Source organism: Aplidium turbinatum, chromosome 4, assembly GCF_918807975.1.
Source record: "Aplidium turbinatum chromosome 4, kaAplTurb1.1, whole genome shotgun sequence".
NCBI classification, from domain to species: Eukaryota; Metazoa; Chordata; class Ascidiacea; order Aplousobranchia; family Polyclinidae; genus Aplidium; species Aplidium turbinatum.
In genome coordinates, this window is record NC_137475.1 from 30,878,844 (window position 1) to 30,950,932 (window position 72,089).

The window sequence follows — 72,089 nt, forward strand, 5'->3', positions numbered from 1 at the left end:
ACAGGCCTTTTGCGTGACTGTGCATCCGAGAGGATGGTGTCGAGCATGAACACATGCTCATAAACGCCTTCTGTGGGCATGAATCCCTTTTGCTCTCGGCTGATAACATTCCCCTCCACCGCCCATCGCTGCAGGCGCCGGGCCAATACGGCGGCGTAAATCTTGTATATGTTTCGGCAGATGGAGATGGGCCGCCAGTTGCTGACGTCGTGCAGGTCACCCTCAGGGTCTTTACATATGAGTGTGATCCTGCTGGCTCTCCACTGGTCCGGTACACGACGGTTGATCCGGCAGGTCTCGAAAAGGCTGGCCAAGAGTCCCCCTCTTGGGTCCAGGATCTTCCAGAAACCGTAGGACAATCCGTCAGAACCAGGGGCGGGACCGGCATCTAGCGACTGGAGGACCGCCTACTCGCTAGTACAGCGAGCAGCTGCGATTCGCTAACCATAACGGTGTAGCTTCCACGCAAGCCATTCAGACTTTCCAATCAACGATATGTTTCTCGGCAGCCGATTTGTAGCAAGAATTGACAGCGATAGACACCGTGTTTCTACTTTCATTTTACGGGTAGGGGTAACTAGGGATGCGAAACTTCATCCGCTTTTGGCTTATCCTCATGGGCATCATGGGTAGGGCTACCATATGTCCTCTTTTAGGAGGATTTGTCCTCTTTTTTCAGAAAAAATGAATTGTCCTCCGAGGACACTTGAAAATGCTCAAATGTCCTTTTTTTTGCATTGCTTTCATTTTCAACAAGGTTTTATTTTTATGTGACCTTGGCGAAAGCTAAATAAGGCTAAGCAAAGATACCAAAAAGGAAAAGTATGTTTTCTGTGAGCTGTGGCAGAAGTAAGCTATCCTTGTTTAAGAAAAGTGTTTATTGACTTTGAAGTTGACAATATATTGCTTGCTGTGGATATGGTGGATACATTTATTTCTGTGGCAAACGAAGGCAGTGTTACTCGATGGCCATGTCAGATGTATTTTTATTGTTCGACTCTTGTGTTGCCTATTTGGATGAATAGACCACTAATTTCATTTTTCGAGTTCACATCCTTTGATTGGATGCTTAGCCTATTGCTTATGCAGTCTTACACCAAAAAATAGGATAACGCTTTTCAGCGGTGTGTGGAAGTATCTGTCAGAGAAAAATATTGGCATTGATGATGTTAAACTGTTTGATCTATACCAAAGCTAGTGCAAAGGCGTCTTAAACCTGATAGCTAGCTTGCATTAGCTTTGTTTAAATGATGGCACATTAGAAAATGGACAGAATAGTTCAAATATTGCAGAACTATAGATTTTTTTAATGAATTGAAATCGAACAATTTTTCATCTGCAATAAGCTATGGCTCAAAATGCAAATGTAAAACGCATGTTTTCTGTTGAGAAAATCAAATGAACAGCAAAATGTTCATTCACTGAATCTGACAAATAAATATGTTAGCCTATGTGTTTATTTGTCACTTTTTGCTACATAGCCCTATAATCATCTAAGACAGTGGTTTTTAACCTTTTTGGTTTGGCGGACCCCTTTTGGTGCCTTCGAAGCGGTCGCGGACCCTTAAAAAATTTATGGCATATCTCGTCTCCTTTTTCATAAGTTTTAAAACGACACACTTAGAAGAATCTGCTGAACTCGCGACGCACTTATGACGATTGATGACATTGACGAAGTTATATTATGAGCTATATCTTGGCACACAGGGTCAAAAATCTGTATTCTATATGCTGATTTAATGCTTTTCTGCAAATTTTATCGCAAATGCATAGAGTTTTTGCGACTTTTACAAAGAATTTCTCTCTTTTTTCATTTGTAACTAACATTTCGTTGTAATCACAGCCATGGAAAAACCGTGAGTGCTCATAAGCTACAGACTAACGTTTCCATTTCCAAATTAACCCTACCTGTAGCCACACGGGGCTTTATGAAGACGCCCCACTCTAGTATTGAAATATTTCACAGAAGGAATATTTCACAGAAGAATATTTCACAAATATTTCACAGAAGAAATATTTCACAAGCACTCTTGATAACGCACCATGGCCGATCTTCATAGCAACTGTCCATACAAATCTTAAAATATATCAGCTAAAGCTATGTGGGCTAATAAAGCTATAGCCTAAATTTTAATTGTTTTTGTTTTGTAACATTTTCTTTTTTTATTTTCCCTTTATATCTTAAATTTTTCTGAAGGTGTTGCGACCGTGCCAAATTTTTTTTCAACTCAATAACTTACTTCGGTGACAAGCACGTTTTAACGTTCACGTTTTGTCGCTTCTACCCTTTTCTCGACCTTTGCTATGTTGACGTGTATTGTTTTGATATGATGGTCAGAAATAAAAACAACTGAACTGAACTGATGCTAGAAATGTGCAATTTCTTGACTTTTAGTTTTTATTCGTTGCGAATTTTCTAAACCTAAACTGGTCATGTTTCTACCTTCCTGCCATTTACAAAAAATATTTCTCAGGTGGCTAGACATTTTTGTGCAATGCTAGGCCTATAGCTATTATATATGCTAATGTCAGTGACGATCGGTGAGGGAAAGCAAGGAAAGCAGTGCTTACCTGAGCAAAAACTATGCAAAATATAATGACTGAATTCTAGGTTTAACTTCTTATTATTTTTATCACGTCTATTTTAACTTGAAAATTACTGTGTTTGTGACTAGAATTACTCGTAACGCTTGTGAGTAGTCTAAGTCCTCACCAAACCGCATGTCTTGCCTATAAATGCCAATTAACGCAAACGCTCCTGTCAGAAACAACCACTGAGGCTTCAGGAAAATCAACTTGCAAAGTTGCTTTCTCTACGTCCAAAAACGTCATAAAACGCTTTCGTTTTATCCAATCTTCACTCGTTTTGCAAAACGTCACCAGCTGCTTAGCCAATCAGATGTGTTATGGTTAGAGTTGCTTTCCCAGTGACGTCAATGCGGCTAGACTAACTGGTCATACGCACAGAATGGTCTCTCGTCACGGTACACAGCACAGCATCATAATGGCGAAAAGATTGTTGATATTTTTTTATGTCTCCTCGCCATGTACTTTAGCCTACTAGCTTTCATAGTCATGCCTTTGCCCTTTTTACAGCGTTCATATAACGTTACTTCGCCAATAAACGTTCAGGTGCGGATGCAATATTTAGTTCGTTAAGCTTCTATACGCAGAAGGCAAACTTATCCAGCTTTTTGTACAAATTGCTTGCGGTTGCAATGTTTAGGCCTAAGTGTTAGTTTTTGTAGTGTAGGCTTAACTGAATATCTGAGAATGAACATTCATGACGAATTAAACATTTAGACAACTATTATTCCATGTCTAACACAGGATTTTGGTCCTGCAACGTTTAAATTAAGATTGTTCATGACTTCTAAACATTAAATGGATGTATGATCACGACATAGGCGAAGCACAATTTGACAGATTTTTATTTTTGATTTGGAAATGCTCTCAGGGCGCACCAAATTGGAAGTGTTTTTCAAAACTTTCTGGAGGAGGCCCCCCAGACCCCCCGCTGGAAGTGTTGCCTTCGGCAATACGCCTTCCGGCTTCGCCTGACGGTTACGCCCTTCATGCCTACTACCTTGCTGCAACATATTTCCAAGTTGCTTTCCCAACGGTTTAGCCACCGAACGTCACTGTCTAATGTTAGTGCAATATACAGGGTGGTCCACAAAAATGTGACACATTTCGTTTGTTCATAATTTCTACAAATCTGAAGATTTTTCAAAATCCTTTCAGCCGGAGATGGGTCATAGCTATAAGTTTTTGCCCTCAAAAGCATTTTTGAAAAAACAAACCGGTTTCTGAGTTATTTCAATATTTGATAATATGTTCGATCCATGCTCCTCGCTGCTGAATCATCGCTGCCACTCTCACATTGAACTTGTCCATTACTCTCCCTAACATGTTCCTTAGAATTCTTCTAATTTCTCTTCTAATGTTTTCCTTCAGTCTGTCAATGGTATCAGGATTGTCCTGGTAGACTCTATGCATCAGATATCTCCAGAGGAAGTAGTCAGGAGAGTTAAGATCAGGTGAATATGGCGGCCAGGGGTTGTTGGTCCTCCTTGAAATCAATCGATCCCCAGGAAAGTAGCTACTGTTGCAGATACTCAAGGGTACGATTGGAGCAATGCGGTGGCCGCAGTGTTGTAGGCTACGTTGACGCCGTCAATTTGACGGCGTCATTTGACGGCGTCAACTTTTTGTTGACGCTGAGGCTAGCGCCGTCAATTTATTTTTCAGTTGACGGAAGTGATAGCGCCGTCAACTATTTTGCCGATTTTAAGCGTCAAGCGCTAAGCGTCATTTTTTGTTTTTATGGAAAATCTCGTTTCACAATAAGAGTTTCACAATGTATTCTGGCCAGCGGGACTCATCCGAATTACCGGCTTTTGCGTTGGTTGGAATGGCTCCCTGGAATACATGCGGAAGAAGTTCGCCAAATGGTGATCACTCATGTATTGAGAACGAGGGATCAGAGACAGAAAGCGAAAAATCCATGAATGGCATCGCAGACGTTGAATATACGGTACTTTATTTCAAGAGCTCAATGACCCTGAAAAGAGCGATGTTGGTAGCCTACAGTGGACCTCGTTGAAAGATTTATACATGCTAAACTATCACAGCACGCTTGGAACAGAACCGACTAAACGTTTTCAACTTGTTTTTGAAATACAACACACCAATACCAACCAGCGCTGCTGTGGAACGCATGTTTTCACTTGGAAAGGACAATATGCGCAGGGGCGCCGGAAACGGAGGGGAGCAGGGGGAGCGGATGCCCTCCTGCCCTCAAATTTCTGTGGATGGGGAGGGAAGAGGGGACAATGGTGCCCTTTTAAGGTCATGTAAGCTACTGCACAATTTGCAATATAACAATTTATGCTATTCGCTTTTAGCCTAATTATAATGTTCTAACTTAATTTTGGCTTAAAATAATATTCACGACACAAAATTCTCCATCACAGTAAGTTATATTACATCATTATAAAATAGCATGATGCCCTTCCGTGCCATTGTTCTTTGTATAGCGGACACTTGTATCATTACTCGATAATGAGCTGATAGATGAGCATTATCGCTATATCTTATCTTAAACGGCCCGTTTGGTTTGCTCGACGGACTTGTTGTTCCACAATGAAACTAACAAGTTGAAAAATATGCTACATTTAAATGGATACCCGTCATACTTTTTTGATAAAATATTAAAAGCTTTTTTGGACACGAAACCAAAGGATAAACCCGAAGAAGACGATTTTAGCAACTTTTTTGATGTACCATTCTTGGGAAAAGATTCGGTAAGATTTTCAAAAAATCTAGCTAAAATTGTCAAAAAGAAATTTGATTGTGACATTTACCCTGTATATAGAACGTTCAAAGTAGGCAGATATTTCCAGCTGAAGTCGCCTACGCCCTTTGCTCTATGTTCGAATGTCGTTTATAAATTCAGTTGTTTGCGTGATGCAAGCCTGACATACATCGGTATGTCAACAAGACATTTATCGACTAGAGCTGGGGAACACCTCAATTTGAATTCTGTACAGAAAAGCGCCATTAAAGATCACATTTTCTCATGCACAGAATGTCAAAACAACGTTTCTATCAAGCAATTTGAGATCATGTCCAGAGGCAGGTCTGAGTATCAAACTAAGATCTTGGAAGCCTTGTACATAAAACGTCACAATCCACTTTTGAACAGACAATTGTATGCTTGCGGCTCATCTTTCTTGCTCTCTGTATTTTAAAATTAGTTTTTTCGCACCTTGCCTTTCTACCATATCATGTGATCTGTTTAACGCTTTTTGATGCAGTTACCTTTAATTCTTGTGGAGCCTATCTTTGAGTTTGAGCTAGTCAGAAGTACTGTGCAGTTTTGTCTTTTCCTGTTTATAGATTTAGTTAACCATTGTATTTTATTCAGATGTAGTTAAGTTATGTATATTATTCCTGAAGAGGACATCTTGTGATGTCGAAAACGTTCGATATTTAATTGTTGCGTAGTTTTGTGTTTTTTGTAAATAAATAATCTTCAATATGTTAAACTTGATAACGTTGCTCGGCTTCGTATGCCTATGGTTCTTATCTTAAAACTTACAAAAAAAATTGGCCTTTCAGCAAAAAAGTGCCCTTTTTTCATACTCCTGCCCATCCAGTCAAAAATCGCTCCGGCGCCCCTGAATATGCGTCCCAAACGCAGCAGATTGTAAGACAAATGTTTTGAAATGCTTGTTTTTCTGCAAGGAAATAACTACTAGGCTGAGCAGCTAATTACAATACAGTCTCAAAACATAATACCTGCTCTTTATTTATAGCTATTGTTAGCCTGAACTTGGTTGAAATATTTCCGTTTGATGAGACGCTGGCAAAAAATAGCGCTAGAAATTAGCGCTGACGCCGTCAATTTCTTTAAGAGCTTACGCAATCCTTTACACCGTAAAGTTTTTAGGCAATTCGCGCTGACGCTGACGCCGTCAAATTATTTCAATGACGCGTACAACACTGGCGGTGGGGTACCATCTTGCTGGAATACAGCTGTATTCAAGTCGGTCCCCCTTCTCCTCCTTACTGCTGGAATGAATTGTCGTCTGAGCAATTTGATGTAACGTTCAGTGTTAACAGTCACCTGGCATCCCTCGTCGTCCTCAAAAAAGTAGGGACCAAAAATGCCATTAAGTCCTATTGCACACCAAACTGTGACTTTTGTTACACTCAAGGGTGCTTGCACATGTGCATGAGGCTGTGCTTCTGCCCAAAATCTCATATTTTGTTTGTTCACATGGCCACTCAAATGGAAGTGAGCCTCGTCGCTAAAGAGAAGCACATCCAAGAGACCGGGATTGTTCTCAATCCGTTCACTGATTTGCTGACCAAATTCAAATCGTTCATCCTTGTTGGCTTGACTTTGAGTCTAAAGAAGCTGAATTTTGTATGGGAAAAGTTGCAAGTCAGCATGAATAATTCTATTGACAGAAGATCTTGAAATCCCCACTTCCTGAGAAAGTCTTCTGGTGGATTTCCGTGGAGACTTCTCCACACGAGTTCGAACATCGTGAACTTTTTCGGGGGTTCTTGCGGTGGAAGGTGGACCACTATGGTTCTTATTGTTGTTAGTCACACTGCCAGTGTCTCTGAACTTCTCCAACAAGCGTTTGATAGTATTCCGAGACGGTGTTTTCCTTCCAGGAAAGTCATGTCGAAAATGTCTCTGGGTCAAGATTACAGATTTTGTCGAAAAGTAATGTTCAATGATTTTTGTCCGCTCAGCCACTGAAAATTGATATCCCGGCTCCATACTCCTATAACTAACCTGAAAATCAAGAGGTAGAATTAATTTTTATGGAAATGACAGATAAACAAAATATGTCACATTTTTGTGGACCACGTAAATGTTAGTGCAATTACTTTGAAATGTAAAAACGCCTACAAATGGCTTATATTTATGAGAAAAAGTAATTTTTTGTTTAGTTTAGCATTATTTTATGTTATAATTCAAAAATTTCAATTTTGAAGCTATTTTCTGGATATTAGAATAAAAACCTATGTTTCTGACTTTTTTCATCTCAAACAATTTATTTCAATAAATTTGTTGGGTAAAAATTTAATTTCTATACGCGCAATACACAATATGGCTATTATCTTGTAAAATATTTAGGCTCCATGATTTTTATAGCTCCCGTTATTAGCGATTAATTAACACGGGGCTATGATAGCTCATGACGTGCTTTCCGCGTACGAAAACAGCTCGTATTAAGATAGGGTTAAGCATTGATCAACAACCTGCTGTCTCAAAAGAATTAAGTTGAACATACACAGGCTTATGAAAAGATTTTAGTCTTTTGTATGAAATTTTTTCAGTTAGGAAGCCGAACCTTTGAAATTTCAAACGACGCACCATAGCGTTGGTGGTACAGTTTGAAAATCATTGTAAATAGCCTACACAAATAGGCTAAAGCAGAACTAATTTTTCAATGTCGTAATTTATCCATCATGCTGCAAATTCGGAAACTTTCGCGGACCCCTTAGGGGTTCATGGACCCCAGGTTAAGAACCCCTTCTAAGAAGATGTAAAAATTGTTTAAACGTAAAAATCCACTGGCATTTTGCTTGCTTACTAAACATGTCCTCTTTTTGGGTGATGAAAATATGGTAGGTCTAATCATGGGCGAAACACGGTGTCTATCGCTGTCAATTCTTGCTACAAATCGGCTGCCGAGAAACATTCACTCTTCTTATATAACCCATAAAAGGTAAAATATTTTGTAAATTACAAAAAAATGTAACCCTTCTAGTGTTGCGGATAAGCCAAAAGCGGATGAAGTTTCGCATCCCTAGTTACCCCTACCCGTAAAATGAAAGTAGAAAGTTTTCTTGAAGTTTTGAGATGTAAGCCAATAAGAATTGATTAATTTATTGTTTTAGACTTCAGCGAAACGTAATTTTACCGCTAATTAGAAAGTGTGATTGTTTTGAGAAGAGTTGTGCTAAGCAATGAATGGAATTTGTTAAAAATAAATAAACTGAGAAAAAGACAGGAATTTGTCACTAAGCTGGGACATAACAATCATCTGAGGTGGATCCAAAATACAAGAAATTGGATACTAGCGGCACATATAAGTATAAAGATTCAAGAAAATGAAGGGGTGTACCAGCAAACATCTATGGGATTAGCCCATGATACAAGAGAAGGATCCACAGAGGATACAAATTGATATGCAATTATGCATAGGCTAGCCTAAATCAACAAATGACTAAAAAATAATAGTAACCTCTCAAGTACATGTAGCTCTACACAAGTCGGCAGCAGTGGCCGAGTGGTTAGCGCGTTGGGCTCGCAGTCGAGAGCCTGCATGTTCGACTTCAGCCACTCGCACTTTGCTGTTGTTTCTCTGGGCAAGAAACTTTACGATAATTGCCTCTAGGCAGTGATCGATTTCGAGTAATAGGTAGTACCAAATTTAAGTCATAAACAGAGTAGACCAGTGGTTCTTAACCGCCGGTCCGTGGACCGGTGCCGGTCTGTGTAATTTTTTTGCCGGTCTGCAGAAGATCTTACTTTCTGCAAAGCTTATTTTAATGTGGAGTCATTAGCATATCGTAAAATTGTGATCGCACTGTGAAACATGCACAGCTGTAAAACTGACATATCTCCACGCAAAATTGTTTGATAATAAAGGTGAACTTTTTGATGATCTAATTCTGTGCCGTTGATAATGTTTTTGTGACAAATTGCGTGTAGTTTTCAAAAAGTTTTGAAACACAGAAGTAGATAACCAAATGGGGAATTTTGTCCTTGATTTTGAAAAATTTCAAAGTCGTTGGAGACGAAAATTTGGATTAGATCAATTTGAAGTTCCGGGATAAAGTCACGCCTGCAATGGAAATTTGCCAGAACCGGAGTTTGAGAAAGCAAAGATCTTGTTTTTCAAAGACCATGCGGAAAATAGCGCTTCGGAATGGAATGAAGACAAGCCGATTTGCTTTGGAAAATGCTTGTGAAATGGAGTGGTGAAAAAAAGTAAGAGGTGCTGAGCATTGTGAGTCAACACTTGAACGAGTTGGCTGACAATTTGACGATCATTTTGCGTAACATGCAGATCCTCGACATGGAAACTTTTGGATAAACAATCCATGCATCGATGATGTCAACACATGCGACCCAGGGATATCTAGAGAAGGGGATATGAAGGCTCGCAGCGATTGCCTTATTCTCATGACACTACCAGGGCGGTAGTTTGTAGTGCTTTAAACATGTGGTTCTTTTTAAAATTGTAGAAAGTTTTGTAGTGCAGCTGGTACAATGAGCTACAGAAGACAGTTAGTAACTGTTATGTAGACCATATTTAAAGAATACTTGTTTACAAAAACAGTTGAAAAGTTACCAGTAAGCTGTTTTTTTTAACAAAGCCTTTGCAGTAGGCTAGATGTAAAGCAAGTATGTGGGTAGTTGAAATAACAAGCAACCATGAGCATGCTGTGAATATCCAGGTCTGATGCTAATAGCGCAATGCAAGTTATCATAACAAGATTTATTAAACTACTATCGGTGCCAATTGTCATTTTACGATAAACACAGATTATTTACGATAAACAAAAGCCCTTCTATTGTCAGACGTAATAAAAGCCTTCGTATCCCCTACTTTAGATATCCCTGATGCGACCTTAATCTATCTTCATGAAAAAGAAAGTCTGAATGAATTACAATATGTTGTGCTTCTACTTTGCAGTCCAGATTCGAAAAACATCATTGTCACACTTCTGGATATCTCTTGCAAACGAATTCGTGCCTAACTTTCAAAACAATTGATTTGATGGTAATTGTTTCAAATAGCTATTTAGAAACGACAATTCTTTTTCATCTCTAGCTTTGAAATAGCAAAGACACAAAGCAAAGAAATCGCCTGGATGCCGAAACAGAGCTATGTGTTTTTGAAACTTCTTTGATACCGGTATCTCGTTTTCCTCGCGTAGGCTACTGGCAGCGTAACAGTAGCAAATTTCCCACTGACATTGATTTTGTATGCAAATGGATTGACATTTTTCTGTTTGAGTTGATTGCCGTTTTATTCCAATTTTCTTCTTGAATACAAATCATATGCTAAAACCTTGCATTATGGTGCGCAACGACAACTTTGGTTAACAAAACGTTACAAATATTCATTCTATTCACTACGATCTTTGGTTGCCGGTCCGCCAACATTTTTTTTAAATTTTGCCGATCCCCGACTGTAAAAAGGTTGAGAACCACTGGAGTAGTCAACCGGAAACAGACATTGCCGTCGGCTGCAGCGTGGGTCAGGTGTATGTCGGAAGGCGTACACCGATGCATAGCGCTCAAGTCCGCTTTCCCGCAATGCAGGATAAAGATATAAAAAAACAAAAAAAATGAACTTTGCATGACTTTTGACATGTATATATCTATATGGGCATATCAATTTCACTTTATGTAAAGCTGCATGTAGGCTACTTGAGAGGTTACTGTTATTTTTCATTTACTTGTTGATTTATGCATATCAATTTGTATCCTCTGTGGATCCTTCTCTTGTATCATGAGTCAATCCTATAGATGTTTGCTGGTACACGTAGCCTACACCCCTTCATTTTCTTGAATCTTTAGTCAAGCAATGTTTGTGTTTTTTGCTGCTTCCAGCTGTCTTTTGTATCACAACTTCATTGTATTTTTTACTGTCACAATGAGCACCAACTAAAATCACTATTATTTCATTTTACATATAACTATCTACCAGTATAGCTTCTATCTAAAACTTAGGTTGAAGCTGTCTGTTGAACCCAAAAGTACCATGTTAAAGATGTATCTTCTACTTGCCTAGTTTAAGGTACGGTACCATAAGGTAGGCCTACTATTATAAGGATACCATGCTGTTTGTGACTGAATGATCAAGTTCAACTAGCTTGTCTTGTTCCTCTAAAATGAAAGTCTTTGGGAATCCTTGGGTATTTTTGGATCTTGAAATTGATGATACTCCAGGTAAATGCAGAAACATGTTTATAACTAGTTTTTATTTGCTTAGGTAGTGAAGTTTTTGATACGTAAATACAAATGTTGTGTTGCCTTAGTGTTGTAGTAGAATAGGCTAGTAGCTTCTGCAATCTGTATTATATGCATGAGTCTAAGTACGATATGTATTTCAATATATTTTTATTGTTTGTATGGACATTTAATAAGTACCGGTGTGCAATAGATTGAGTTTCGCTTTTAGCAACATGATCGTTGCTGACTTCACAATGTTGATACTAACGTCATAGCACATTACTAGGGAACTGTGTTATGAAAGCTAGTGCTAACTGCTACTGTATTGCCAGTGCAGCAAACTTGCAGCATCAGGCTAAAACAGGTTGTTAGTATCTACAATGTGAAATGTGAAGTAAATACTGGTATTCTTAATATTTCCACAGTTGGCAGGATCATCTTTGAACTTTTTTTTGATAAATGCCAGAAAACTTGTGAGAATTTTCGATGTCTTTGTACTGGTGAGTGATGGTATTATATGTATACCGGTATATATAATATATATTTAAAATTAACTAGCCGAAAAGTTTTGTTGTGAAAATCTTTATCCTCGTAGCTTCTTTGTTAGCTTAATTTTGCAATTTTTAATTTTTGTTGGGGCAGGCTTTAAACCCCTAGCACATTCCGAGTCACCAAGATTGTCAGAGAGTGAAATTTCCAATTTTAATAATCATAAATCAATCTATGATTAAAAAATATGGCTGGCACACTGTTTGTTGCATTGGGTAACAAGGCTGATATCATAATATGTTATCAAAACCTAGATTTAATTACTGCCATTACAAACAATCTCAAAACAGCAAATGTAAGAATAATTCCTATTAAAAACAGAATCACAAAATATCATAACTAATGATCCTAACTCCAGTCTAAATGGAAATGTACATTGTACAAGCAACAAAATTCTGTACTTTAGGTGAGAAAGGTAAAGGAAAGATCACAGGAAAGCCTTTACATTACAAAGGAGTTTATTTTCACAAAGTTATTCCCGGCTCTATTGTACAAAGTGGAGATTTTTCTCAAGGTGCCTTATAATTGGCTTTCTTCGTTTCTTCTCTAACTGTGGTTATGCAAGTTTTTATACCATTACTCAATACTCAAGTGTTTGATTTTACAATTCATAAATTGTTATACTGTACTTTAGTTTTGTCTAAATCTTCTTTTATGTTCATTGCCTGTACTTGGTATATTAACAGACGGGTCTGCTACTATTCGGTGAGTCCGATTCGGTGAGTCCGATTCGGTGAGAGCCTTTTTCGGTGAGAGCCCTATTCGGTGAGTTTTTTTTTTTAAATTATTGCGCGCCGTAGCCTAATTATCATTGCCGTTATAGGGTTAGGGGATAGAGGTTAGGGGTTGGGGGTTTTTGGGGTTGGGGATTTTTGTGTTTTTTTTTTGAATTTTTGTTTGAAAATTATCGGGTACCGTAGCCTAATTAAAACCCCTAACTCCAAACCCCCTAACCCAAAAACCCCTAACCCAAACCCCCAAAAATCCCCAAACCCCGCAAACCCCATCCCCCAAAAACCCCCAAACACCCCAAAAACCCCCAACCCCAAACACCCCAACCCCCAAAAAAACCCAAACCCCTAACCCCAAAAACCCCCAACCCCAAAAACCCCCAACTTAAAAACCCCCAAACCCCCCAAAAAATTAAAACTAATTAAAACCCCTAACTCCTAACCCAAAAACCCCTAACCCAAACCCCCAACCCCAAAAACCCCCTAACCCCAAACACCCCAACCCCAAAAACCCCCTAACCCCAAAAACCCCTAAAACCCCCAACCCCAAAAACCCCCTATCCCCTAACCCCAAAAATCCCCAACCCCCTAACCTCTATCCCCTAGCCCTATAACGGCAATGATAATTAGGCTACGGCGCGCAATAATTTAAAAAAAAACTCACCGAATAGGGCTCTCACCGAAAAAGGCTCTCACCGAAAAAGGCTCTCATCGAATCGGACTCACCGAATCGGACTCACCGAATCGGGCCATTCCGTTAACAGACACCTCAAACATCCGATCAAGGTAAACTAACTTCTCATTTTTCGTACTTTTATCCTATGTTTTACTTTTATATTCTTTATAATTGTATATCAGGTAATCAAGATCTATAAACGTATCTGTAAAAAAAGATGAAGTAATTATTCACAATTGTAGTATATGGTATACTACTGTAAAATGTAAATGCTTACAGTTTATATAAAGCAGGGATCTAACTCTTAGACTCAATTACTGGCCAATTTACTTAGTGCCCCAAATAATGTTTAAATCATGCATATGATATACAATATCTATAATTATATCATATATATATATTAGATTAATGATGCTATTGCTATATAAATGTTGCTTTAACTCCACTGCTTTTGGTGAAGTGCAGGTCGGGTGGCTTTAAATTAATTGAGTGTCAATTACCTACTTTACTCAATTATTTAGCATATATATGATTTTGGATTTGCATTAAACTCTAAAAACATGCCATGTCGTGTTTTTTTTTGTGGATATTGAACTAATTTTTTGATTAACCTAATCTATTTTTTCTACTTGGTAATATTTTATCACATTTGCGATATCATATCACAGCAGTTTATTTCCGAGATAATGTTGGCATATTATTATTGTTGTTTTTGTGACAGTCTTATGCATGTTATATGAAGTTAAAGAATTATCTATATGGGCATATTTTGTCAGTTGGAGAGCAAAAATGTTAGAGTTTAGTATTATGGCACTGGACAGTTTAGGAGTTTCTGTGTGGTAGTGAGTGAATGATAGTACGGTACTTTATGGTTGTATTAATATCTGCTCTCCATTACTTTTAGCTTATCTTACTGTGTCTTTCTGACTTTCAAAACTTGCCTGACTGTATTGAACAGTACCAGTTGTAGTTTCTAATCTGAAAAGTTTCCCGACCCTTGTTCAGGAGTAAACTGCTTGATTTCGGTTTACCAGGTCATCTAGCACAAAGTTTTTTTTATGTCATAGCCTACTTCGTGTTTTCTTATTAATTAAAATAGTAAAGCAATCTTTTTAGTTTAAATCGTTTTACTGATGGTTTTTGAGAATAGTTAACATACATTTGACTTTTTTCTAGACACTAGGATAGCTTTGTCAAAGTAAGTAGTCATGTCACTTTCTTTGTAAGTTTTCACTTTGTCATTCTTGCCACCACATACTTCAGCTTAAAACATGTATAGTCGATTAGTCGTTGCATACTGTTTTTTTACCTTGCTGTCCAAGTATGTTTTTCTGATAGAACGATTGAATGTTTTCATATATATACCGTACTTTTAAACTAATGCGATGGACATTTACTTGGTGCACACCTAAGTTAGTAGGTTGTAATACTTGCTAATTTTGCTTTTAGGAAATGGTCATGGTGGAGAAAGCATTTACGGGGACTATTTTGATGGTACGCGACTGTTTAATTAATATTTATATTATGTATAAAACTGTATAATTCATAGTGTTATTAATTACTTATTATAGTTATTATTATTATTGGAATTCATTGAATTAATAGATTAAACTGCAATATATTTTCAAATTTTCTCAAAAGTATTGTGAGACCAGAAACATTTTCATGACAATGTTGCGGGAGCTGATATAGTTTGTTTAAATGAAAACTGTTGGTAGATGAGATTGTCTGTTGTTGATGTAAAAGAATCGATCATTTTCAGTGATATGTAATCAAATAGTATATATATAAGTTTAAGTTTTTGCTTTTGTTGCTGATGTACTACTACAGTAAGTATATTTTGCAAACTCAAAGAACATATTATATATATACATACCGTACCTAATTACTATGGTGTTATGCTATTGCTGTAGCATTGTGGTGTAAAAGGTAGTCATACCAAGACTGGGCTATTAAAGTTATTATTGTATCGTGTCAGATGAATCATTTGACTTGAAGCATAACGAACCGTTTTTGTTGTCAATGGCAAGTAAAGGGAAGGACAAAAATGGTTCTCTATTCTCCATGTAAGTTGTGTGTTTCATGAATTTTTGACAATGAATTATAAACTTTTGAACTTAAAGAATTGATGTAATTATTACCAGGGCTGTGGAGTCGGGGGGGGGGGGAGATTTGTTGTGTCTGGAGTCGGCCAATTATAAACCGAGAAGTCGAAGTCTATATTTTTCGCCCGACTCCACAGTCCACAGCCATGATTATTACATCGGGTAACACACAATTTGTCTATTGGTTAAAATTCTGGCCACTTTTCAAACCTTTTTTCCACAACACTGTGAGAAACTGTGTGCTGTCAAGGGTATATTGTACTGTGGTAATGTTCAACATGACTCAAAGCGTAACTATAAATGATGTATTCTTTTGAATTGAACGTTTTATATTGGTAAATGTACCTTGAATTTGAAATGAATATAATGTAACATGTATGTACGTATATTTGCAGAACTACACAGCCAGCTCCGCATTTGGATGGGTAAGTATGCCAAGCGGCAGTTGCCGTCTTTGTTTTTCCTAGAGAGCAAATCGCTAGGTTATGCACTATGCAGTCAATAAGTAGTTCCCATATTTCTCTTTGAATTGAAGACCAGGTTTGTGCATGTCATGTGCAAATACTATTATAATTATTAATTAATAATAAAAAATAAACAATCTGTCGCCTTTACAAGTTTAGATGATTTTATTTATTGCCTCATTTGAAGTTTCATAGGTTTCTGGAGACAGCGCAATGAGCGCATGTCTCAGTTTCTAAATTTTTTGTGTCTTATCACGGAGTTTTCTTGATATAGTTTTCTCATTTTGATTATAATTAATGGTACTAGTAAATTATCATACTGTTGATGTCTTCCCTAGGTGCAGTGTTGTAACATAATATGTTTTGCCTCAAATTAAATTTGCTGACAGACTACCAGTTTAACTTGAAAATCTTCTGCAGCGTTCAAGTTGTATTCGGTCGTGTTGTGTCTGGATCTGCGGTAGTGAAGCAAATTGAATCGCAGAAGACCGATCTTAACAATAGGCCACTGAAGAAATGCAAAATAGTGAACTGCGGTGAACTACCACAGGTTAAAAAAGCCAAGAAAAGGCACAGTAAGTCATGATGACTACAACTAGGTGGCTAAAGCGTTATGGCTATTCAACTACTGGGCAGCACTTTTGTTTTTCTTTCGATTAATGCCAACGGTGTTAGATATGAAAAATTAATGAAGTTTTCATTGTGTTTTTTAACTGTTTTTCGACCGCACGTTGCAAAGTTACGGCGATCTCTTATGCAAGGAATTGCCAGATTCTACGTTGAAAAAATCTTTTTTTGATAGTGTGCTAACCCACCATTAATATGTATCGGAAAATATGATATACGGTACTGTTTTACATATAAGCGCCTTGATCATTTATTTGCCATTTAATTTTTCGAATATGTTTCTGGAGAATGTGCTTTTTGTATTCAGAAAAAAGGAGTGTCTCCGTCGATTCCTACGATCTCTCATCGGCTTCAGTTTCTGGCGATCATAAAAGCAAGAAGAAAAAGAAAAAACGAAAAAAAGAAAAAAGGAAAAAACAAAAGAAAAGGAAAAGATACAGTTTGTCTGAGTAAGCATAACACTTGTCGATTATAAAAATGCCCATCTCAACTTCTTCAGTATGCTCATATTAAACTTTGTTAAAAGAACTCATTCATTCAACTTCCCCTTTCATTTGAAATCTAGAAAAACTTGACTAGTCAAAGTGATTTATAAAGTAACCTACAAGTTCACAAAATGTTTTAAACAAATAAAAATAAACGTATACGTACTTACAACTTAACCGTGATTTTACCATCAATGCATTTAATCTTATAAAGTCACACTCTAATATTGCATTATTCATTGAAAAAGTAATTTTGTAATTTGTGATTGTTGTTGATTTTCGTTTGAATTTATTCGTGTTTTTCAAAGATCTCCATCTAAAGAAGAAGATTCTTCAAAAAGAGCTGTGGCGGTCGATGAAGTGCCCGATGTTCCATCGAACAAATTTCTCCACAGAACTGACTCAAAAGAGAAGTAACTTTTTCTATCTGATGCACTCTTGTGATTTAATGTTATTCTATATGTACCCATTTTGAATTGCTTTAATCCATCTCTAGTCTACACTTGATTAATGGCAATCTATGTTAATTGGTTTAGTCTGAGATCTGCCACTTTGTTCAATTCTTGAATGTATTATTTTGCTTTTGATCTTTTTTTTTCATGAAAGTTATGAAAAATCCAAAATATTTTGCTTTAGTGATGACATTGATGACACGACACCACCTTCTCAACGCAGCCAAAGCAAGCGGTGGAGATCCAAGTCTGGCAGAAAAATTAAGGGCCGTGGTTCTCTGGTAGGCTGGTCTAATAAATATCTGTAACAAGCTTACATATGCTTGTTAATTTTTTGCATTTACTTTCTGAAGATAGGTCTACTGAATCGCTTAACATTGTGCCCAGATTGCAATATTATACGCAATAGTTTCCAAAATAGATGATAATGCATTTAATGATGGAACAACCTCTGGGCCGGTGGTGTATGTGTGGCTGTGGTTAAGCTCATGACTTTGGATGAATCTAATGTGTACCGTATCAACAGTGATATGCAAGAGTACACAATTACTCATGTTGGCATTAACATTGATCTTAAACATAATATGTTTACAACTGCAGACAGTGCACACCGTTTCGACCTTCCGGAGTCCCGGTCTCATCAGTGCAGTTGGAATGGCCATGGAGATATATACCTCCATGTGACGTTTTCCCACTTGTGGTACCTAAACAGTAAGCTACACTAACAGTTACCTAAACCCACTAAACAGTACCTAAACCATATCTGGATACCTTCATCAATGGAAACTGAAGCTCAGCGAAAGTAAAACTGTGACGGCAGCCTTCCATCTCAACAACAGGGAGGCAAAACGTGATCTGAAAGTGACCGTTAACGGCAAAATTCTGCCGCCCTGCCCAGAACCAACATACCTTGGGGTTACACTTGACAGATCACTCACATACCGTCACCATTTACAGTCACTACGCAAAAAGCTGACATCTCGCGTCGCCCTGCTGAGACGTTTGGCAGGCACAACTTGGGGCGCAGGTGCTGACACCTTGCGCACTGCAACCCTGGCTTTGGTTCACTCCACTGCTGAATACTGCGCCCCTGCCTGGTGCCGCAGTGCCCACACCCGCCTCATTGACAGCCCAATCAACGACGCATTGCGAATTGTGACTGGATGCCTGCGCCCAACTCCAACAGAGTATTTACCAATCCTTGCAGGCATCCAACCTGCTGAGCTTCGCCGAAAGGGAGCCATTATACACCTGGCTCGCCGGGCGGGGGATCCTGACCACTTGCTCCATGCAAAACTCAACATCCCACCTCAGGAATCTCCCCGGCAACTAAAGTCAAGACACCCCTTTGTGCCAGCTGCTGTTGAATTACTACAACCATTCAGCGATCGTGCCATCAGCGCAGCACACTTCATGGAAGACACTTGGAATGCAGCATGGTGCGCCACCGACACCAAACTACATGGTTTTATGCCCCACCCGGTGGCGCGCCCCCCTGGTATGGACCTTCCTCGGCCGACTTGGGTCAAGCTCAACAGAATCCGAACCGGAGTCGGTCGCTTCCATTCCAACATGCACAAGTGGGGTCTGGCTCCCTCATCGGCCTGCGAATGCGGCGCGGAGGAACAAACTGCTGACCTTGTCGTTCTCGAATGTCCCATCTACAAGGCACCAAATGGAACGCATGGTATAGCAACGCTGGACGAAGCTACACTCACCTGGCTCTCCACCACCTGCCCTGAAATTTGATCTAGTCTCAAACGAAAGAGAGAGAGAGAGAGAGTAAGCAGTGAGCTTTGCGCAATGCATAGCAAGGTGCCTCCAGTAAAGTGCTCAATCGGCATAAGTCAAGAGCGTCCATAACTGCAGACAATGCACACCGTTTCGACCTTTCGGTCTCATCAGTATGGCCATGGAGATATATACCTCCATGTGACATTTTCCCATTTGTGGTACCTAAACAGTAACCAAAAATGGTACTACTGCCAACTTTGCCAAAGTGCTCAAACTGCAAGCAGTGAGCTTTGCGCAATGCATAGCAAGGTGCCTCCAGTAAAGTGCTCAATCGGCATAAGCCAAGAGCGTCCTACATAATATTATATGTAAGATTGAAAATGGGTTCAACAATGGTTATAGGCCTCTAAAATCATCCCGGGTGCAAAAGTACTCTCTGAACCTCCCTGTCAACTGGTCCATGTCTTAGGTGCAGACAGTTAGGCGCCAGTCAAATAGGCGCGCACACTGTGCCGTCAGGATATTTAGGTGCGGAGCACTGTGGCGCCCGGTCATTTAGGTAGTATTCTTAGTAAAGTTTGCAGATTATATCAGCTTGGCAGGTAGGGCAATGCTTTTCACACTTGCCACTTGCTAAGTGGGTTCTTTGCTGTACTTGTATAGTCAGGCACTGCACACTGACATTTTTACCATCCGCTTGAAAATAGGCTACGGTATGTTTTTTACTGATGTTTAATGTATAGTTATTGTTTGACTTAACTGAAAGTGAACTCAGTAATATTCGGAAACTTAAATAATTTATTGATAAAGCTTTCGCCGACGCAAACCTGGACTAACAATAAATAAATGCCGAACACGCGCAAAAAAACAACAATATATTTTTCTGTTCAATGTAACATTTTGTGTGAAAAGCATTGCCGGTTGAAGCAGCTTCACTCACTGAAGCCATGACTAACAAGTTCAAATAAATGCGCGCGCGTTAACAAAATAATATATTTTTCTGTTCAATATAACATTTTGGGTGAAAAGCATTGCAGATAAGGCAGCTTCACTCACTGAAGCCATGACTAACAAGTTCAAATAAATGCGCGCGCGTTAACAAAATAATATATTTTTCTGTTCAATATAACATTTTGTGTGAAAAGCATTGCCCTACCTGCCAAGCTGATATAATCTGCAGACTTTACTAGGAATAGCACCTAAATGACCGGGCGCCACAGTGCTCCGCAACTAAATATCCTGACGCCACAGTGTGTGCGCCTATTTGACCGGCGCTTAACTGTCTGCACCTAAAAGACGTGCTCCCCTGTCAACGCTACTGCCAACAGCTGCGTGGTTATAACATGGATTATATGAGGTGCATATTAACAAAGGCGGAAGCATTCTCTATCTGGAACATCATGCCTCCGGCCAAAATGTTGCCTCCGGTGCATCACTAAATGCATTTTACATTTATTGTATGGGGAAAATGTTACTGCGTCTCAAAAATCATAACAATTTGCAAAGTTTCTAAACTAGTAATATGTCGAAACATCATGCTAAGATTAATTTGCCCAAATAACTGTACATTTTTGCCCAAATTCACATTTTTTTGTAGTGGGGTAGCGCTCGCTGCCTTTGGACCGTCATGTCCTACGGCTATGCTCTTCATACCCTTTTCCTTAGCACTCAATCTCCATGCATCTTCATGTCATTTTGAAACAATTATTTGTGTGACAGCGCTACCGCACTCCTTCACGCTCCAGATCACGCAGTTCCCTTGAACGACCATACAGCGTCACGCCTGGTCGCACCGGGAGCGATACACCCCCACATTGGCGACAGGCGCAGAAGGGACAACGTTCTCTCAAAAACCTTAAAAAGTCTCCATTTCGTGAAGATAAATGGCGCAAAGATTCAAGTTCTCCATTTGATAAAACCAGGTCATTATAACGTAATAGTAATTAATACATGTAAAGATAGCTCTTGTTCTTTAAGTTGTTTGTCACCTTGTTCTGTTCCACTTGTATTGCTCCGAGTCTAGGTTTTTTTTATGAAGATTATTACTAAGATGAAAATCGAGCTGCACTGCTGAGAATAGACATGCAAAGTTTAAAAAGAAACTGATGTGTATGAATAACTTATATTGTTTTTCTGTTGTGGAAGCGCTAGGCAATGTATGATACAAATTTCTGTGAAGGTAATGTAGTGCTGCCACTAGGGGTGTTCAATTTCGATTATTTCAATATTCGAAATTCAATTTATTTTCGAATTTCGAATATCACAACTATTCACCAAACTGCAAAATGTGATTTTATTGAAAGAAACGACATAAAAATTCGCTAGAAAACGCTAAAAAAAGCCATGAAAATTTGCAAAAAAAGAACACAAAATAACGTCTACAGCTCCAGGCCCAAGTTGGTGTTTATGAACACAAGCTGATCGACATGATCACTCGTCAGTCGGGATCTCAGCTTCGTGACGGTCAGGCCAGCTTTTGAAAACGATCGCTCCGCTGGAGCCGAGGTCGCTGGGATCCCAAACACTTCAAGTTCATTTTCACAGCGAGCGATTCACTGCCGCGACATTTCACTGCAGAGTGCAGAGGTTTCGACTCGAAAGCGACATCGAGTATGTTTGCAAGCGCATAAAGCTAAACGCACGCTCCGTCTACGTAAGCAAATTATGTTGTTTTTGGGTGCATTCAACATCTGATGACGTTGAATCGACACAAAATGGTAGATTTTTGCTATGTCCCAGAAAGCAAAATCGGTCATTTTTACATTGATTCAACGTCTGCAGACATTAAATCAATGTAAAAATGACAGATTTTGTTGTCTGGTGTTGGATTGTAGCATCGCAACTCGTTCTAGTGATTATTTATCGCGAAGCTGTTGCGGTTTGCATTCAAAAAGTGTTTTCCTGCTGCCGATCGCTAGTTCATCTATTGTTTTATGTATCAATATCAATACAGCATAAAAATTTGCCCCCACACAGAAATATGCGCAGGCCCGTAGCCAGCCAGGGGTCAAGGGGGGCCTCCCCCCTGAAAAAAATTTCGCCCCCCCCCTCCCCCTGGCAAAATCTCAACATTCTCGGCCAACAGCTACAATGATAATGATTTTGCCCATTTAAATTTTTTCGCCCCCCCCCTCTTAAAAAAGTTGCCCCCCTTGCTCTGCGGTCTGGCTACGGCCCTGCCCCCCACGGCTTAGGCGCCTATGGATTCGGTAAAAATGGATAAAACTGCGACAAAGCTCAGTCTACACTTTCTGTTATTGCACAACCTAGCTATCTTCATTCTTAAGAGAAATTTGGCATTAAAAATGCCAACCTGGCATTCCTGGTGCAGGACTGGCCGTTGGACCCGCGAGAGCGTGTGATAGTCACGTGATCGACGATGCGCATGCGTCGAAGTATTTTTTCGCTTGCAAAATGCGACAAGACAGATTTCGCGCCACTCGCGTTACTTTCAACCGCGTTCAGCCGAAAGGGCGGCTACAATTTCGAATATGTCCGATACGAAAAACGAATTTCGAATATCACCTTAATCGAAATCGAATCGAAAATCGAAATTGAACACCCCTAGCTGCCACAGTGGAATGTTAACGACTAATATTACTAGAACTCATTGAATCATGTCAAACTGGAATGCTAAACACAAATTTCTGGTTATTAAACTTTTGATAATATATAGCTTTTTAGCATGTTGCTGTCTTTAGTTTGCTCTGATAACTATTGCAGCTCTATAGCTAACCTATAGGTTAACTTTCCCACAGTACATTCACACAGATACTGCATTATATAAGTTTTTCTTTAAATTTTTACCTTAAATCATTAATACGAGAACCGACTGATTTGTGATAATATGCTCGGTTTTTGATTCAACTACGTCTTCAAAAGCGTATTGTAATCAATTGTTTAAGTATTGCGTTTTACTGACGTAATGCAGTAACTGCACGATTACTTTGTATGATTTTGAAAACTTGTGCATCCATACATACCTAACTATTGTTTTTGTGTTTTTTTCCTTCAATTCGCTTTTCTCTGCTGGAACATCAACCGATTTGCAAGCAATTACTTTCTAACATTTTGGCTGTGGTGGTCGAAAGTGTCAAGTTTACTATAGGCATATGAAAGTTGCTTACAGTTAGGTATAATTTTTGTTCGTGAAGTATTTTCTAACTTAAAACATGCGCAATAGCGGTATATGCAAACAGAGTTTTTATTAAAGATAGCTAGCATTCATAAAGTGTTTATACTTCTGGTCACTAAATCGGTATCAACATCAGCTAATCAGATTCGTTCTGCTCTTATTTTTCCAAAGGGTACCACCGTACCAGTGTTGTCGCTTGGGCATCTCAATCATTTTCTAACCTTGCAGCCAAACGTAAATTGCCAACTTTGTGTTGCTTAAATTGCATCAACTAAACATTGGTAAAACGCTTTTTAATGTAAGTTTCTGGTGCTCTTAACGTAATCTAATAATTCAATTTGCAAACACAGGACAAACTTGGCTGTTTTTGGTAAGTGTATCTTAGAATAGCACTTATGAGTCGTCTATTCCCTTATGGCGATTGTCTACTTTTTCAAATGCACACACTTTAATGTGGAATCGCTAGTGCAACATGCTTCACAGCATGAAAAATAACACATATACGATCCAACTGAACACTAAAAATGCTAGAATACTCCACTAAAATTGTGAGTTGTACACAAAAGTAGGTGTTTTATGAGGTAAACCAATTCATCATGCATCTAATTAATGAAAACCTTGATACAGGACACAGGTGGTTTACTTGGTTTGTATGAAATACCATAGGGTTGAGCATTACAACAATATATTTTACATATTTACAAATAGTTTTGTAGGGTTTTTCTAGGGTTTTTCTTTAACAATCGAATGTTTTCGGCTTAATCTAACAATCGAGCGTTCTCGGCTTAACCTAAGCCCCCTATTGTTGAAATGCTCAACCCTGTGGTATTGTTGTGTCTTGCCTGTCTTTGGTACAAGAAAGCAAACTCTCTCCCGAAACTATATGGTATGAAATATTCGCCCTCGAAAATTTTGGGTATAATTATATGACCTATTTCGCTTGCATTACTTACCGTTATACTGTGTATTGGTGGTGTTGACTTCATAGTATTATATATATGAGATACACCAACGTATACAATACGTCCTGGTTACATCCGCAAACATTATAAAAATGTCAAAACGAGTTATTCCCTTAGCTGGAATTTCTCATGCTACAAGCCTACACATTTCAACCTATTTTGCTGCGTGAAAAAAAGTGTTAAGGAAGTGTGCGTATGTTTTAAAACTTTGCTAACAATTGTGATGACTTTTTCATTGTATAACGCACTGTCGCTAATGATATTTTGAAAGTAAACCTTGGTTATTTTTGCGTTGATTTAACATAACACTTCGAATTAAGTGTGATGCGTTTTTGCCACCACGTCAAAAATTAGCAAGTGTTTGTCTTATGTTTCCAGCAGAGAAAGTGTATTGACAAAAGGTATTGCTTCCGAGGTAAGGTATTGTGTGTGTTTTGCTAACTGATTTCAAAAACAAGTGTAGTATCCAAGTCATTTAAGTTGATTTGTAAAATTTGGCAACGCAAATTTATACTTTTTTTCTGTTTTGTAAAACGATAAGATCAATTTTCGTTGTTAGTCTGACTAGTTCAAATGATTACGTTTTAGATGATGATGATGTAATAGTGTTAAGTAGTAACTGTAAGTTTTTTGTTTAAGGTGTTATTTAATTATTGTGCATGCATTTAAGCTCTTCATTTTATGCAAATGGTTGTGTATAATTTTGATAAAAAAATTCTCTCTATGATCTCGCGCTTGGTGAAATTGTATGTTGCAGTTAACGTGTAAAAACATCACTATTTCCATCGTTGCTAGCTTGCATGTTTTAACGTTATTGGTTTTCTTCAAAAAATGAATCTAATTTGTCTCTTCTTCCTCACAGGAATGGTGGCTGGGACAGTGATGTTGATAACAAAAGGAAGAGCTCAACAGGACGTTGGTCGGGTGAAGAATCCGATGAAAGAGGAGAAGTGTGAGTGATTTTTCCAGTTTTATGTCCTATCCTCAAAGCCGGTCTGCTACTATTGGGAGAATCCAATTTGTAGAAAACCTTTTTCGGAGATTTCTAAAATCTCACAGCGGCATCTGTTTATTCAAAGAAATTAGCTTATAATAGAGGTTAAGCAAATGAAGTCTCAGCGAAAATGTTTCATCTAAAGTTACTAAATATGCTAGATATCGCTATTTAAGAAATTACCGAATCGGTTTTCTCCGAAAAAGGCTGTTTCCGAACTGGGATTTCTCCGAATCGGATTCTCCGAAACGGGCCATTCTGTCTTGAGGTTACGAAATACATGAACTGTTAGCCCGTAATTTCACACCCTTCCGTATAGATTGTTTTACTGAAAATTTGTTTTAAATGTTCACTAAAACTCTGCATTGGTGATTGTGTTCCAGCAACTCAGGTGGCAAATTCCGTTCTTTTTACATTAATTCAACGTGTATTATTGTAAAAATGATAGGGTTTGTTAACTTTATTTATCTTGATTTAGGGTTGCTGCAATGGTTAGGAGGCATTTGGAAAAGAAACTGTCGTAAGGGTTTTTATTATTATTATTTTATATGTTTTCTTAAATACTAAACCTGTACAAAGCTTACTCATAGCGTCAACTCTGCCGTGATTTGGCTGAACCAAATATCCGCCATTTTTAAGTTTTCTAGATAAACGACTTTTTGTGTTTATAGCTGTAAAATTACCAAGGTAAAACACTCGAAGTTGACTTTTGTAAGGCTGGAACGGACAACCAAACAAAATTTTTAAGAATGAAATTTGAGGCAGGTTTTTGTTTGTTTATTAAAACATGGCGTATATTTGGTTTTTCAAGATAACTAGTTATAAAAAATGTATGAGGTTTGCATTATAAAACCTAATATATACCCTCGATGTTGACTTTAACCGCCTTATTGGCTTTTTTAATGTTATGTTTTTGTATGATAAAGCCTAATATAAGCTAAATATTGGATTTGACCACACTATGTTGGCTTTGTAAGCCTAAATCAAACCTAAAGTACCAGTAAGCCTCTGTATTTCTCCCAGAACTGTGTATCATTTCGTCACTGTAATCTGTAGATAACTTTGCTGATATCACAGAAGCCCGCTAGGTTAAAGGCTATCGCCGATTTAGAATCAGTTGCTGGTAGCCTACTTAATAACCATGCCTTCATTTAAGGCTACCGTACTACATTGGCTACACAACATCTGGTACGGTTGATTGAAAATGACCAAAGACACTGAGTAGCGTACTCCTGGGCCTCTGCTTTAAAATCTTAATAATCGTATGCAAGCTAAGTTATTTAGCGTAACGTAAAGTCAACTAAGCCATCAGTACACCAGTAGGCTACGAAAAATCAAACTGATTGGCGAGACGTAAATTATGCGGCATTTAATGAAAAGAAAAGCTAGTGTGTTCGGACGGACATTTTTAGGCTAGCCTACATAATTAAGCTTGCTTAGGGCTTAGCAACATTTTAGCCCAATCTACTGTATCAAAGGCTTTTAAATCCGCTACATGCAACTCAAGAGATGTAAGATGTGATGAAGTAGCCTGCTGCAGTTGCTGCTGAAATTATGGCTGTCACAGTGTCACGTGACGATATCCTGTTATGTAATTGGAGTAGATGAATATGTCAGGTTTCAGAAAATTATTCTTGCACAAATTAGAATATAAACAGACATAACTCAGCAACAACACTACATTTAACATTATAAAAACAAAAAACAAAAAGCGAACGTTTTCGGCTAGTCATATAGCCCTTTTCAAGCCTATAAGAAAATACATTATTAAAAGAAATGTTAAAGAATCATATAGTATCACAGCAAAAATATGGTCAAAGCTAAACATTTGAGAAACTGCCTCGCTCACACAAAATGATAACTGAAAATTACACAGCACAACGGGTCAAGTATTTCAGAGGTAAAATTAATTGATTGTTCAGACAAGGACTCAGGCAGATTACGCAAGAAAGACAGAAGCACAAGAGATAGTGGCACAAAACAAAGTAAATGCGAGAAACACAAGACGTGATAATTCAATCAAAAAACTGCTAAAAGGTAAGAAGCTCCGCAAGCAAATAATTGCCTGTTGAGCCCTGGGTTTAAAGATTTGATGATCAATGCCTCGTGAATCTTGGTGTCGAATTCGGACAAACACTTACGAACAATTTTGAAAGACTGCAAAGACGGTTTATTGTTAGAGCACGATTGGCAGTTTCTAATATGGTCTTTAATTGCACTGTTTTTATTAAAATTAGCTAAATTCAAATGCTCTCCCACTCTCGTCACCAAATGTCGTGTGGTCATACCAACGTATGACGATCTCGCATCATGCGAGCAAGTGAACTTATACACGACGTTAGAACATAAGCGGAAAGGAGTTTTAGACTTCAACTGAAAATAATAACCAGCTTTAAATGTTTTATAAACGGGAAAAATCTTAACGTTAAACTTCAAGGCAATAAATCTGGACAAACTTGTGGCAAAACGTTTGGATTCCTTGCCAACAAACGGGATTGTTAGAAAGTTTTTGAAATCAGGTTCCTCAACTGGAGACGTAGTGGAAACCGAATTCAAAAATCCTCTAAGAACCTTGTTAAAAAACCATTTAGCCACAGAGGGCATGTTTCTATACAAAGATAAATTGTACAAGCAAATTGACGGAGTGGCTATGGGTTCGCCTCTGGGTCCCACTCTTGCCAATTTCTTTCTAGCCCACCTTGAAAATGAGATTTTTTCTGAAAATACTTCCCAATTCTTTCCCAAGCTTTACTTACGTTATATTGACGACATTTTTGCCATATTTGATAACGATAATTCTTGTTCACAGTTTCTTGAAGTACTCAATACGCAACATCAAAACATAAATTTTACTGTAGAAAAAGCAACGGAGACTATACCTTTTTTGGATGTAGAAATCAAGATAAATGGTAATGGATTTGATACTTGGGTCTGGCGTAAACCTACAAACACTAATCTTTTCCTTAATTTCAGCGCTGTTTGCCCGTCTAATTACAAATCTGCTTTGATCAAGTGCCTTATCTCGCGAGCTCGCGACATTTGCTCGAACAATGACTGTTTCAACAATGAAATTAATAAATTACGCTCATACTTTGGTGCTAATCATTATCCGACTTGGTTTTTTAACAAGGTTCTTAGAGGATTTTTGAATTCGGTTTCCACTACGTCTCCAGTTGAGGAACCTGATTTCAAAAACTTTCTAACAATCCCGTTTGTTGGCAAGGAATCCAAACGTTTTGCCACAAGTTTGTCCAGATTTATTGCCTTGAAGTTTAACGTTAAGATTTTTCCCGTTTATAAAACATTTAAAGCTGGTTATTATTTTCAGTTGAAGTCTAAAACTCCTTTCCGCTTATGTTCTAACGTCGTGTATAAGTTCACTTGCTCGCATGATGCGAGATCGTCATACGTTGGTATGACCACACGACATTTGGTGACGAGAGTGGGAGAGCATTTGAATTTAGCTAATTTTAATAAAAACAGTGCAATTAAAGACCATATTAGAAACTGCCAATCGTGCTCTAACAATAAACCGTCTTTGCAGTCTTTCAAAATTGTTCGTAAGTGTTTGTCCGAATTCGACACCAAGATTCACGAGGCATTGATCATCAAATCTTTAAACCCAGGGCTCAACAGGCAATTATTTGCTTGCGGAGCTTCTTACCTTTTAGCAGTTTTTTGATTGAATTATCACGTCTTGTGTTTCTCGCATTTACTTTGTTTTGTGCCACTATCTCTTGTGCTTCTGTCTTTCTTGCGTAATCTGCCTGAGTCCTTGTCTGAACAATCAATTAATTTTACCTCTGAAATACTTGACCCGTTGTGCTGTGTAATTTTCAGTTATCATTTTGTGTGAGCGAGGCAGTTTCTCAAATGTTTAGCTTTGACCATATTTTTGCTGTGATACTATATGATTCTTTAACATTTCTTTTAATAATGTATTTTCTTATAGGCTTGAAAAGGGCTATATGACTAGCCGAAAACGTTCGCTTTTTGTTTTTTGTTTTTATAATGTTAAATGTAGTGTTGTTGCTGAGTTATGTCTGTTTATGGTTTAAAAGAGTTACCTCTCTACCCAAATTGTATAAATTAGAATATGTTAGGTTTTAGACACCAATTATCTCGAAAACCATACTACATTCGGGCACAATTTTTTGTCAAGAGATGCATGAAGTCTTTAAACGTAGAAAAATGCAAAAAAGTCATATTTGGCAAAATGGCGGATATTAGGTTTACCAAAATCACAGCAGAACTGATATTTCCTTTTGTTTTGCACTGAATGCCTGATTCAGGTGATGGGCGTGTCCACGAATATGTTTGGTACTTCTTGAGAAGCTAACATACAATGAGCCACTAAAAGTATCAAACGTTTGTGAGACGATATAAATCTTATTTTAAATTTTTTTACCAACTAATGATTGTAAATCAGCTTTTCGTCAGCATTAAGTTCAGCAGGCCATAGCCTAAGACAGAGGTTCTCAACCTTTTGAGATTCAAGGACCACTTAAAAAAATTGTGTCTCAGTCACGGACCACTACTTCCCTTCCTCCTCCCCTTGTACCGAACAAATGTCACTTATTGCTTGATAAGTAATAAACAGTAGGCCTAGTTGGTTTTAGAAAGATTGCTACATTGAGTGCGAGCCTTGAGCTTGCACATTTGAGCATAGCATATCCAAACGAGGTGTAATACTTGAAAGACTCAATCGGAGTTCATCTTCGACTTCAAGACGAGAACAATAATTTGTTTTCATTGTAACCAGTGCAGAAAATCCACATTCACAAAGATACTGTAAGATGTCGCAAAAGGTAAAATTATTTTTAAAGCTTTCTAAGACAGTTGTGGATACTCATGTGAAGCTTGTATCCAAAATTTTATCAAGTTCACTCTCAGATGGATGCAACATATTATTCAAAGTAGTGTCACTGGTCAGTTCACGGACTGGAAACCCATGAAAAACTCTGAATGTTCAAATCACCAAAGTAGAAGTTGAATTGATCCTGCAGTGACTGAGTATGGTCAGAAATAAAATTCATCAACAGTTGTTTATTGATTTCAGCATTTTCTGGTTTCTTAGTGAATTCGTACAATTGATCAAACATGTCAAATTTACCTCTGCAATAATCTTGTCTCCCAAAGATAAGGTTTTTTCTTAAAGTCAGACACTTTATCACTGAGGGTAATTAACTTTGTCTGCTTTCTTTGCAGCGATGAATTAAGTTTATTCAGTTGTTCAAAAATGTCAGCCACATAAGCCAGAACAGCAACCAAAAGCTATCGTTGAAATAAGCAACAAGCTTGGATTTTTTGTCCAAGAAACTCTCTCACAGCATCACGTAACTCAAACAGTCTGTTAAACACTTTTCCCCTTGATAACCAGCGAACTTGAGTATGCATCAGTAGCTGTTCATGATCAAGATCCATACTCGAACATAATGAAGCAAAGAGACGACAATTTAGTGGATGAGCCTTGATAAAATTAACAACTTTTATGCAAAGGGTTAAAAAACAACGATTTCAGACTTTGCTCGCGGACCACCAGGCAAATGCCCGCGTACCACAGGTTGAGAACCGCTGGCCTAAGAAGGGTCGTAGACATTACATTTCAGATAAATCAATGCTATATTCGAAGGGGCGCCACTCCGCAATACTTCAGCATTGGCGTTGTCATAAATTCCGATCAAACTAATTTGCTGATTCTTAAAACTTTAATAGAAATAGAATGTTTAACCACTCAATAAGTCGATGTATTATCTGTTTTTCAACAGCATAGCATAGAATAAACATATTAATTATGAAAAAAAGAAGTTTATAATTAGTTTTATTATTTTTGCATAATGTGTTTACTGTTTATGCCCAGGGAAAAACAAACTGCATTGATTGATCTTGCGGTGGTACACGTGATGTTGTAGCTGCATGGACCCCCAGTCAGCAAATATGCCCTTTTTTACTAGATTCGACGTTTGACAACGTCGTGAGACGTTGCGTCAATGTAAAAAAAGAGCAAATTTGCTGACCAGTCCATCCCAGGCAAAAAAAATCAGTCCATTTTTACAATGTTAGAATGGTTTGTTGACTGGGATCGCGCCCCTTCGTTTGTACTTGCACAGGACACTGTTTGATGCTTCCAGACTCCAGAGTGAACCAACCGTTAATCACTCAGTGAACGCTGATCAATGAAGCCAATACGCGGCTAGAGCTTTTCACATGAATGGCAATTGATACCATTTTCTGACTTGTTTTTTGTCATAGCAATACATTTGATGATGGTTTATTTGGACCGGTGGCCAAGCCTAATGTGAAGAAAAATTCAAGAGCAACTTTACCAAAAAAATCCAGAATGGTATTTACATGTTTGTGTTAAATTTCTATAAATTTCATACTATATAGGAGGAGACAATGTGATGTACAGTGTATGTCCAAATGCTTTTCAAGTAGAAATTGTCGGCTGTCACTTACAGCGCTAACAGTTATCTTATATTTTTTGACACTAACAACGAGCTTTTAGTGCTATGTATGTCGGGGGATTTATTGTTATTGGCCTTTGTTATGTTTCCCTGTGGTGAGGTATCATTAACAAAATGAGTACACGGGTGCTGAGTCTGATATTGTGTTTACAATTTTTGTGTGTGGAAAAGCTTGGTTTTTAAGAAATTCTAAGTTTACTGGTGGTTTGTTTGACATTTTTAAAGGAAAATGAATTGTTATCAATAATATAACTGTGTTTGATAGTTTTTGTTTAATAACAGAAACAGGAATCCCTTGGCACAAAAGATGTTACAAGAAGTAAATGGGACACTCCAGAACGGCAATCGATGTCTCCATCCATTGACAATGGTACGTTGGCGATAGGATAGTCAACTGGATTGTTTGTCTCACTAAGTATAATCGCCCAAATAATTTGATTTTTGTCCTATCTATCCACTTAAGAAGTGTAATATTATTTTTCAATACTGAGCCAAGTCTGGTCAGATTTTGTTTGGATAGTTTTTAGATGCAACCTAATGATTCCAAGGGGTCCCAACTGAGAAGTTGTAGGAAAAGTTTTTTAAATAATCTCAATGAACCAAAACACTTTTAAATTAGCATTAATGATTTCAAAAGCTACCAGTTGATAGCACCTCGCATGTCTTGCTGTATATGGTTCCATAGCATATTTTTCCAATGAGGATCACTAAGCAACTACCGCCAGATTGTTTACAGAACATCTGTGTTGTCAGATGTCTCAGACATGGACGAGCGCTTGAAAGACAGTGGGGACGGTCGGATTGTTAGCGGTGTTGTGGGCTACGAAAAGCTACTTGAGCCGCAAAAAGTATGATAGGATAAAAGTTTTTGAAATTGCTTGTCATATCTATGCAGGAAGGATTATGGCGTAACGGAAATCAGCGCGTTGGTTCAACGCAGTTTGTCCTTTTCGTAAATAACTATACTGTTTACGACTTGTTATTTCGTTTGATATGAGATATGTATTGTTAATCCCATCGAGTTATGTGCATTGTTCAATAAAGAACAATGATTGCAGACAGAGCCTCTTTTTCACTCTTTTAGACTTCATCGGGAGAAGCAACGATTCTTGATTATTAAATGTGTTAGCTTTCTACTTTCTAGTTAACACAGCACTGTAGGAATTGTAACATAAAACGTGCATCAATCGTTTTATTTTATTAGATGTGAAACTTTCTGGAGTGGTTGCATACGCTTTGTCGATACTCCATTTTAGCTACCATACTTGCCCTTTCTTACATCGTTTCAAAGTCGCCAGCTTCATGGCTTTCCTTTGCCGCTACCACCAAGGTTGTCACACGCTTTGAAAAATTTCCAGCCCAATGCTAATGAAAAATAGCCTGATTGTCATAAGCGATGAAGCAAGCCCAAAAGTAGCCCAAAATATGACAAATTCGTGCAAAATATAGTTAATTTCGAAAAATGTCCGTCAAATGGAAAGAAATCAAACGAAAAACCGATATATATTTCACTTTGCACATAATTCCCATGTCTGGCGATGTTAAAGCGATAAAAACAAATTTTATAGGATGATTGCTGTTAGTAGAATTTTAACTATCTTTCTTTATTTTTTATTCTTTTTATCATTCAAAGTTGCGGCACAAACACAAAAAGAAAAAGAAGATCCAGGAAAATCACAGTAAGCGTTTAATCATAATTTTTATATCTTTCCTATTTAAAAGTGTTGTACATTATTGTTAGTACAATCGCAAACACAATGAAGTTTTATCGGTTTGCCATCTTAAATGGGATTAATGAATATTTATTTCGGAACAGTTTTCGTAAGCAGCATTTTCTCTTAAATTTATTGTAACTTTTGATGATCACTTTGCAGAGAAGGGATCAACCTCAGCGCCGAATCAACAAACGTAAGTTTTGTTTCTGTTGCTACCATAAGAAGCTCAGTGGGCACTTTTACCTCAATAGTTTAGTTAGACATTTTATTAAACTTGATGTTTAATAAAATGTCTAACTAAACTAACTAAGTGTGACATTTTTTTGCATTAGTTTTTTTTTGAGTTCATTTAAAGTTAAGATTTATCTGATACAAGATTTATTCTGATTACAATTTCGTATGCAACCGATTTTTGAGAATGCTGCAAATTTCCTTTTTTTCCATGTTATTAGTACATAAACAAGCTGTAATGTCATTTATGAACATAGTCAATGCCATAACATACCAACTGAACTTACACATTTTAACTGAACATCAGAGTTGGAAAACAATCAAAAAACGGCTCATCAGTTTCATCGAAGCACAGAAGCAGTACAAAAACAAAGCCTTTAACACCGACTAGCGGCAAAGTGATGCTGAGAGAAGGTTCTTCGGACTCGTCACGTGACAGAGAACGTCACCACTATCAGAGGTGTGTAAGCGATCGATGTGGTTCAGTTTTAAGAATTGTCAAAATTACTGCTTTGGAATTTCTTTCAGCTTCAAACGGTTTACCTCTATGTGTGGATCTAAAATGCAAATGACTTTCATTTAATGTTAAACAATATAAATGATTTAACTAACCGGTGGTAGTCAATGTTAAAGTTTACAGAGAAACTTTGCTACTGTTTCAACAGGCGGGTCTCTGCCACTTGGTGTGTGACGGGGCGGCTTGCTCAATTGATGTGACAAAAAATGGACTTGTTTCTCTGAAGTGTAGCCACCTCTGCTAGATTCTTCTTTGTGACGAGGCTTTTTCTTCATTCTTTGGGCCAAGGGTTTATCTGTACCACCCCAGAGATGCCTTGATGTGTCTCAGTTTGTTGTCATTGGCCTATTTCGGGAGCTCACGACAAGGAAGTTGACATCATGAGTCCAATCCGCAAGATGAAACTTTGTTCTGCTCACCACCGTGTTACACACTGCATGCTAATTCGTGCTCTTGGAAGAGCTGTACCTGACTTAATGTTTGCTGCAAGGTTTTTATACTTTATTATATGCTGCTGTAAACTTTTCTTTGCCAAGCTACATTTGCTAACAACAGGAATAGATCTCTCAAGAACCGCAAACGTTCCAAACAGAGAAGAAGTTCAACTTCCTCATACTCATCACGCACGTCATCAAACGAGTACCGACGCCGAAAACGTCAACGTCGGTAATTGCTTGTGAATCAGAGATTTTATAATAATACTATTGAAATAAGTGCCCTAACTAACTCCGATCACCATGTGGTTTACCCAACAGCCTCCAGAATTTCATGCATATGTGATACAGCAAAAGATACAATTGAGTATCATTTGACATGATCACTGAAACAACCATGTTAGATCGCTAACTGTGCAACATGTGAAGCAGTGTGTTTTTGAAAGAAAAATTCAGTGTCCAATAATTAAGAAAGCACTTTTTATTAGAGTTTCTAATCTACAAATCGTTGGAAATTAAGCTAGCTTTCACTTTCAGTTTCTTCTTCAATGCCTACCCTGCAAAAAAAGACATCTCTGAGCTCTAGCGTATAAGCTCATACTTACATAAGCGCATTGCACATTGTTTTTTTTGTTTTTGTTCAGTTACTCTGTTAGCGACAATTCGGTATCAGGTCACCGATCGTCGGCTTCATTTTCTGAAAGGTTTGTATTCGATCATTGATTTTTATACGCGAGGTTTCTTAATGTTATTTATTAGTAGAATTATTGTATATGCATTATGCATTGTATAATATACAAATTCGTATCATGTTGCCAAACAATTAAATTTTTTAACAAAAAAATTGTCTGATGAGGTACATTTAAGTCGAGCGAAATAGTGGATTTGATATAGGATGTCTCAATTGCACTGATGAAAACTCTTCTGTCGTCGACAGATACTCCTCAGGTAGCTTGAGGAGATTATCATCACGCTCTGACGACTCTCAAGGTCATCCATCGATGGTGTCTTCCAGATCTGCATCTTGTAAGTGACTGCCAACTGGACGCTGAATTTGTAATTTTTGAAGAGTATGCAAAGGATGTCATGCTAGTGTTTCTGATGAGGGATTACATCTTGGTGTTGTTTAAGGTTACTTTCTTTTTTGAAATGGTGTATGCAAACTATGCAGTATGCACTATGCATGCTTTCTCCACCAACCATCACGTTCCAGGTGATTTTCATTCAATTGTAACTTGTATTTGTTGATAGCGCCTGATTTTTCGGGTGAAAATTCTTTCGTTTCCACTCCCGTGCCTGGAAAGAACAAAGTAGGTGTCGCCGAGAGCCCAGCATCTCATGATAAACCATTGCTAGGTCGCACCAAGAAGAAACTTCACAAGAAGGGTGGTGAGTATTGTCTGTTTTCATTTTGTTTCATAGAAGTCTGATCTTCATTCCTAACATCAGGTTCGACCAGTTGTCTGCAGTGACTCCTCCATTTTTCTCTATTTCTGATATCTTCAAAATGAAATTGTGCTTTGTATGCATTCGACACAGTTGCTTTTGAAGTGTTATAAAACTCCGGCAATACGACCACCGTCTTTGGAGCAAAACGCATATTTACAGATGATCGTATTAAAGAAAATTAACCGTAAATGCAAATATTGAAAATAGCTTAATAAGCGAAGTAGTTATTGGCTCCGAGTTGTTTTTATGAGACGAACAAAGTTTGTTGCATTTTTTCTTACAACATTTCTTATAGCAGAACAATGTTCTATATTTGTAAAATTAGTAAATTACGTTTGTTTTTCAGCGAAAGCTTCCTCGAAGTCTTTGCAACCAGTTCCTGCGTCGAGGGAAAGAAAGAAAAAGCCACGCAAGGAACCCCAGCTGCCATGGCAACCGCCCTTAGAGTTTGGCGAGGAGATAGAAGAAGAGGTGCAGCAATTTTTGGGGAAAAAAATAAAATTTGATAGCATAACCTTTCGCATAAGATTCAAGTGAAAACGCTCATGCGACTTAAATGTTTTATGGTTTCATTTCTTAAAAATTTTGGTTGTGAAAACGCTTCTTCGTTTTGATCTCGTTGAATGCGACTCATACCTTTTGCGACCATTGCTTTGAATTTGATAAACCAATAAAAAATATATATATTTAAATTTTGCTTGCAATATTTTAGTTTTCTCCACTTAATGTATTTTTTTTCAGTAGTTTGTTCAGTGTGTTCTTTTATCACCTAATTTCTTAATTTCATTTTGGTAGCGCTCCCACAAGAATGTGAGAACTCCACATAAGAAATGACTATGCAAATAGTAAGAACGCCAAGACATATTCAACTCATCTATCATGTCGGTTGTTTGTTTCAGATTGTTGAAGTAAAAGTTGAGAGCAAAAACCAAAAGCAAGATGTTTCTCAGATCAAAGAAGAACAAGTGACTTTGAAGGATGAAGGTACTTGTCTGTATTCTTTTTTTTATGTGTAAATTGAAAATTAGTTATTTACGGACTTTATTGAATGTGTAAGGCATTTTTTCAAAAGTCTCGTCAGTAAAGTCTTGATTATTCTCTTTCCACATATATTTTTAGAAGGTTTAGTAGTTTACTCTGCAAAGCTTTTAATTTCTAAAGCTTTTGACGCACCGGCTACTTCTCGTTTGCATTGGAATTAGTTATTGTTGTGAAAACATTAAAACCATTGCAGTTCGAAGATATTTTTAATAACTTCAAATCTTTCTCGTACAAAATATTTCTCCGTTCCTTCATACTTTAATATCAACCTAACATTGTCCATAACCAATTAACTTCTAAACACAAGGTGCTAGAAAGGTATTTTTTTCACTCCCACTTTTTCTATGGCAGCAAGCGGATGGAGCTTTCCATTTTAAAAGCTTTTTCAGTTTTTAAGGCCACCTTTTTTGCAACTACAACGCAAGATTAAGTTACTGTATATCAAATCTGCACCATTGTCAAAGCAATTGTGCAAGAAAACTATTTTATTGTCACTTAAATAAGAGCTGTTTGCAGTGATTTACTTTCGATCCGATTCCACCTCTCGCGCGCTCTTTGTTGCGTTGAAATTTGATCAATTTTCAAATTACTTCTTGTTTTATTTCAGAACCGGTTGAAAAAACTGAAACTATGTTAAAGGTAAGGATTGTTACGTTTAGTTAATGTTGATGTGCTTCACAACGACTCCTTTGTGGCAATGTTACAAGGACTGTATTGTTTGACAGCATGAAATCTGATAAAAAAAAAAACAGAATTTCGCATCGATAAGAAGAGGGTCAGCAAAATCTGTCATATTTACATAGGCTATTTAAATCAAACATGCTGCAGCACATCAACAGGCACACAACTGTGTGTTGCCACATGCTGAATTCCATAATTGCAGTCTTAATGAAGGCCCATAATAATCATTACCCTGCAGATTCTGTAAACTTTAAAGTATTTTAAAGTTGATTTTATTTTGTATGTGAAGATATCCGTGTGTAGTTGTGGTGAGTAGATACATGAAAAGTTTTTCTTCTGTTTGTTCTAAGCGATTTAAAAGCTTTACTTTTACTCGGATGCAGTGACGTAGTTGTTTGTTGAGTCCTGATTGTGATGCATATGAAATAGAAACCAAGCACAAAAATATTTACCTGGCTTGTCACACGAGTAATGAGTATGGATATTACTCTTGTAAAAGCCATGGTGATCAGCATCGTGCTTAGCATTCGAACGAATTACGCATTATATGTTCATTGTTCATGACAGTCAGCAAAAATCCTGTGTGCGTTTCCGAACCATTCTTGGCAAACAATGACAATTATTTGATGTTGGCTTTGTTTATATCTTTTTTAACATTCAAAGGTGTTAGTGTAATGTAACATTATTCTCTTCGCAAAACAGAATGGCAAGACTGACATGGCAGATGACTTCGACGACATTGATGCTTTGTTGTCCTCTGCTTTGGATGTTCAGAAAAATCCAAATAAAAGAACCAAACAAAAAATCGATGTGAAGCAAAAGTTATTGCTGTTACAACAAGCCACTGCGAAAGGTAGGCCTAGTTAGTTGCTTTCAGTTGGTTGTCAATATTACAACAGTTTCCAGGAACTAGTTTTAACTTTACTGTTATTTCTTAGAAACCACGAAACCAGGAGAAACGTCCGATCACGTCACAGAACTTTGCCACGAAAATAAAGAGATACCTTCTTCTTCGAACTCCCAGCCTTTCAATGTTGCTACCTCATCTACGGACACAGTTCCCGGAGGGTTTGGGTTTATACCCAAATATGAACCACCTTTGCCCATAACTCCTCCAAAAGTGGTCATAAAAACAATAAAGTCTCCGTCACCAGAGCAACAAGTCCAAGATGTTGGGATTTGGTCTGATGAAGAATCGGACAAAAACAAAATTGAAACTTGCAAGTTATCTAAACCCAGTCCTTCAGCAGAAAATAAAGTGTTGCCATCGCCAAAGATAGAGAAAGCTATTTCTAAAAAAGTCGCCGTGGTAAAACAAGAAATTTTCCAGGTTTCAACTGCGTCTCCAGTTTTGCCTAGCACTTCTGTGCAGGAAAGCAAAGCATCCAAGGTTTCCGAAAAGGTTCAGAATAAATCTGTGGATGTCAAAGATGAGAATGAGGATGACGACGACGACACTGAGGAAAATGATCTTTTGGTTCACGAACCAGTTGCAACTTCGAAAAAGCCATTTGTGTTTAACATTAAACTTCCCAAGCCTGAATCTGAGCCCTCGAAGCCAAAAAAGAAGCGAAAGAAACAAAAGAAATTAAACAAAAAGCGCAAAGAAAAACAGAAAACACCTTCAACAATTTCCACTGCAATTGAGACCTCTGCAAATGCTACTGCAACTGTAACCACCGCCGCTATTTCTACCCCCTTAACAACCTCTCCTGCCACATCAGCTGCTATGACGCCAGTCACTTCTGACGTCATTACTAACACTGCTCAATCTCAATATCCTCCTCCAAATATGCTTTCGCACCCTTCTCGCGCAATGGGTCTATACAACCCTTACTATCCAACGCCCCATCCTTACATGGGTCCAAGAGGCATCGTACCACCAGGACATATGTACCCTCATCATTTTCACTCCCAGTTTATGGGATTTCATCAAGGACATCCGCCTCTGCCAGTGGAAATGAGTTTTCAGCCTGCACTCCCCGACGACAATGCCCCTCCTCCTCTGCCAAGTGAAAGTAGGTTATGATACTTTGGGGTTTATTGAACTTTGCTTTTTTACAAGTGTCACTCTCAGCGACTACAAGCTTTTGAGAAGTTAAAAAGGTTCTTTGCAGAAAGTGATAAGTTTCGTTCGAAATATTTTCTTTCAGCTCGTTTCATGTCAAATGAATGAAGTGTCTGGTATAATTTGTGAAGATTGTATGTTTTGAGGTGTAAAAGTCTTGCGAAACATTTCATTATTAATTATTATTGCATACTTTTAACGTTGTTAATCTACAGATGAACCTGAAAAGCCCCCGGAACCAGTTTTCGGTAAGCAATTGTCAGTTTACTTTGGTATGCGAAAATATAAACAGAGTTTATGATTACTTTCTCAACATAGCTAAATCCTAATAATGCCTCTACTGTCATTGCTAATAATTGCACTTTTTTTTTCCATTCACTGTTTAAAAGTTGTGCCAAGTTAGATCTTGCTTGTTTTGTTTTTTTTTTCTTCCTCCCGGACACGTGTCCAGGGATAAGAAGATTGTGCAATAGATTGAGTTTCGCTTTTAGCAGCATGATCGTCGTTTGTCATAGCACATGACTAAGGAACTGTGTTCCGAAACCTAGTACAATTCGCTATTACCACAACGAACATGCAGCATCAAGCTAAAACAGGTCGTTAATATCTACATTGTGAAGAAAAGAAAATTCTTTGTTTTATGTAAGCTAGCTTTGAATCGAGAAATTTCTGTCTTAACCTTTGATACGTAGGCTAACTGGCGTATTCAGCAAGTAACCTTAGTGGGGTGATTTCGAGAAAACACAATGAAGTGTAGATCTACATTAATCCGACCTTTCAAATATATCGGGAGTAAAGTTACTTTTCTGTGTTATTGGGGGAAGGACAATTGCCCACGCAACACCTATTTTACTGGGTAATCGCTCCTTCCCCTTGGATCTGCCACTGCGTAAGTGCGTAGGCTACATGTGAATCGAGCCGCATATAAACATTGTTATGCGGTACACAGTCTTACTTTTCACTGTTGAAATTCAGTAAAACAGTTTGCAGATTAAAACCATGTTTAATTGTTTACGTAACAACCAAAGTGTTTGCTAGTGAAACTTATGTTTCAGACTCCCAGCGTTTGAGCGATCAAAAAGTGGCAGCGATGTTTGCCAGTCATGACATCACCAAAGAAAAAGTTGAGAAATTTTTCGATGACGATAAGTACGTTGCATCCATGTTAAATTTGTATGAATATCAGTTGTCGAATGTGGCAAGGTGCGATCAACTCTTAGCTTTTGGGCTTCTTCAGCATCACATAATGACTGCATGGTGTCGATCAGTTCCCATGTTTCACTGACATGTTAATGCTTGTTGCACCAGCAAGTGCCCAGCCACGTGCAGAGCCAGGTAGATAACTCTCTAATCCATTACAAATTTTTTATATTACATTACAGTATTTTGTTTGAGCACTTTGAGCTGCGTTTCTGGTGGGGCTGTCCAAAGCCATCTTTTAGTCGAAACAAATATTTTAAAATATTTTTGTAATGACATATGTTAATGTGTATAAATCTGTGTGAACAAAAATAGGTAGAAAAACAAAATATGTAGATTATGTTAATGTAAAGTCCACTTTGGTTACACTACTATCGCTACGACTTCAATGAAGATTACAAATCAAGAAAGCAACATTGTTTTGTTACTTTTATTGAGTAAACGAAAAGTTATTCAAAAACGTACTTTTTCCGAACAACTGTTCAATCGTTTTGCGTTGGTACAATGTCTTCAAACATTGAAACAATTGTACAACAAAAAACATCTGCTTACTTAAATCGATGCAAAGAGGCCTGATTTGCTGGCTAAGTTTTAAAATATGTTCATCTTTTCCTGATGGTTATAGAAATCTCAGTGATATCCCCTCTCCCGCCTCGTCACGGTCGAGTAGTTTATTTCGTAAACGTCGTCGGAGGAAACGTCACCATCAATCACGTCGTCATCGCAGGTACTCATCGTCGTCACGGGGAAGCTCGTCGCGTAGCAGAAGGTAGGCGTTCCATGAGCGGATAAATTATTTACTTGCATTGAAAAGACGTTTTTTTTTTTTAGAGTTGTGGAGTGCTCTGTGTCAGATTGACTTTCTTTGGGATAATGGTTCATATCCCTCACGGTCAGTTCCTATAATCTCACTTTCGCACCAGTCATACGATTGACATAGCGTGGTGCTAACTTCATCACAACATATAAACCATAGTTACGAGCAAATTACATCAAATATAGTTATTACTTTCTAAAACCGCTAAAACCTGTTTCACCCTAAACGAGGGATCATCAGAAGGTCCTGAACAATATGCAAAAGCAATAAATCGGTAATACCTAAAAAGATATTAAATATTATAACCTTAATTTAATTTGCAAAAAAACCTCAGAATTGCAAAGGGCTACCTTCATCGGTTACCGCAAAAGATAGAGGTAGCCCTTTGTAATTCTGAGAGTTTTTTGTAGATTAAATTAAAGTTATAATATTTAATATCTTTTCAAGTATATATTACCGATTTATTGCTTTTGCATTTTTTTCAGGACCTTCTGATGATCCCACTTTTAGGGTGAAACAGGCTTTAGCGGTTTTAGAAAGTAATAACTATATTTGATGTAATTTGCTCTGACTGGCATTGAGCACTTTTTGTAGTATCGGTATTAGTAGTATTTATTGTTTAAACAATAATTTAGATGGTGTAGAGGCGATTTGAGGTCTTCTAACCGTCAAAGTTATTCATAATTCCAGGTCTTACTCGTCGGACAGCTCAAGTCGTTCTCCAAGTGGTCGCCGGGGGAGAGGCCGGTCATTGAGTAGTTCCGATAGCAGGTACAGAAGCGTCAGACGTTTTATCAACATGTATGAATAAGCGTAAATGGCGGATGTATAATTGTATATCCAATAACGTTCTCAGTACTTGCTGGTTTTGTATTGGAAGCGTGTTGTGGCCTCTGACGTATTGCACATACCACAATGTGCGAGTCGATCTTGATTCCATTCCTATGAGCTTATTGTAGTGGATATCACAATAAGTGTAACCGTATTGAGCTAGCATTGTTATGGGTTTAGCATCTGTCAGAAAATAACCCTTGCTGGCACGTAGCTTACTCTATCTTGCACAGATAGCTGAGAAAAGCGCCACCTAGCACATTGCCTGTCATGTTTTGCAGCTACCGATCACGCTCCTATTCGAGCGATCGTTCCTTCCGAGGGAGGTCGTCTCGACGTAACCGGCACAGCAGATCTCGCTCGTACTTCTCATCGAGCAGGTTGGTGCTGTTCGATCACATGTATTTGTAGTTTTTTCTGGTTAAAATTGTCATATAGATTCACATAAACATTTTTGTTGCGTTATCAGACGTGTTTCTGATTGACGGACTTCTTACTAATTCTAACAACAAATATCAGTCTTGCTGAGGCTGAACCATGTGGTTGTCAAGGCAACCATTTTACAGCACTTCGTGTGTAAGTTTTCTGAAATTTCAGTGCTTGTACTTTTTGAGTGGATAAAAATCGCCGTAACTAGAACACCATGTGTCTGGGATTACGCTAACTACTGATTTGAAGGTCTCAAGGAAAGCCATTTGCAAACTGATAAAGACGGCAAATGTCATTGTATCCACGTTACCTAAGTTAAGGCAAGCACATGAACTTTATTCTTCCCCTGGTTTATCAAGCCTTGTATGTACGATACTTTTATTCACACAGTACAAAAAATATCTAGACATCTCATGAGGATTGGATGTTGGCAGCGACGCGGTGGCACTTTTAAAAAATTAAAATCTCTGAAACGGTTTTCCTGTTTAACTTTTTCGGTTTGAAAATTCCCAAGAAAAAACACTAAAAGTAGCCTAGGATTCCCAAAAGTTTATTGAATGCGCATGTTTTCAAGTCGACTTCCGAAACCACTCCGAGAACAAAAGTTGCTTGAGCTTCAGTCTAAATTTCATTGAGTTGACACAACTCTGAAAAATTGAACTGTAATCTTTTAATTGACAAAGTTTACCATGATTGCAGCTCACGTGACCGACGGAGATCTACGTCATCATATTCTTCATCCGGAAGTGACATGGACAGACCATGTCGTCACTACCGCCCTGGGAGAAGGTATGTTATTGTTTACACACGCGCTTCATTTTTTTTTCTTTGGCGACCCCTGATCACGCTTGCTACACCTCACATCGATATTCTTGAGCCATCATTGGAGGATTGGGCCAACGTTTCAGTTTTAAGAAATTTTCATTAGATCACAAAGCACGAGTTACCATAAAGTCAAGCGGCATCATAACACGAATTGGTGTTTTCTGCATGATTTTTTATTTCTATAAACACAAGGCCTTGTTTTATTTTTCTATGTTTAATGTGTGAGCCAGCAATGCATGAACGGTGCATTGATTATTTTGCTGCACTCAATTAAAAGTCAATTGTAGAAACACCGCATGTGGAGTAACTTCCAGTCAACCTCTACGCATTAATATTCGATCACACTTAAAGTTTACTATAAATCGTAGCACTTTTGTAAAGCTGAAAGCCAACGTGGAAACGTTATCCCACATTATCATCTTGATTTTATTATGTGACAGACGTAGCCGCCGACCGCGATATAGCTCATATGATCAAAGTAGTGATCGCAGTGACATATCAAGGCTTAGCAGCAGAACGAGGTAAAGTCACCAAATCTTGCTTTTATGGTAAATGTCCTAATATGGGGCTATTCAAATATGACACCCTTGCGGAGGGAGTGTCCCAGCCGACGTATTACGTTGCGCAGGATAGGGATGAACGTCATATGGGAGTGAGTTAGTGTCGTGTGGCATTTATATAAACTCTTGGTTAGTGATGCCCTATTGTATTTAAATTATCTTGTTGCAAAAGTGAATTCGCTGTTAAAGCAATAATCAATTTAATCATCCTTCATCGTCTGTATGTAGAAGATGAGAATTTTCTCTGTCACTCGTGGTCAATCATAAACTTTATAATTAATGGAAGAAATTGGTCTGGATTTGCGTTGGTATTTTTCACATCTTACAGCTCTGCAATTATTGCTATTCAATACCCGCTTGTTTAGTCCACTTGAAAGATTTGTGCAGCCCTGTTAGTATTTTGGCTTCACGTCATAGTGAAAGTAAATCAAATTTTAAGTTATCAGATAAATGCTTCTCAAAGCAAATTCAGCAGACTTTCACTACGTTTGATATGCATTTTGGTCGAAGGTCGATCCTTGTATAAAGTTATCATGGCAGATTTGCGATGCTGTTTTTCAAACTGCACCGAAAGGCTGCGAATCTTTGGCCTCTCATCCAAGACACGCTGACTTTACGCTCCACTAACTGAATTTTTCATGTACGAAGGTTTTATCAATACGTTTGTGACGAATCTTAAATATTTTTTTAGATGCAGCAGCCGGTCTTGGTCACGTGACCGTTCTCCGTCCCGCTCTTCATTTTCCTCTCGCGATACTTACAGCGACTGACGTTAAAAGAATTTTTGTTTTGTGCAAAGGGGTGGTTCAAATATCACATGACTTTCACTCCACCTTTGCCGGTTGATGACGAGCGTTATTGGGTGTCATGACGTTTGAACAGCTCCAAAGCACGCCTCAAACGTTATGAAGCAAATATTATGACCATGTGCTATATACTGTGTAATGTATTGTTGTTTTCGTCATTTCTACGTGTTGTTCGTTAATACTTGTCATCTGCAATATTTTGAGTGTTTATTTTATATTTGGTACAGTGATAACATGCGGTCATTTCAAAACTCATACAAGAAACTGGCAGGCAGCTGTCAATCAAGATAGCAGTGTCAGTGGCGTACACAAAAACATTTCATGGGTTAAGGTTCATTTATAAAAGTGTTCGGAACTCAAAGGGCATTTGGTAACTTTTTCCGACTAGGCTTCAGCATAGCTGCATGAGTTTTTTCTGTAACTTCGTTTTCAAAGTTATACTGAAATAAATCGCAGAAAATGCGACTCTAGTTTGATCGATCAAGTGTGGAATGCTTCCATTGCTCAGAAACTCAGATGGCTTGAACTTAAAAGAGTTTAGTGAAGATTTAAGGTGGCTGCTTCCCTTTGTTGTAATTTAATGCTAACTGTTTCGCTTGCATACAGAATAGGCTACCACCATTCACCAGTGGCAATAAATATTTCGTAAATCTTTCTGGTGAGGAATCTAAATATCGTATACTTTGATCACAAACGAACAATATCAAGAGCCGTGTAGCAAAGCTAATTTTAAAAGCAAAGGCCATAGTTGAAGTTTGCACGAAAACCTGCTGGAAAATCTTCTTCGGTACGCATTGTATTTTTCGAACTGACCAAGCGCATATCATGGTCAGACGTACGTAGGCCGGCGATGAAAACTAACAATGAATAAATAGTAAGGGCGTTATGAGCCGTAACCTGCGCGAGAACTTGAGTTGCGCAACATTTCAAGAAGTAGTTAAAGCCAGTACGATAGTTTCCAGGAAGAAGTTTTAGGAGTGAAATTTACAATTGCAATGTTCTCTGGCTCTTTCTTACACTTAGTGAAATATTGCCCACTAGGAAGGAATGCATCAAAAAAGGCTAGGAACCACTGGTTTAAACTTTTTGCTGAGTCTTGTCACCGTTCCATTGATGTTTACGAACGAAGATTTAATCACAATCCAAGTAATGGCATTACCAATATTATCTTATTGTTGAGCCTAATAACTTTTCAAACTACAGTAACCCAGATGATTTTTAACGTTCGGTGTCGTTTCTTGGATCAGTTCAGTTTGTTTTTATTTCTAACCATCACAACGAAAAAACAATATAGGCTGAACCAAACATAGCAGAGGTCTAGAAAAAGGTAGAAGCGACAAAACGCGGACGTTATAGCCTAACAACTTAATTGGATACAAAGCCTGCGTAAAATATACAGTACAACGAAACATTACCGTAGGCCTACATAGCCTAATTTACCATGTTCCTTAAGTAGTTTTGCATGATAATAACTAAACAAATATTTCTTGGAAAAAAAATCAAATATACAGTTTGTGAGTGTGTCCTTTTCCGAGACGTCGAGCGGTGAATTTACTGGGTGTTCATTGCAATAGTCATTTAAAAGTCATAGTCTACCAAATACTTTAGAAACGAGCATTGGTTGTGTTATTTGGGAGTCAAGCAGTGATGGTAGGTCAAAGTAATAATGTGATCATATCATGAACACGATACAAAATATTAAAATATACTGCACTCCACTCATACACCGTTTCAAAGGTAAAACGAATTAATTACCACAAAGTAAATGAGAGTTGAAATTGGGCCATATTACAGTACAATGTGCAAAAAGCTCACTATAGGCATTTCGCCCCCGGGTAAACTATGGGGTTGGTTAACAACGACAAAGTCTCATCACAGCTACAACTGGTCTCCGACGAGCACCACTCTCGCCAAAACCCGACCGAATTCTCCGGCTTCGGACAATACTGGACGCAGCGTCCAGTGCAAGAACTGTACTTCTGTTCAATGGCACAACTTGTGCAGGTCGAGACGTTAGGGCTGAGACCAAGACAATAGCTTGATGTCCCACACTCTGCTTCACATGATTCTACACAGTCGGTAAATAATGATTTGAACTGTAACCGTAGGCTAATTATTTAAAACATTTTATAGATCAATACTGTATAAGTATAAGTAGACTACCCTTTAATTTAATGTCTAGTTGCTTAAACCTATGTTACTTTTGCTAATCCAAAAGTGTCGGTTCTACATCGCTCTGCCTAGAGCATGCGGAGGTGTCTTGCTCGGACACTTTATGACATGTCAAAACAAGGGGAGCACTTGAATTGATAACCAGCCTGTATGTCCCTTCACTGCTTCCTGTTGCGTAATCGCAGTAGCCTACGTTGACGTAAAGGGCACCAAACAAAACATGGTTATTAATAATTATTAAATCATTCTCTTGTTGGTTTTGTGAATAGACTGAAGAATATGCCTTAAAAGAAACTTGAACAGTAAAAAAATCTTAATTTTATTATAGTGCACTTTCAGCATGAAATAATATTATTTTTTGAAAAAAGCAATTTTTCTAAATTTTAAGGAACTGTTCAGATGCCACATGACACCATCTTATCGCATCATGGCGTAGGCTATTGGTTGTTTTTCCCACATTGTGGAATCACCACAACTGGTGGCAGATGTCACATAGCCTAAGTAAATAGCTTATTTCCACTCAGTCAAATTATTACCTGCGACAATTGGAAAAGTGTTTCTAGCAAATTCCGATGGCAAGCTTCCGATTGGCGGGTGAAAATGAACAACAATAAACGTACTCAAGGTTGCATCGCTGAACGAACGACCACAACCGATTGATTTTGTTTCTTTCCAAATCAACTGAGCGAACTCGTCTGTAAGTGACTTTCTGGTGATTTAGTGCAGTTACTTTTATAGTGACATCAAGTCGATTGTTGCTGATGAACTTATACAAGAAAAAGTGCGTCTTTACAGCGACAGCTTGCTGTAAAAAGTAGCACTTTGGAGTAAAGATATGCTTGTTCAAACCAACCGAACGATTTCTGTTTCTCAAAAGTCGAGTGTAGCAAGAATTGACAGCGACAGACCCGTGTTTCTCCAAACACGGGTCTGTCGAGTTCTTGACCACTGCTCTTGCCAGTCAATTAAATTCTTACTTTTATATTACCAAAGGGTTATTCGGTCTTTAACCCTAAAAACTATTGCAAGTACACGACGCTGACGACTCAGGCGCACATTCCAAGAAGCAGATTTTTAAAATCTAACAACAAAGTCAATACCTGTTTCACTGGATGCTCTTGGATCATTGAAATCAAACAGAAAATACTGAATGTACCAAGCCGTGATAGCGTCCACTGCCTCTGCTACCCCATTAAAGCCAACTCGAGAGTACAAATTTTCTCCAACTCCGGCTGAAGATAAAAAAGCAAATAAAACAATTGAAATAATGTTGTAACGTGATATAGGCCTAGTATATACATAATATAAACAAAGCATTTAAAAACATAAGAGATTAAGAGTTAATGAAAATAAAGCACACAACTAAGACTAGAATAAAGCATTCGACTGGGAACTGTAGCCTACACCTCTGCAGATGATCGGGTTTGTAACATACTCATTAAGTTATGCAAACGGAACAAAGGTACAATGCAAGAACAAGTAAAGCAAACGTGACAATTAACAAACACACAGGCAAGTTTATAGCAATTCACAACAAGCCTATAATTTGTTTTGACTTTGATATGAAGACATAGCCTACCTACAGTTATAAGATTGAAATATTGTTTCGAACAACTTGATTGAAATCATGCCAAACCAATAAATCACATCGTGAATATTTTGGGTTGACACTCAAATCACCCAAGTACCCGGTATACCAAGTTTTAACAAGTAACACGAACGCAAATGCGGTACATATCAGATCTATGAACGCACATTGGAACTTTTAACAGAAATTACGTACTAGTGTTTGAAAACCGACGAACGCCCAACTCAAGAAGATGGTTAGACCAATTCTGAGCGCTTTCTTCCAGGCTGCTGTTGTAACTGATCTGTGGGCTTCTGTGCAGGCAGCGGTAATAATTGATGATGTTCAAACAGCGAGATTGGAACGTTCCAGCATTGCCAACGATCGTCCACTCACAAACTATCAAACGAAAAAAAAAACCAAGCACTTTTTGTTATGGTCATGCAACTTTTCAATAAACATCTGTAAATATTTCAAAGACCACGTCACAGTTTGTTCATAATTTACAATTCATTGCCCTCAAGTTGTAATGCATAAAAAGTTAAATTTATAATAACTTTGAGTATCAAATCAATACATTTCTAAAGTTGCTCCATAAGTCAAGCAAACACAACATCAATCTTCTCCTCACCTGGTGGTGGACATTGATCTTCACTGATACAATTGCCTTCATGCAAGACTGTATCGTTTGGACAAAAACATCCACTGGTACACACTTCTGAACAATTAGACACGGTCTGGTTGCAAGTAGGTGGACATGCTGATCCACAATTCAACCAAATCTTTGGTGATGGACAATCTTTGGCAAATAAAACAAAAAGCAATTTAAACATGATATAACTTCACATTGGCCATTCGACAAATTCAGATAGTTCATAACAAGCACATAGAAAGTAGCGTTATAGTTAATTGTTATGGATCAATCTACAATATTTCAAAAATTGTGAAGAGCAATATCAATTCAAATGTGCAAAGCTAAAAAGTACCGATTGTTACGACCTTTTGTGAAAAATTTAACAAAAAATTTATATTCCTCAAGACATAATGCATGATCGGTTTATAAGTTTGATGATCAAGTAATTATGTTTCTAAAGTTATTCCATAGGCCAGATACTGTACGACCAAAATCAATCTTTTCCTCACCTGGTGGTGGACATTGATCTTCACTGATACAATTGCCTTCATGCAAGACTGTATCGTTTGGACAAAAACATCCACTGGTACACACTTCTGAACAATTAGACACGATCTGGTTGCAAGTAGGTGGACATGCTGATCCACAATTCATCCAAATCTGTGGTGATGGACAATCTTTGGCAAACAAAACAAAAAGCAATTAAATACATGATATAACTTCACACCGGCCATTCGACAAATTCAAATAGTTCACAACCAGTACATAGGGAGGAGCGTTATAGTTAATTGTTATGGATTAGTCTACAATATTTCAAAAAATTGTGAAGAGCAATATCTATTCAAATGCGCATAGCTAAAAATTACCGATTGTTACGACCGTTTGTGAAGAATTTAACAAAAAAATTATATTCCTCAAGATATAATGCATGATCGGTTGTAAGTTTGATGATCAAGTCATTATATTTCTAAAGTTACTCCATAAGTCAGGCAACACCACAATCAATCTTCTCCTCACCTGGTGGGGGACATTGATCTTCACTGATACAATTGCCTTCATGCAAGACTGTATCGTTTGGACAAAAACATCCATTGGTACACACTTCTAGACAATTAGACACGGTCTGGTTGCAAGTAGGTGGACATGCTGATCCACAATTCATCCAAATCTTTGGTGAAGGACAATCTTTTGTCACAATAAGCATAACAAATCAATTGTTGATTTCAAAGCCAAATTCTTAGTGGAGCAGTAGATAGAAGATTGATATTTGAGACATTTGAAACTAGAACCAAAGTGTTTCCTTTTCAGGCCAAAAAAAGCTGCATTTATTCCATACCTGGTGGTGGACATTGATCTTTATTGATACAATTGCCTTCATGCAAGACTGTATCGTTTGGACAGAAACATCTACTGGTACACACTTCTAGACAATTAGACACGGTCTGGTTGCAAGTAGGTGGACATGCTGATCCACAATTCATCCAAATCTTTGGTGACGCACAATCTTTAATCAAAATAAAACAAAAAGCAATTAAAAACATCATATAATTTCACATCGGCCACTTAACATATTTAAATCGTCCACAACCAGAACAAAGAGAGAAGCGTGAAGATTTATGGTTATGGATGATTCTACAATAGTGGCGCAAAAACTATTTTTCTCTAGGGGAGACTGAGACTGCCGTAGTATTGTCAGCTTCTGGGGGGCGAAGTCCCCCAGACCCCCTTATGTGCAAGAACATTTAAACTGGTAGTGAGCATCCGGGCACCTTCTGTGTAAAGAAACCACGCCAAAACACGCATATTGTAAATTTTAACAAATGAAGTACGCCAAACAACAAAAACGATGTTCAGGAAATTGAAATGAAAACGAACAAATTAGAAAGTGATATGAAAATGATAGTTTGTGGAAATGAGCTCTCACACGCTTCCGAAGATTAATTTTCGCTCAGGTGTTTTCTCTATGGACTGTGTCATGAGTTCTTTGACATCGACAGTGTCCAAAATGTTTTGGTGGACATGCATCAACGCAACATGAGTACCGTGAGTCCTTTTTGTGTCATTGAGCTTTTCAACCACGTTTTTAGGCGTCTTAGAGCAGAAAAAGAATGTTGTGATGATGCAGCTGAAACCGAGAGGCAAAAGGCACAGCTCCACAAATTTTCGCGTTTTTTTGAAAAGATCTAGTGTTTGAGGGTTTAGTTGCGATAGTATCTCAGCAATCTTTTGAGTGGAGTTTGCGGTTTTTCCACTTACATCATCGCTGAGCAAAGTAAGTTCCGTTTTTAGGCGGTTTTTGCTGATGGCATCGGGTTAAGCTGATCTCAGTATCAGATCTTTCCTCACCGTTTGTACAGCTCAGAAGGGTCTTCTCTCTGTTGGCTGCTGTAGGCCTAAGCAGATCCGCCTGGTCGAATTTTCGATCAAGCTCAGCTTGAACCAAATCAAGGGCTTCGATGTATTGTCGTTTCCACGCTCCTTCTCCGCAGACGACAAAGCATCCGATTCCTCTGTGTTTCGAAATCTTGCTGGAGTTTTGCTCACTCGGGGATCGTTTGGCGTCTTAAGGTTATTGACAGACGTGAAGACGTTTGCTGCTTCCACAAGCTTGGAAACGGATTCATCTTTTCTGAGATTTTTGATCCGTTCGTTGAGAATGGTGATTGATTCCAAAGCTGAAGAAGCAAAGATCTTTTTGTTTTGGAGCTGTCTTGCGACGGCTTCTGCAGGCTGAAAAACTTCACCGCTGCAGATAATCGCAAAATAAAGCCGCATCGTGCGTGCTTGTTTTACCAAGCCGAATATGTGCATCTCTTCGTGCATTTCCTCTCATTGCACTATCTTCTGTCATGTTAGCCGGACATGACAAAGCAATATCATGTATTATTGTAATGTTCAGAAGTACGCATGAGATGTAAATATTGCAGAATTATGTCCTATAAACGATGGACCGCCGTATTAGTAGGGAGGGTGGCTAGTACCGCTACTGCGAGGTTATAGCTCTCTGTGATTGACGACTCTTTATTGCGATTGATGAGCGCGACCACACGTAGCAGGAACTCGATTCATCGCAGCAATGTTCGAAACAATGTCTGAAAATATGTTATGTAGGCCTGCCTTAAATTGTCAGAATTTTCTAGGGGGGGCTGAAGCAAATATAGAAAACTTCAGGGGGGCTGAATTTGCTCTAGGCGGGCTGCAGCCCCTTGAGAACCCCTAATTCCCGCGCCCCTGTAATCTACAATATTTCAAAAAATTGTGAAGAGCAATATCAATTCAAATGAACAAAGTAAAAAAGTATCGATTGTTGCGACATTTTGTGAAGAATTCTATATTCCTCAAGATATAATGCATGATCAGTTTATAAGTTTGATGATCAGGTCAATATATTTCTAAAGTTACTTCATAAGTCAGGCAATACCACAATCAAATTTCTCCTCACCTGGTGGTGGACATTGATCTTCATTGATACAATTTCCTTCATGCAAGACTGTATCGTTTGGACAAAAACATCCACTGGTACACACTTCTGAACAATTAGACACGGTCTGGTTGCAAGTAGGTGGACATGCTGATCCACAATTCATCCAAATCTTTGGTGACGGACAATCTTTTGTTAGAAAAACAAAAATCAATTAAAAACATGATATAACTTCACGTCGGCAACTTAACAAATTTAAATCGTCCACAACCAGAACAAAGGGTGAAGCGTGAGAATTTATTGTTATGGATGATTCTTCAATGTTTCAAAAAATTGTGAAAAGCAAAGTCAATATAAAATGCGCAAAGCAAAAAAGCACCAATTGTTGCGAACTTTTGTGGAGAATTCAACAAAAAACATGTACTCTTCAAAATGCAATGCATGAACCGTTTATAACTTTAATGATCAAGTCATTATATTTCTAAATTTCTTCCATAGGCCAGATAAGACCAAAATCAATCTTCTCTTGACCTGGTGGTGGACATTGATTTTCACTGATACAATTGCCTTCATGCAAAATTGTATTGTTTGGACAGAAACATCCACTGGTACACACTTCTGAACAATTAGACACGGTCTGGTTGCAAGTAGGTGGACATACTGATCTACAATTCATCCAAATCTTTGGTGACGCACAATCTTTTGTCAAACAAAACAAAAAGTAACTAAAAACATCATATAACTTCACATCGGCCACTTAACAAATTTAAATCGTCCACAACCAGAACAAAGGGAGAAGCGTGAAGATTTATTGTTATAGATCAGCGGTCACCAAATGGCGGCCCGCCACGCTGTATCGCTGCGGCCCGCGGAAGGTATCAGCGTACAAGTATAACCAAAAATACTTTTCTTGAGGGAGTTAAAGAGCACGAAGGCAAAAAATACTTTCCTGGAAGCATATTTTCGCATTGCATACGATTCCACCGACCGACCAATCAGATTATAGTTCTAGGTGGGGGTTGCTTAAAGTTATTCCAATGCGATGTCCAGCCACACTGTCCCAGTGGTTGATTAAAACGTCTGTTTTCGAATTTTGAAATTGTCTGTGAGCATAGGGTTGCTTATTTTAAGTTTGCAAATGTCATGTAAACACTAGTGCGAGTTTCACCGTTATTGTGTTTCACGAGCAGTGTTCTCTTTATGCAAGTTTTTGTTGGCAAATTGGGTCGGTGTGCCAACTCAATTTATAATAAATTGGCAATATATTACATATAAATTTAGAGACTTTTTCTGATTGTATTATGAAAATATTTAGCCTAGTAGGCCTACTGCAAAACGTTTTTATTTTTTAAGAAATATGGAACGCTTCACGATTTTGCGTGTCATCCTTGCGCAGGAGCCATGCTAATCTGTATCGTTCCAATTATAGTATATGTACTGCCGAAGCAAGTACTGCAAAATGTTGTTAATCAACAAATTCTTGCCACGCTGATGAGCACCGCAAGTGACAGTTGTCCATAATAAAAGAAAGACGGTTTTATAGATTCTCACAAAAAAGATGAAAAACCAACTCATTGCTTTTTTAGAGGGAAGACTGTTCATAAATTACGATTTTTCGGTGATTTCCACAAGCGTTTGTTTCATGGTACCTGGTGTGATGATGTCTAGTTTAGCGTTGGTGGTGCCTTCAACATTTAGTTGCAGAATGGTCACTCCTTGACCTACAACAGCTGGTGCTGTTCGCCCTGACAAGGGCGCTGTGCTTGTTCTGGGGGTGCCATTCTGATGATTGTTCTTCCGCATAACTTTATAGCGACAGTTGTAGCAAGTTTAGTTTCCCAAAGTCGGTACTTGCGGGGGCGGCCACGTGGAGGTACTTGCTTTCGTCGGCAGAGAGTGCTGCTTGTGAGTGTGGTGAAATGCAGAAGGCAGCACACATTATCAAGGATTGCCGGCTATACAGACCTCCTCATGGTATGGAAGGTCTAGTTTCCATCGATGACGACGCCAGGCAGTGATTAACCAACGGATGCCCTGAAATATAGTGACAACACGAGAGAAGATGGTACCTGGTTTTTTTTCCCTGTTGTTGGAGCCTATTTTTGGCTGATATGTTTGCAGGTCACTGTTGTTGCCTGTATTGCGATGTGTCAAACATTTCCTTGTTTACTGAAACTGTTAATTGCAAGATATCTTTTGCGAAGCGAAGTAACAACACCACTCTTGCTTGGCGATGAATATTCTGATGAAACCGCTCGCCTCGCTATAAGTGCAAAAAACAAGTGGCCTCTATTTATTAGGCATGGTTAAAAAAGTCAAAAGTGTTGTAAAAGAAGCTTGGCCTGGCAGTAGCGTTGTTCGATTAATTTTGTTGCTACGGTATTCTAACATAAATATGAACAACATGTAACGCTGGATGCTGAGTAAGAAATGCGTTCTTTTCTAGCATAAGAGTCAACCTACCTAACATTTTATTAGTGCGGCCCGCCACAGCTCTCCTTAGTGCCAAAGTGGCCCGCATGCAAAAAAGGTTGGTGACCCCTGTTATAGATGATTCTACAATATTTCAAATGAACAAAGCAAAACAGTAGCGATTGTTGAGACCTTTTGTGAAGAATTTAAGAAAAATCTAAATTCCTCAAGATGTAATGCATGATCAGTTTATAAGTTTGAGTATCAAGTAACTATATTTCTAAAGTTACTCCATAAGTCAGGCAATACCACAATCAATTTTCTCATCACCTGGTGGTGGACATTGATCTTCACTGATACAATTTCCTTCATGCAAGACTGTATCGTTTGGACAGAAACATCCACTGGTACACACTTCTAGACAATTAGACACGGTCTGGTTGCAAGTAGGTGGACATGCTGATCCACAATTCATCCAAATCTTTGGTGATGGACAATCTTTAGTCAAAATAAGCAAAACATATCAATATAATATTCATAGTGAAGCAATAGAAAAAAATAAAGATAGAATCTTGAAACATTTCATCACGATAGCTCAGTTGGTTATCGCGTGACTTCGTGAACGAAGAAGCTTCAAGACAAATGGCGCTGGTTCAACTCTCGGGTTGTGCGCTTGAGCAACGCATTCTAAGGACTGCTCTTCAATCAGCAGCACCTAATGAATGGAATAATTCTCCGACAACAACACTTCAACAAGCGGAAAACTTTACTCTACCAATCTCGGTAACTGTCTGCAAGTATGCGAAACCACCCAGAATAACCTATCAAGGCTTTGTCCAGTCAGAGGATAAAGATTTACAACCAACCAACCATTTGGAACTAGAACCAAAGTGTTTTACATTGGCTTTTCGGGCCAAACAATAACTGCATTTATTCCATACCTGGTGGTGGACATTGATCTTCACTGATACAATTGCCTTCATGCAAGACTGTATCGTTTGGACAAAAACATCCATTGGTACACACTTCTGAACAATTAGACACGGTCTGGTTGCAAGTAGGTGGACATGCTGATCCACAATTCATCCAAATCTTTGGTGACGGACAATCTTTGGCAAATAAAACAAAAAGCAATTAAAAACATGGTATAATTTCACATCGACCATTCGACCATATCAAATTCACAATCAGAACAAAGGGAGGAGCGTGAGGATTCATTGTTATGGATGATTCTTCAACGTTTCAAAAAATTGTGAAGAGTATTATCAAGACAAAATGCGCAAAGCAAAAAAGCACCAATTGTTGCGACCTTTTGTGGAGAATTGAACAAAAAACAAATATTCTTCAAAATATTGTGCATGAACAATCGAACAGTTTATAATTTTAATGATCAAATCACTATATTTCTAAATTTACTCTATAGGCCAGATAAGACCAAAACCAATCTTCTCCTCACCTGGTGGTGGACATTGATCTTCACTGATACAATTTCCTTCATGCAAGACTGTATCGTTTGGACAAAAACATCCACTGGTACACACTTCTGAACAATTAGACACGGTCTGGTTGCAAGTAGGTGGACATGCTGATCCACAATTCAACCAAATCTTTGGTGATGGACAATCTTTGGCAAACAAAACAAAAAGCAATTAAAAACATGATATAACTTCACACCGGCCATTTGACAAATTCAAATAGTTCACAACCAGTACATAGGGAGTAGCGTTATAGTTAATTGTTATGGATTAGTCCACAATATTTCAAAAAATTGTGAAGAGCAATATCAATTCAAATGCCCAAAGCAAAAAAGTACCGATTGTTGCGACCATGGCCACCTAAAGATACGACCTGATTTGTCACTATTTGCAGAAATTTCCAGGTTTTTCTAACTTTGGGCGAACGTTTAAATAAAAAATTTTTTAAATTAAATTTTTACGCTTTCTTTATTCTTTTCCCCAGATGACACAATAGGTTTTAACATTCTCACATGTTGAAAAACCATGAAAATTTGATTTTGCGTTTTTCAACTTACTTTTTCTCATTTGCTATTGCTTCCGCAAGGCAACAAAAAAGTTTTATGTCATTAGGAAACCGCAAAAAATAAAAATATCACAAAAAATGTCAGTCAAGCACTAGCAGTAGCTGTAATCAAAATCTGCAAAATGTGACAAATCAGGCCGCATCTCCAGGTGGCCATGTTGCGACCTTTTGTGAAGAATTTATCAAAAAATCTATATTTTTAAAGATGTAATGCATATGAACGGATTATAACTTTGATGATCAAGTCACTATATTTTTAAAGTTATTCCATAGAACAGATAAGACCAAAATCAATCTTCTCCTCACCTGGTGGTGGACATTGATCTTCACTGATACAATTTCCTTCATGCAAGACTGTATCGTTTGGACAAAAACATCCAGTGGTACACACTTCTGGACAATTAGACACGGTCTGGTTGCAAGTAGGTGGACATGCTGATCCACAATTCATCCAAATCATTGGTGATGGACAATCTTTAATCAAAATAAGCATAACAAATCAATTGTTGATTTCAAAGCCAAACTTATTAGTGGAGCAGTAGATAGAACGTAGATATTTGAGACATTTAAAACTAGAACCAAAGTGTTTCAAAGTGGCTTTTCAGGCCAAAAAAAACTGCATCTATTCCATACCTGGTGGTGGACATTGATCTTTATTGATACAATTTTCTTCATGCAAGACTGTATCGTTTGGACAGAAACATCCACTGGTACACACTTCTAGACAATTAGACACGGTCTGGTTGCAAGTAGGTGGACATGCTGATCCACAATTCATCCAAATCTTTGGTGATGGACAATCTTTAATCAAAATAAGCATAACAAATCAATTGTTGATTTCAAAGCCAAACTTATTAGTGGAGCAGTAGATAGAACGTAGATATTTGAGACATTTAAAACTAGAACCAAAGTGTTTCAAAGTGGCTTTTCAGGCCAAAAAAAACTGCATCTATTCCATACCTGGTGGTGGACATTGATCTTTATTGATACAATTTTCTTCATGCAAGACTGTATCGTTTGGACAGAAACATCCACTGGTACACACTTCTAGACAATTAGACACGGTCTGGTTGCAAGTAGGTGGACATGCTGATCCACAATTCATCCAAATCTTTGGTGATGGACAATCTTTAGTCAAAATAAGCAAAACATATCAATATAATATTCGTATTGTAGCAATAGAAAAAAATAAAGATAGAATCTTGAAACATTTCACCACGATAGCTCAGTTAGTTATCGCGTGACTTCGTGAACGAAGAAGCTTCAAGACAAACGGCGCTGGTTCGACTCTCGGAGTGTGCGCTTGAGCAACGCATTCTAAGGACTGCTCTTCAATCAGCAGCACCTAATGAATGGAATAATTCCTCGGCAACAACACTTCAACAAGCGGAAAACTTTACTCTACCAATCACGGTAACTGGCCCTGCGTCAGAAGCCTCTACAAGTATGCGAAACCACCCAGAATAACCTATCAAGGCTTTGTCCAGTCAGAGGATAAAGATTCACAACCAACCAACCATTTGGAACTAGAACCAAAGTGTTTTACATTGGCTTTTCGGGCCAAACAATAACTGCATCTATTCCATACCTGGTGGTGGACATTGATCTTCACTGATACAATTGCCTTCATGCAAGACTGTATCGTTTGGACAAAAACATCCACTGGTACACACTTCTGAACAATTAGACACGGTCTGGTTGCAAGTAGGTGGACATGCTGATCCACAATTCATCCAAATCTTTGGTGATGGACAATCTTTGGCAAACAAAACAAAAAGCAATTAAAAACATGATATAACTTCACATCGGCCACTTAACAAATTTAAATAGTTCACAACCAGAACAAAGTGAGAAGCGTGAGAATGTATTGTTTTGGATGATTCTTCAATGTTTCAAAAAATTGTGAAGATTATTATCATTACAAAATGTGCAAAGAAAAAAAGCACCAATTGTTGCGACCTTTTGTGGAGAATTTAACAAAGAACATATATTCCTCAAAATATTGTGCAATGAACAATCGAACAGTTTATAACTTTAATGATCAAATCACTATATTTTTAAATTTTTTCCATAGGCCAGATAAGACCAAAACCAATGTTCTCCTCACCTGGTGGTGGACATTGATTTTCACTGATACAATTGCTTTCATGCAAGACTGTATCGTTTGGACAAACACATCCACTAGTACACACTTCTGAACAATTAGACACGGTCTGGTTGCAAGTAGGTGGACATGCTGATCCACAATTCATCCAAATCTTTGGTGATGGACAATCTTTTGTCAAACAAACAAAAAGCAATTAAACACTTGATATAACTTCACAACGGCCTCTTAACAAATTTAAATCGTCCACAACCAGAACAAAGGGAGAAGCGTGAAGATTTTTTATAATAAATGATTCTTCAATGTTTCAAAAAATTGTGAAGAGCTATATCAATGTAAAATGTGCAAATCAAAAAAGCACCAATTGTTGCGACCTTTAGTGGAGAATTCAAGAAGAAACATATCTTCCTCAAAATGTAATGCATGAACAGTTTATAACTTTAATGATCATGTCATTATATTTCTAAGTTTTTTCCATAGGCCAGATGAGACCAAAACCAATGTTCTCCTCACCTGGTGGTGGACATTGATCTTCACTGATACAATTGCCTTCATGCAAGACTGTATTGTTTGGACAGAAACATCCACTGGTACACACTTCTAGACAATTAAACACGGTCTGGTTGCAAGTAGGTGGACATGCTGATCCACAATTAATCCAAATCATTGGTGATGGACAATCTTTGGCAAACAAAACAAAAAGCAATTGAAAACATGATATAAGTTCACACCGGCCATTCCACAAAATCAAATAGTTCACAACCAGTACATCAGGAGCAGCGTTATAGTTAATTGTTATGGATTAATCGACAATATTTCAAAAAATTGTGAATAGAAATATCTATTCAAATGCGCAAAACAAAAAAATACCGATTGTTACGACCTTTTGTGAAGAATTTAACAAAAAATCTAGCACCATGCTGTTGAGGTGTTACAAAAAATCTATATTTCTCAAGATATAATGCATGATCGGTTGTAAGTTTGATGATCATGTCATTATATTTCTAAAGTTACTTCATAAGTCAGGCAACACCACAATCAATCTTCTCTTCACCTGGTGGTGGACATTGATCTTTACTGATACAATTGCCTTCATGCAAGACTGTATCGTTTGGACAGAAACATCTACTGGTACATACTTCTGAACAATTAGACACAGTCTGGTTGCAAGTAGGTGGACATGCTGATCCACAATTCATCCAAATCTTTGGTGATGGACAATCTTTTGTCAAAATAAGCATAACAAATCAATTGTTGATTTCAAAGCCAAACTTATTAGTGGAGCAGTAGATAGAACGTAGATATTTGAGACATTTAAAACTAAAACCAAAGTGTTTCACGGTGGCTTTTCAGGCCAAAAAAAAACTGCATCTATTCCATACCTGGTGGTGGACATTGATCTTTACTGATACAATTTTCTTCATGCAAGACTGTATCGTTTGGACAGAAACATCCACTGTCACACACTTCTAGACAATTAGACACGGTCTGGTTGCAAGTAGGTGGACATGCTGATCCACAATTCATCCAAATCTTTGATGACGGACAATCTTTGGCAAACAAAACAAAAAGCAATTAAAAACATGATATAACTTCACACCGGCCATTCGACAAATTCAAATAGTTCACAACCAGTACATAAGGAGTAGCGTTATAGTTAATTGTTATGGATTAATCTACAATATTTCAAAAAATTGTGAAGAGCAATATCTATTCAAATGCGCAAAACAAAAAAGTACCAATTGTTACGACCTTTTGTGAAAAATTTAACAAAAAATCTATATTCCTCACGATATAATGCATGATCGGTTGTAAGTTTGATGATCATGTCATTATATTTCTAAAGTTACTCCATAAGTCAGGCAACACTACAGTCAATCTTCTCCTCACCTGGTGGTGGACATTGATCTTTACTGATACAATTGCCTTCATGCAAGACTGTATCGTTTGGACAGAAACATCTACTGGTACATACTTCTGAACAATTAGACACGGTCTGGTTGCAAGTAGGTGGACATGCTGATCCACAATTCATCCAAATCTTTGGTGATGGACAATCTTTTGTCAAAATAAGCATAACAAACCAATTGCTGATTTCAAAGCCAAACTTATTAGTGGAGCAGTAGATAGAACGTAGATATTTGAGACATTTAAAACTAGAACCAAAGTGTTTCAAAGTGGCTTTTCAGGCCAAAAAAAACTGCATCTATTCCATACCTGCTGGTGGACATTGATCTTTATTGATACAATTTTCTTCATGCAAGACTGTATCGTTTGGACAAAAACATCCAGTGGTACACACTTCTAGACAATTAGACACGGTCTGGTTGCAAGTAGGTGGACATGCTGATCCACAATTCATCCAAATCTTTTGTGATGGACAATCTTTGGTCAAACAAAACAAAAAGCAATTGAAAACATGATATAAGTTCACACCGGCCATTCCACAAATTCAAATAGTTCACAACCAGTACATCAGAAGCAGCGTTATAGTTAATTGTTATGGATTAATCTACAATATTTCAAAAAATTGTGAATAGCAATATCTATTCAAATGCGCAAAACAAAAAAGTACCGATTGTTACGACCTTTTGTGAAGAATTTAACAAAGAATCTAGCACCATGCTGTGGAGGTGTTACAAAAAATCTATATTCCTCACGATATAATGCATGATCGGTTGTAAGTTTGATGATCAAGTCATTATATTTCTAAAGTTACTTCATAAGTCAGGCAACACCACAATCAATCTTCTCCTCACCTGGTGGTGGACATTGATCCTTACTGATACAATTTTCTTCATGCAATACTGTATTGTTTGGACAGAAACATCCACTGGTACATACTTCTGAACAATTAGACACGGTCTGGTTGCAAGTAGGTGGACATGCTGATCCACAATTCATCCAAATCTTTGGTGATGGACAATCTTTTGTCAAAATAAGCATAACAAACCAATTGTTGATTTCAAAGCCAAAATTATTAGTGGAGCAGTAGATAGAACGTAGATATTTGAGACATTTAAAACTAGAACCAAAGCGTTTCACGGTGGCTTTTCAGGCCAAAAAAAAACTGCATTTATTCCATACCTGGTGGTGGACATTGATCTTTATTGATACAATTTCCTTCATGCAAGACTGTATCGTTTGGACAAAAACATCCACTGGTACACACTTCTAGACAATTAGACGCGGTCTGGTTGCAAGTAGGTGGACATGCTGATCCACAATTCATCCAAATCTTTAGTGATGGACAATCTTTGGCAAACAAAACAAAAAGCAAAACATGGTATAATTTCACATCGGCCATTCGACAAATTCAAATAGTTCACAACCAGTACATAAGGAGTAGCGTTATAGTTAATTGTTATGGATTAATCTACAATATTTCAAAAACTTGTGAAGAGCAATATCTATTCAAATGCGCAAAACAAAAAAGTACCGATTGTTACGAGCTTTTGTGAAGAATTCAACAAAAAATCTATATTCCTCAAGATATAATGCATGATCGGTTGTAAGTTTGATGATCAAGTCATTATATTTCTAAAGTTACTCCATAAGTCAGGCAACACCACAATCAATCTTCTCCTCACCTGGTGGTGGACATTGATCTTCACTGATACAATTTCCTTCATGCAAGACTGTATCGTTTGGACAGAAACATCCACTGGTACACACTTCTAGACAATTAAACACGGTCTGGTTGCAAGTAGATGGACATGCTGATCCACAATTCATCCAAATCTTTGGTGACGGACAATCTTTGGCAAATAAAACAAAAAGCAATTAAAAACATGGTATAATTTCACATCGACCATTCGACCATATCAAATTGTTCACAACCCGAACAAAGGGAGGAGCGTGAGGATTTATTGTTATGGATGATTCTTCAATTTTTCAAAAAATTGTGAAGAGTATTATCAATACAAAATGCGCAAAACAAAAAGCACGAATTGTTGCGACCTTTTGTGGAGAATTGAACAAAAACATATATTCCACAAAACATTGTGCATGAACAATCCAACAGTTTATAACTTTAACGATCAAGTCATTATATTTCTATTTTTTTTTTCCATAGGCCAGATAAGACCAAAACCAATCTTCTCCTCACCTGGTGGTGGACATTGATCTTCACTGATACAATTGCCTTCATGCAAGACTGTATCGTTTGGACAAAAACATCCACTGGTACACACTTCTGAACAATTAGACACGGTCTGGTTGCAAGTAGGTGGACATGCTGATCCACAATTCATCCAAATCTGTGGTGATGGACAATCTTTGGCAAACAAAACAAAAAGCAATTAAATACATGATATAACTTCACATCGGCCATTCGACAAATGCAAATAGTTCACAACCAGTACATAGGGAGTAGCGTTATAGTTAATTGTTATGGATTAGTCCACAATATTTCAAAAAATTGTGAAGAGCAATATCAATTCCAATGCCCAAAGCAAAAAAAAGTACTGATTGTTGCAACCTTTTGTGAAGAATTGAACAAAAAATCTATATATTTAAAGATGTATTGCATATGAATATGATTATAACTTTGATGATCAAGTCACTACATTTCCAAAATTATTCCATAGAACAGATAAGACCAAAATCAATCTTCTCCTCACCTAGTGGTGGACATTGATCTTCACTGATACAATTGCCTTCATGCAAGACTGTATCGTTTGGACAAAAACATCCACTGGTACACACTTCTGAACAATTAGACACGGTCTGGTTGCAAGTAGGTGGACATGCTGATCCACAATGCATCCAAATCTTTGGTGATGGACAATCTTTTGTCAGAAAAACAAAATACAATTAAAAACACGATAAGTTATAACTTCACATCGGCCTGTTAACAAATTTAAATCGTCCACAACCAGAACAAAGGGTGAAGTGTGAGGATTTATTGTTATGGATGATTCTTCAATGTTTCAAAAAATTGTGAAAATCTATATCAATATAAAATGTGCAAAGCAAAAAAGCACCAATTGTTGCGAACTTTTGTGGAGAATTCAAGAAGAAACATATAATACTCCTCAAAATGTAATGCATGAACCGTTTATAACTTTAATGATCATGTCATTATATTTCTAAGTTTTTTCCATAGGCCAGATAAGACCAAAATAAATCTTCTCCTCACCTGGTGGTGGACATTGATCTTCACTGATACAATTGCTTTCATGCAAGACTGTATCGTTTGGACAAAAACATCCACTGGTACACACTTCTGAACAATTAGACACGGTCTGGTTGCAAGTAGGTGGACATGCTGATCCACAATTCATCCAAATCTTTGGTGATGGACAATCTTTGGCAAATAAAACAAAAAGCAATTATAAACATGGTATAATTTTACATCGACCATTCGACCATATCAAATTGTTCACAACCAGAACAAAGGGAGAAGCGTGAGGATTTATTGTTATGGATGATTCTTCAATGTTTCAAAAAATTGTGAAGAGTATTATCAATACAAAATGTGCAAAACAAAAAAGCACGAATTGTTGCGACCGTTTGTGGAGAATTGAACAAAAACATATATTCCTCAAAACATTGTGCATGAACAATCCAACAGTTTATAACTTTAACGATCAAGTCATTATATTTCTATTTTTTTTTCCATAGAACAGATAAGACCAAAACCAATTTTCTCCTCACCTGGTGGTGGACATTGATCTTCACTGATACAATTGCTTTCATGCAAGACTGTATCGTTTGGACAAAAACATCCACTGGTACACACTTCTGAACAATTAGACACGGTCTGGTTGCAAGTAGGTGGACATGCTGATCCACAATTCATCCAAATCTTTGGTGATGGACAATCTTTTGCAAACAAAACAAAAATCAATTAAAACATGGTATAATTTCACACCGGCCATTCGACAAATTCAAATAGTTCACAACCAGAACAAAGTGAGAAGCGTGAGAATGTATTGTTTTGGATGATTCTTCAATGTTTCAAAAAATTGTGAAGAGTATTATCATTACAAAATGTGCAAAGAAAAAAAGCACCAATTGTTGCGACCTTTTGTGGAGAATTTAACAAAGAACATATATTCCTCAAAATATTGTGCATGAACAATCGAACAGTTTATAACTTTAATGATCAAATCACTATATTTCTAAGTTTTTTCCATAGGCCAGATAAGACCAAAACCAATTTTCTCCTCACCTGGTGGTGGACATTGATCTTCACTGATACATTTGCCTTCATGCAAGACTGTATCGTTTGGACAAAAACATCTACTGGTACACACTTCTGAACAATTAGACACGATCTGGTTGCAAGTAGGTGGACATGCTGATCCACAATTCATCCAAATCATTGGTGATGGACAATATTTTGTCAAAAAAACAAAAAGCAATTAAAAACACGATAAGTTATAACTTCACATCGGCCTGTTAGCAAAATTAAATCGTCTACAACCAGAACAAAGGGAGAACTTAGAAGTGTGAGGATTTATTGTTATGGATGATTCTTCAATTTTTCAAAAAATTGTGAAGATCTATATCAATATAAAATGTGCAAAGCAAAAAAGCACCAATTGTTGCGAACTTTTGTGGAGAATTCAAGAAGAAACATATAATACTCCTCAAAATGTAATGCATGAACCGTTTATAACTTTAATGATCAAGTAATTATATTTCTAAGTTTTTTCCATAGGCCAGATAAGACCAAAATAAATCTTCTCCTCACCTGGTGGTGGACATTGATCTTCACTGATACAATTGCCTTCATGCAAGACTGTATCGTTTGGACAAAAACATCCACTGGTACACACTTCTGAACAATTAGACACGGTCTGGTTGCAAGTAGGTGGACATGCTGATCCACAATTCATCCAAATCATTGGTGATGGACAATCTTTTGTCAAAACAAACATAACAAATCAATTGTTGATTTGCAAAACCAAAATTTTTTGTGGAGCAGTAGATAGAACATAGATATTTGAGACATTTGAAACTAGAACCAAAGTATTTCACGGTGGCTTTTCAGGCCAATGAAAAAACTGCATCTATTCCATACCTGGTGGTGGACATTGATCTTTACTGATGCAATTTCCTTCATACAAGACTGTATCGTTTGGACAGGAACATCCACTAGTACACACTTCTAGACAATTAGATACGGTCTGGTTGCAAGTAGGTGGACATGCTGATCCACAATTCATCCAAATCTTTGGTGACGGACAATCTTTTGTCAGAAAAACAAAAAGCAATTAAAAACACGATAAGTTATAACTTCACATCGGCCGGCAAATAAAACAAATTTCTCTATGGTTCAACAAAGCAAACTCTCTACCAAAGCTTTATCCAAACAAAAAGCAATCAAAAACAAGATATAATTTCACACCGGCCATTTGACAAATTCAAATAGTTCACAACCAGTACATAGGGAATAGCGGTATAGTTCATTGTTATGGATTAGTCTATAACATTTCAAAAAATTGTGAAGAGCAATATCAATTCGAATGGGCAAAGCAAAAAAGTAGCGATTGTTGCAACCTTTTGTGAAAAATTTAACAAAAAATCTATATTTTTCAAGATATAATGCATGATCAGTTTATAAGTTTGATGATCAAGTCACTATATTTCTAAAGTTACTTCATAAGTCAGGCAACACCACAATCAATTTTCTCCTCACCTGGTGGTGGACATTGATCTTCACTGATACAATTTCCTTCATGCAAGACTGTATCGTTTGGACAAAAACATCTACTGGTACACACTTCTGAACAATTAGACACGATCTGGTTGCAAGTAGGTGGACATGCTGATCCACAATTCATCCAAATCATTGGTGATGGACAATCTTTTGTCAAAATAAAACAAAAAGCAATTAAAAACATCATATAACTTCACATCGGCCACTTAACAAATTTAAATCGTCCACAACCAGAACAAAGGGAGAAGCGTGAGGATTTATTGTTATGGATGATTATTCAACGTTTCAAAAATTTGTGAAGAGCAATGTCAATATAAAATGCGCAAAGCAAAAAAGCACGAATTGTTGCGACCTTTTGTGGAAAATTCAACAAAATACATATATTCCTCAAAATGTAATGCTTGAACCGTTTATAACTTTAATGATCAAGTCATTATTTTTCTAAAGTTACCGTACTGCATATGTCAGATAAGACCAAAATCAACCTTCTCCTCACCTGGTGGTGGACATTGATCTTCACTGATACAATTGCCTTCATGCAAGACTGTATGGTTTGGACAGAAACATCCACTGGTACACACTTCTGAACAATTAGACACGGTCTGGTTGCAAGTACGTGGACATGCTGATCCACAATTCATCCAAATCTTTGATGATGGACAATCTTTGGTAAAAATAAGCAAAACATATCAATAAAATATTCTTAGTGACGCAATTGAAAAAAATATATAGACTCTTGAGACATTTCCCCTCGATGGCTTAGTTGGTTAGCGCATGACTTCGTGAACGAAGAAGCTTCAAAACCAAACGGCGCTGATTCGACTCTCGGGGTGTGCACTTCAGATAAAGGCATATGAATTATACAGTCTAAGAAACTGTTGCTTCAGTTTTCTTATGCCTTAAGCTTTTGACTTATCCTCATTCATTGGCGTCCTTGTAGGCCTTATCTCATATTGCAGCTGGAAGGTTAATCTACTTTTCATTCCCGACACATCAAATAAAAATAAAAAATAATAATTGCTTCTTTCATAGCCAGTAATTACTTGTCTATAAATAGTTCATGATTTTCAAAACTTGTTAGTGAAAATAATGTTTTTTGTTCTTACCTGGTGTGCAGTTAATTGGTTTTCCGTTGTTGTCGGTAAACATAGCATTGCAACCACCACAATAGTTGTCAATACATGACGCATTTGGATCAAGCGGACAGTTTGATATCGAACAAGGGTTTGCAAAACAAAATACATACGGCTTTTCTGGTGGACAATTCACTGAACAAAACAAAAAGTTATAGCTTAGTGGTTTTAGATAAGTTTTTTAAACTACAGACATTGTCATTTTGTAGACATTTTAAATCTATGATAGCCTACGATTTTAACTACGCTACATAGCCTACGAGTAAAATAAAACCTGTTTTATGTATTGGAAGGACACGTAACGACGTAGCCAGCCAACAAATTTCCCTCTTTGATTCGCTAATCTACTGTCTACCTAGGCCTTGATCATGAGTTAGCTTATAGCCTATAGTTTCAACAAACGTACAAACAACAGTAGGCTATTGTGGACTTGCAAAGCTGGGGCTTTAAAGTGGTTTATAACCGACGTTGACGTGAGCAGCGGAAGGAAGTTGATGGACGCCTTCTGCTGACTAACTAAATTGTGCAATGTAGTTAATAAGATATGATAATATGTTAAAGGTTCAAAATTATTTTAAATAAACAAAGAAAAATTTTAAATATTTTTACATTTTCAAAACTTCTACACATCTCAATGCAGGAAACTTTGTTAGAAAGCGAACACACTTGCAAAGGCATCCTTTCTTGCAACCACGCTTCACCAAGTTTAATGTTGCTTCTAGAATTGGGAGCTTTATTATAGTCAATAAGTATTCTGATCGGAAATGAGTTGCCAGCCATAGTTACAGTAGTCGGTGGTCACAGCGGTAAACCATAATCTCTTCGTGGGAAAATTGTAACATAAGATTCCCGAATCCGTTCGTCTGTATGTATCGACCGAGAAAGAAACACTTCTTGAAACGTCTATTCAATAAGTGTATTCCTGTAAAATTAGCCCGCGGCTATCGAAATCGAGATGCAATGCCTTACACCTCTAAAAAACTGTCACTACGATACAGATTACTTGGATAAAATACGGAGAATTTGTCCAGCTAGCAAGCACCAAATAAACCAGTTAAATGTGCGACCGACTTCCAACACACAACTTCAAGAATGAATCAGAAAAATTTGTGATAACTCAAAGGCACGCCAGCAGTAGCGCGACGCAACATTTCATGTCCAAACAGGTTTCAAACTGAAACAGGTTTAAACCGGTTTGACACAGGTCTTACGGACGATGGCGCAATTTTGGCTCATGTTTTAGGAATTTCCATGACGTAATATTCAGTAGACCCGAACGGTTTCTACATGACGTTTGACCAGGCGAACAACCGTCTGGAACATAGCGGCCCCTAGTTATGACAGTCTGACATGGCATAACTAAAAAGAATTGACGACAATTGTGAGCCAATGAATAAAAACACATGATACACAAATTGTTTGAATCACTCACGTTTAAGTTAATACGCAAATACAAAGGGCATGCAAAGAATGAACACCAATAAGAATAAACACGACGATACATGAAATTGGTACCATAGGTATTAGGTACACGCAAAAGATGACGCTATCTACAATGGTTGCGATAATAACCGACTGTTCTGGGCTCAGACAAGTGTCGGCCACCGCAGACAAAACCAGGCTCAAACCCTAACACTTAGGTGTTCTTTACGGGGGCGAGGCACGAAATATCCCTCAACACATAGTCTACTTTCACTTTCCCCGTACTCTCATCATAGTTGCAGACGGCAACTTTAGCTCTACGAACCACAGGCTTCCCTTTCCTAATTTGTGGAACTACCTCATGCACCCTCCCAAGTTGATACTTCCCACGTTTACCAATGTCCTGGAGAGAACCTACCACTACAAGTTGACCAGGCTCCAAATTCTCGGCCATTTTTAGCCATTTTTTCCGGCCCTGAAGACCTGGCAAGTAAAAATCGATCCATTTACTCCAAAACTGATGAGAAAGTGACAAATTGAACCGATAATCCCTTCTTAATTGGTTACGATCATGTGATTGCCCAACAGCACAGTATGGGTCTAAGTATGGGGTCAAAAGTGAGGCAGGGGTGATGACAGTAAAATCCCTAGGGTCGTCACTCAAAGGTACCAAAGGGCGTTCGTTCACGATCCGAACGGCACTGCCAGAGTTTGCAAAATACCATCTCGGTAACAAAAAATCCTTAAGCAGGTCCAAAGAGCGAAGCCACGACTCCCACTCTTTAACAAAGCTATCAGGGACCTCGGTGACCCAATCAAACTTGTCTATCGCCAATTGCTGAAGTATAAGGCGTGCTTTTAGAAAAAATGGCGCTCCAAAGCCTAGCGGATCAAAATTTTGTCCAAGCTGACTGAGCATACTTCGGCGCGTGTGTTTAGCTAAGGGCTTTAAGGAACATGCGATACGCATCTCGTCAGACTCGGTTTGCCACACACAACCCAATGTCTTCGCTGATGGCAAAGTCATATTTTCAGTCTGAAAGTCAATGTCACGAATCAAAGGTGAAAGCATCTCATTATCCAAATTTGACAAGACAATCATAGCCTCCTTGTTAGCACTCCACTTACCAAGTTTAAACCCACGGCTATCAAACAAAGCAATTGATTCATGAGTGATTTGCTGAGCTTCCTCTAAGCCAGGGGTTCTTAAACTTTTTGAGCCGCGCCCCCCTTTGACGTGCCATCCAAACTTGCGCCCCACCAAACTACAAAATTAGCAAACATTAAAGTGTAATGACTGCAGGAATTTAGATTTAGCTTTCATCAATGTGAGGGATGTAATTGTTTATCGGAAACCAAAAGTTTAATTCGAGGCTTTGTAGCTGATAATGCACACCTCAGATCGGCTTCACAATCAATAAGTTTGTTTCGATGTTTTGTTTTTATGGTCAAAAGTGTAGAAAAGCCACTTTCGCATAGATAAGTGGACGAAAACGGAAGAAGTGTGCGTATCGCCACGCTACCCACTTCCTTGTACTACTACTTCCGCAGATGACGATTTGCGAAAGCACTCGCTACTCGCAGTTTTCATTTTTTTAAATGAGTCTTTCTTGCTTTGAAAAAAGACCAAAGGTTGATCTTTATGACCAGGGTGTTTTGTCTCAAGATGACGCTTCAAGCCACATGGTCGCAATGCATTGTTGCTCAGACTTTCAAAACACATCACACATTGTGGTACGACTTCACCATTCGCTGTGGCATCTATAAAGCCATACTTCAGATACTGTTCATCATATTTTCTCTTTTTTCCTCTCATTTTTATGTCAATATATTTCGAGTAGCCTACTGTACTTACTAAAATTTAATATTTAAATCAATGCTAAAATTAACAAAATCGAAAAGTTAATTATAGGCTACTTCGATGACAGGCTACCGTTACCTTATACCAGGACTTCTCAAACTTTTTTGTTCTGCGACCCCATTTTGAAAAATATATTTCTATGCGACCCCATTATAGGGACATCCACGTTAAT

General features: G+C 37.8%; 2 protein-coding genes and 1 non-coding gene across 4 annotated transcripts; 1 reads left to right on the top strand and 2 right to left on the bottom strand.

The window, feature by feature from the left end:
• Positions 1–11,318: 11,318 nt before the first annotated feature.
• On the top strand, positions 11,319–45,958 carry LOC145768209 (uncharacterized). Of its 2 annotated transcripts, none has more exons than XM_082579695.1 (36): positions 11,319–11,494; positions 11,923–11,997; positions 12,453–12,560; positions 14,903–14,947; positions 15,432–15,519; positions 15,954–15,983; positions 16,443–16,597; positions 16,957–17,098; positions 17,443–17,547; positions 17,771–17,867; positions 21,040–21,242; positions 25,280–25,369; positions 25,890–25,931; positions 31,664–31,754; positions 32,161–32,248; positions 32,632–32,726; positions 33,512–33,557; positions 33,753–33,786; positions 34,132–34,284; positions 34,897–35,007; positions 35,420–35,479; positions 35,713–35,801; positions 36,027–36,164; positions 36,571–36,695; positions 37,124–37,208; positions 37,873–37,904; positions 38,649–38,799; positions 38,885–39,964; positions 40,230–40,262; positions 41,070–41,163; positions 41,840–41,983; positions 42,722–42,802; positions 43,144–43,242; positions 43,991–44,080; positions 44,557–44,637; positions 45,368–45,958. In XM_082579695.1, exons 1-36 carry the CDS (start codon positions 11,437–11,439, stop codon positions 45,444–45,446), a joined length of 4,317 nt encoding a protein of 1,438 aa, XP_082435821.1. In that variant the 5' UTR covers positions 11,319–11,436; the 3' UTR covers positions 45,447–45,958. The 2 variants fall into 2 exon arrangements, with proteins under 2 accessions (XP_082435821.1, XP_082435822.1); XM_082579696.1 differs by having other exon boundaries at positions 36,027–36,161.
• A 572-nt stretch (positions 45,959–46,530) lies between these two features.
• Positions 46,531–50,947, bottom strand: LOC145769056 (uncharacterized). Its single transcript, XM_082580653.1, has 7 exons — positions 50,873–50,947; positions 50,365–50,515; positions 49,853–50,020; positions 49,438–49,620; positions 48,755–48,886; positions 48,191–48,349; positions 46,531–47,550 (listed from the first exon to the last, which is right to left on the bottom strand). The coding sequence occupies exons 1-7, from the start codon at positions 50,945–50,947 to the stop codon at positions 47,297–47,299; spliced, it is 1,122 nt and encodes a 373-aa protein (XP_082436779.1). The 3' UTR covers positions 46,531–47,296.
• Positions 50,948–54,627: 3,680 nt separating this feature from the next.
• On the bottom strand, positions 54,628–54,729 carry LOC145769782 (U6 spliceosomal RNA). Its single transcript, XR_014289095.1, has one exon. It is a non-coding gene; the product is annotated as a U6 spliceosomal RNA (small nuclear RNA).
• Positions 54,730–72,089: the final 17,360 nt, after the last annotated feature.

Excerpts from the sequence above, each read along its gene's own strand:
- LOC145769056 (XM_082580653.1), bottom strand. The coding sequence starts at position 50,947 with ATGGATGTTTTTGTCCAAACGATACAGTCTTGCATGAAGGCAATTGTA. Across the intron at positions 50,516-50,872 it reads AGATCAATGTCCCCCACCAG|ATTTGGATGAATTGTGGATC; the intron begins GTGAGGAGAAGA and ends CCATCACCACAG. Across the intron at positions 49,621-49,852 it reads AGATCAATGTCCACCACCAG|TTTGTGAGTGGACGATCGTT; the intron begins GTGAGGAGAAGA and ends TTCGTTTGATAG.
- LOC145768209 (XM_082579695.1), top strand. The coding sequence starts at position 11,437 with ATGAAAGTCTTTGGGAATCCTTGGGTATTTTTGGATCTTGAAATTGAT. Across the intron at positions 25,370-25,889 it reads TCCGATGAAAGAGGAGAAGT|GGTTGCTGCAATGGTTAGGA; the intron begins GTGAGTGATTTT and ends ATCTTGATTTAG. Across the intron at positions 35,480-35,712 it reads TCGGCTTCATTTTCTGAAAG|ATACTCCTCAGGTAGCTTGA; the intron begins GTTTGTATTCGA and ends TGTCGTCGACAG.